Raw genomic sequence first — 68,391 nt, forward strand, 5'->3', positions numbered from 1 at the left:
TTAGAGGGGAGTTTTTCAAATTGACTGAAAGTTCAGCGAGATTTTCTGAAGTTTCCCCTAAAAGTTATAAAGAGAATAAAATCAATGAAGAGTAGAATGTTAAAAGCAGGAGCGTAGAAGAAACGCATGGAAAAGAAAATCAAGAAAAAGCTACACAATATCATCAACACAATGGCGTTAATATGATTCAATGGATCACATCTCATTTTATAATGGGCCATGGTATACCCAAGAGTGAACCCCCCTAGAAATAGGCCCATTTGGCTGGCCCAAGTCAGCTCACTTTCTATAAGCCCCGTAAATCAACTGAACCCAACCATGCCAAGAGAGACGGGCACACGAATGATAAAGAGAGGCCCCATTTACAATATCTAAGCCATTTTTACCTGGTAATGCCCTTTTATTCTTGGGAGCTAATGAACATATGCATAATATAGAGGGATTCACATAATCAAATCAGTTATCTCATGAACTCCTTTATAACCGACAAAATGCGGGTAAACATAACATAAGAAAAGGGAGAGGTATCACATAATTCTTATCCAATACTCTTATTTTTCAATTTTTTTTTAGCTCATTTTATTTTTAAATAAATACCGACTTCATCATAATAGTAATCCTATTAAACCTGACAAGACAATTGATGCTTGACCTTTCTTTTTCTACAAATTCTCTCAATTTAGGATTTAGCATCCAATCAATTGATTGTTCAGATCCGTACCCATTTCATCCCATCCTGGAAACTATCACACGGATTGATAGATAACTTGTGAATCCCTTCATTTTCCTAATGAATCGTTTGCTTAAAGAAAAGGGGACAAGTTTCCACACAGGCCATTGAGTCATATTATGGGCACACATAAAAAGTCGTAAATATTACATAATTGCCAATAAAAGAAAATAAAAAATAAAAAAAAGTAGAGGAACTAAATTGTCTTTTAGAATCTTCTCTCCCTCCTTTTTTGTTTTTTTTTGTTTTTCTTAATTGGCAAGTATACTCTCTGACTGACTTAGTAATTGACTAGAATTTATCCATATAATTCTATAATTAATTATGAATACAAATTTTTTCTTAAAAAAAAAAAAAAAAAAAAAAAAAACCCAAATTAAATATCATGGGCACTGTGGTAATCTTGCAAATGTGAATGAATGAAATTCTTTCCTGATATGCAGGGGAGGCCAGTGCATGTTTTGGATGTTGGGGTCTCCTTAAAAGAAGCCAAAAAAAAAAAAAAATAGAGACGCTCCTGTGAGCAGTAGAGGGAGGAAAATAAAAGGCCTCACTCTCCCACCTTTATTTTGATCAACTTTGTCGAGGGGGAAGAGAGAAGGTGGTGTAGAAAGGAGCAGAGTTTTGAGTCAGTGACCATGTCTCTGGGGTACGCAGAGAAGCTTTCGTTCATAGAAGATGTGGGCAACGTTGGAATGACGGAGCATTTCGACCCACCTCACGTTTTGCAAGAAAAAGTGGGGGGGTTTTTTCTTTTCTCTTTGCCATTCACATTCTTGCTCTTTTGGGTCATCTTTTGTGCTTTTACTTTGCATGTTCTTTGTCGTTGTGGCTTGGTAACTTTAATGATCTTGTGGCACTGTGATACCCCTGAATGTAACTTAGTCTTCTGTGCTTAAACTTGGCGAAAGTATGGTTCTTTTTTGTGCTTCTGCAATAGCTTGCTGTGGGGCTTTGTTATGTGTGCTATTCTGGCTGGTTTTATGAGATCTCATATCTGGGTTTTTACATTCATATCTACTAGAATTGGATTTCACTTGATTTGGTGGTGATTAAGCTGAAATTTGTGCACCCATTTCTGGTTTAGCGACAATAGATATGATGGTTAGGTAGCAATTGTAGTTTACTTGTGTGACATTCTTGATCACCAACATGCTTCTCATGGGAAATTGCAAGGGTCGCGTTATTTTTTCTGGGATGCCAGTTTTTTGAGAAGTAAAAAAAAAAAAAATCCTCTGCGATAGTTGAAGGATTCTGATGGAATGAACCGTTCTGTAGGACTTTGGATGTTTAAGAAATACATGCCTAGGATTGTGGCATTTATAATTGAATTTTGTAGATAGTTGAACAATTATGCGCTCCTTTGGTGTATGTACTCTAGGTATATCAATCATGAAGATAACAGGAGGGTAGTAGTGATTAATCATCGAGTATGTAATAGAAAGATGACTTTCTTGTTAATAAAGTGAAAAATGATGCAATAGAATTATGGATTTAGACAGGTGGGATGAGTAAAAAGGTTTAATGATCCTCCCCAACAGAATGCAGTTGGATTTAAGAGAAGAAAACATCTGGTGTGAACTGTTTTTTTGGGCAATGTATTGAGAGAAGTATGCTTTTTTGTTTTTTGACGACTCCAGATATAGTTGTAAACCTAGGATTCTAATACCTGTTCTCCCCATTTTACATCATCTTCTTGGCTACCAAAAACCCCGAGGACTCTTGGAAGGTGGGAGTATCTTTTGTTCTTTCTCCTTCAGTTTTAATAGTGATGCAGCTGTTGGTGGATCTATTATGATTTATATTCATCCCAGTAGGAAATCCTTCCCAAAATATTACTATTCATGCCAAGAAGAAGATATTATGCTTTCTAGATGCTAATTCAATTAACCTTATTGCAAATTTCTTCACTTTTGTGTTTTTGGCCCTCTCAAGGTTTTCTTCCTGTGTTTATTGAAATAAAACTTCTGAATTCTTCATGTGTTTTCTAGTTATGCTAATCTTGACTGGGTTTTTTCCCCCTCTTGGCAGATTGAACGACTTGCCATGATGATAAAAAAGGTTTGAACTTGCAACACCTCACTTATCTCATTGATGATAGATAAATCCTTGTTTTGAGATTTTATATTGATCAGCGTCTTAAAATCATTTGTTTCTACTTGCAGAGTAAGCATCTAGTGGTGTTTACAGGTGCGGGAATATCAACTTCTTGTGGTATACCTGATTTTCGAGGTCCCAAGGGAATATGGACACTTCAGGTGAAAATTGTGAATTCATATAGCCCAGGAGTTTAATGAGCCCCTTCTTCTTTTTGCAAAGCACATTAGTTTAACAATCCTTCCTCCCCTGCCAAAACCACTTCAATTGAACTTAGAAAGGGCTATTTCAATTTAACAAACAGCTCAGTGAAGTGTTTAACAATTAATTTCTGATCTGTTACAAAATTTTGTGTTCTTAATGATCCACATGTGGGGATTTATTTGTTCTTATTGTTAGAATGTTAATTATTAGCTGATGAGCTGTCCAAATGAATTATATATGTGTTTGGAAAAAAAGATGAACACGTTCCTTTAATTTGTCTCAGTCGCTGCCATTCTTTGTTGTAGTCGCTTCTTATGTCATGCAATGTGCACCTTACCATCGTCGGTTTTAGCAGTCACCAAAATAATTATCTCATGGTAAATCCCTGTGTGGTTCTTCTGATCCTGAATTATTTGTTACAGCGTGAAGGCAAAGCCTTGCCTGAAGCATCACTGCCATTTCACCGTGCAATGCCGAGCTTGACCCATATGGCTTTGGTTGAACTAGAGAAGGCTGGTCTTTTGAAGTTTCTTATAAGTCAGGTATGGTTACATGAGTTCATTTTTTAGCTATATACTGATATTATCCCATTGGGAGATTCTTTAACTCGAACTTTGATTAATGAGTGCTTAATCTAGTTTCATTCTGCTTAAAATTTGTTTCCTTCTTTTGATGCTCGCCCGAGCCATTACTTCATGCTATTAATTGTTCTTTCTGAGAATATTTTTTTTGTCCCATGACCGAAATGGGCTGCGAGGAGTGTTCATATGTTTTTGCTATTTTTAACAACTCAGACATACTACTGAGACTATGTTTACATTATGGATTTTTTTGCTTACCTTGGGTGCATACATAATTCTTTCTTCAATCATGCTAAGTGCAAAATAATGTCAAATGGCATAAATACTTTATCCATTTCTTGTGTCTTTTAGCATTGCATTCCATCATATGAGTCATTACGTAGCATTATATTAAAACATATGGGTTTACTTTTCTGATATCATTTCCTATAATTATTACATTTAAATGCTAGAATGTTGATGGACTCCATCTTCGGTCTGGAATTCCAAGGGAGAAACTTGCTGAGTTGCATGGGAACTCCTTTATGGAAGCTTGCCCTTCATGTGGAGCCGAGTAAGGCTAGATATTTTGGTTGAAACTGATTTCGTAATTACATTGTGTCACCATTCTTTGAATGTTTCTCCTTTACTTATTTGGGGCTCATTGTATTCTACTTAGTTGATATTTGGTTTGAAAAAGTAGTCACTTCTTGATGCTCTTATTATGATTTGCACCTGTCTAGGTACATGCGGGATTTTGAGGTGGAAACTATTGGTTTGAAGGAGACATCAAGACATTGTTCTGATGAAAAATGTGGAGCAAAACTTAAGGATACAGTTCTGGACTGGGAGGTACTATATTCTTTATTTTCTTTGTTTCATTTTAGTTGAGGTTCAAAGTTAAAAATTATAATTGGTGTATAGTGGGTTGCTTGGTTGTGGCTTTTCAAACTAATTGATTTGTTTGTAATGCAAATATTTTGAATGCTAGGAAAGGCAAGTTAGACATAGATCTTTTTAGGGTTCATAGGAATGTAAAATTTAATTCAAATACGAAGCAGTGACCTCAAATTTTGATATTAGTAGACAATGGAATGACCTTTTTAAACTAGTTTGAGACAAAATATATTGTTTCTGAAGCTGGATTATGGACCAATTTAATTCAACTTGAATCTCCTAATATCAAATAACAAACATTTGATTGTAATTGTCATGATTTTATGCAGGGAAGCCTTATCTTCTTGTACTTACTCTATGGAGTAGTTTCCCTAACTAGGTATCTATGAAATTCACGAGTAACAGCTTATTGTTGGACAGTCACGAGGAATTGTGAAAATAAAATTTTTCCTGAGCTTTGACATTGTGCCATTTCTTTGAAACATTATAAAAGCTTGAGTTCAGACCGTGCGTAAAAGTTCATATTTGAATTCTCCATTTTTTACCTAAGCTATGAAATCTAGTTTGAGATACATGAAAGTAAAAAGGTTGCCAAAGTCCCATTGACATCTTTCATTCCTGAAGATCTTTTTATCCACCCTGAAGCCAATAAAGCATAATTAGTAGTCTATGTTAAATGCTCTTTTCCCATCATTTTAAATTTATGTAAAGGTTTGTATAATATTGAAGGTAGGAGAAAGATGAACGTGTTAGTCCTATTTTAGTTATTGAATGGAGTTGTTGTCATGCCACATTGGTTGTTAAGTTATTATCATGTAAAGAGAGATCGAACTCATTATTTTTATATGAAGCGACAATAGTATATATCATGTATAGCAATGGATAGATGTTTTGGTTAAACAATTAGATCATTCAGAGAACATTCTATAGTTAAGTTTGAAGAAAAAATTGGACACCAGATACTCGCAATGCTTGCAACAAGTCTGTATAGCATTTGTTTTGTGGTTCTTATGCAGGGGGAGGTTTTGTGTGTTGACCTATATAAAACAATCTACTGGCTAAAAAATAGGGAAGAAAATTGGATGGTACCAATGGCTAATTTTTTAAATTTCTTCAAAGCACATTTCACTGAGAAATCTCTCGCTCTGTCTCTCTCTCCATACAGGATGCCTTACCCCCAAAGGAGATGGATCCTGCTGAGAACCACTGCAGGATGGCTGATGTTGTATTATGTTTGGGGACGAGGTAAGAGCACGGTTCTTTACTTGACAGTACTACATCCTCTTTTTCATTCTCAACTTGTCTTGTATGAGAAATTCTTAAAACTGGACCCCATGATCAATTATTTTGTTGACATCCTCAGTAAACTTGATTGAAGAGCCATTGAGCTCCTGTTCTGAATCTTCTTCAATTCATGTTTTTTTTTGTTTGTTACGATTGTGTGCATGATTTCTCCATGCAGTTTGCAAATAACTCCAGCATGTAACCTTCCTCTTAAATCACTCCGTGGTGGGGGAAAGATTGTAATTGTGAATCTTCAGGTACTTCTTCTTTGTTCCAAATGTGTTCACTACTTACTCAGACAAAGAAAAAATTGCATTAAAAGCTCAATTACTTCCAACAAAAGCTCGAATGTTCATGAGTGGTTGAGGCTTGCACATATAAGAAACTGGTGCAATATTGAATTGTTACTCTCTCTACTTTTTCCTTCATGCCCGTTCAATATCTTTGAGATGGCAGTTTACATATATGCTTAGGAATCTATACTCTAGTTGCCTAAAGTGTGCTTTCCTGAAATTTACAGAAAACTCCCAAGGACAAGAAAGCAAGTATAGTGATCCATGGGCGTGTAGATAAGGTATTGCAATTTATGTCTTTTGAGTGACATTTTTCTTGTTCGCTTCTCCCCTGTCGCTCTGAAATAGTGAAAATAGCATCAAGTGGCATTGTTTGAAATTTCTTTTACCTAGCTGAGGTTCTTTTGCCCGCTTAAGTCTGTATATAGGATGTATGTCTTAGCCTTCAGTCTTGGTAATAAAAGTATATTTTATTTAAAGTTGGTCAGGATGCGAACAATTTAAATGTATTTAGATATTAATTTCTCATTATCAGGCATATATTCTGGCTTGACTTGGCCTTCTGCTATGTATAATTTATTTATTTGAAATAGAACAGGTTGTTGCAGGTGTCATGGACTTACTTAACCTGCAGATTCCACCATTTGTCAGGATTGATCTTTTCCAGGCCATTCTAACTCAAGCCTTGAGTATAGGTAACTTTATTTGGATTTGTAATCGATATTCTTAAGGATACACTCAGTGACATGAACACGCGTATTACATATGTGAAGCAGATCTGTTATCCTTCTAATGGGCCCATTTTTAGGCTAGTGTCTGACTATGACAAATTTAAGTGGCAGCGATGGGCTTAACTTAACAATCTGCATATTTTACTGGATGAGTAGTTTGACCTTGGCTTCGCTATTAGATTTGGTGGTGAAGCCAATCCTTGGCATTGGGGTGTCTGGCTTTTATGAGCGTGTGTTTTGTGGCTTATTTTCTAATGCATATCCCATCATGATGAAATCTGTCTCTCTCTCATTGGGTTTTCTTTCAACAGACATAAGAACTTCATTTAAAGACTTTGAACCAGGATTTTTAGTATGTTAACTTCACTCAATCTGACTGGGCTAAAGGATAGTGGCAGCATTTTTCTTGTGCAATATATATATATTGAATTCCTGTTCTCTGTCAATTAACCCCGTGTGTGAGAAATGGTTGTGTTTCCTTATATTATCTCTAATTCTAGTTCTTAGACATTATTTTTGAAGCACAAAAAGCAAGGAGTTACAGGACTGACTTCTAATTATTTGAGGATTTAGTCTTCTAGTTTTCTTATATAGTTTGCCTTCTTGGACTACAGATAAAAAATATGTGAACTGGACCCTCCAAATAGCAAGTATACATGGACACAGAGCTCCATTGCCATTCGTCAAATCTGTTGAGGTGATTTTATGTTTAGAAATTCATGCTGCTTCTCATTTCCCTTGAACAAGAATATCCGTAGTCTTTTTGTAAGTTTCTGTGGGAGTCCATATTTTAACTCCAAAAGGGAGGCTGCAATGACCTCCACAAGCCCATACTTATAGTTTGTTTGAATACCTTACTGCAAAGTCGATTGCTTGTCATTATTAACAAGAAATCTGTTTTAGTAATAAACTGTAAAATCAAAAGGCGATGACCCTTGCTTCAAAAAATTGACTAAATATCAAGAATGGCTCACTTTTATAAGTAGTATCCCTAGGGTAGCTATAGGGTGGTTATGATATCCTGTGTCACATGAGATATTTTAATTACCATGTCATTTTGTTCTTATGTAGCCATTTCTTCCTACTGGGGTTAACCTTTCTACTGCATCGCATCCAGGTTTCCTTCTTGGACAAGCAGGATTATAAAGCAGCTATGTTACATGTGCAACCGTTTCGGCTAAAAAGGTGTCTCCAATGCTATCCCATGTTGTGTAGCACTTAATTGTGCTGGGTTTTGCCAATATAAAAAAGAAAAAGAAAAAATGCAGATGAGTGCTATTATATCTATACCCGGTAATTTTGAGTGTCATAATGTTTTCTACTGTATATAGTTCCCACCAGGGATTCAAAAATTTGAGGTAGATGGGGGACCGTATATGCTTTTAAGCTGCCATAAGCTTTCAGTATCTAATATGGAATTTCTTCAAAATGAGAAAATTTGGCGTCATGGAACTTATTGTATGTGATCAGTAACTGATGCATGATCCTCGCCAGTGACTTGGATTTTAGTCAAGTTGCTTGGCCTTTTATGAACAAAGTGTGAATGGTTCCAATTGTTGATTCTTATTTCTGTGAATTCAGCCCGAGGAGATAGGAGTAATAGAATGGGATATCACATAGGTTAGCAAATGTGCTATCACTGATGGGTTGGCTCGCATTATTTAATTTCTTGCTGCTTCCTTTTCTTCTTACGTTGTTGTTATTGATATGTGTCAGGAGAACCATGCAGACGAAATCATTTGAATTGGGTTTAAAACTCAATTTCAGTGATGGTTGTGGCTGTCAGTCTACTGAAATTAATATCCCCATTGATTTTAAGGTGAGAAGATAGATCTGTTCTATTTATTTCGTCATCTTTTATATTAATTTTTTGTTGGTAATTTTGTACACATGCACTCGGTGGTACATGATTTAACTTGCATGATAAATCAATGCTACATGATGCTGATGGTAGTTTACAAGGCACTTCCTTCAGTTTGGATAATTGTTTATATTTCAGCAAACTGTAAGCCATTTTATGGCTTTTCAACTATAATATTTTTTATACTTATCAAAAAAAAATATATATATATATATTTTCGACCACAAAAAGCATTTCCTTTAGCAGGAAAATATAGATAACATTTTCAAGACAGATATCTCTTTTGTATTCATCTAGTTGACGATTCTCAAGCATGCTACAAATAAAGTAAATTATTTTGAATAACTTCTGAACTATGCCATGCTGTTCGCCAGATGCGCATCAGCCTTGCTTTTTTCGGCAACTGTTAGTTTGTGCTTGTTTCTCAAAACTGAGTAATCATATAGGAGAAAGCAAATATGTATGTGTGTGTATGTCCGCACACACATACATAAGGCATGTTCCTACATATTTCTGTATGTACATGCATTAAGATCGCAGATGATTTTCCATATGGTGATTGACATTTGACCAAGATATTCTAGGTGGACTGAATAAAATACTCATTTTGTTCTCAAATTTGTACCTTATGACTTTGCAGGTTTCAACTGACTGTTTTAATCTTGAAGAAGAAGCCGTACTTCAAAAGCTTCGAGACACGGCAATTCAAGATTTGTGCTGCGGGCAGAGTGCAGTTATTGAGAGAAAGGCCATCTTGACCCCGAAAAGTGAGGTTACTGTCTATGCAATCGTAACAAACATTGTTCAGCACAGTAAAACCTCCAAAGCCTTAGCTGATTCTCTCAGTAATGGCAATGTTAAAAGGCGAAGAGAAAGTTTAAATGGGACCGGAACATCTAGGAAGCGGTCAAAAGGGCATACGCGGAAAGTTAGATCTTAGAGAATGTAAGGTTGTGATTTGGGTTTGTAGATATGTTATTCATTAAAACTAACAAAAACTATAGTTTGACTCTAAAATGCAGGGACTGGGTGAATTTTGTTAGATACTGCACTCAGTCTCCCCAGCTATGGATAGGGGAAGTGTTATTATTGGTTGCTGGGTTAGCATAATTTACTTTTGTAAGTTTGATTTTTGAGATCATTTAGTGTTCCATAGTGAGCATCTCATATTATCTTCCCTCTCTCTCTCTCTCTCTCCATCCTGATTTCAATTAAAACATGTTACTGTTGATTACTGATGTTATAATGGGAATGATTTGTCATATAACCAAATATTAGCACACAAGAATCTGGAAGTTGCTTCGTCAACATCTTTTCTGTAATGAAGAGCACACCTTGACCCTCCTTAAGCCATGGTTTTATTTTGATTATTATATTTTTACCAATAATAGTTCAATCGGCTGGGAACCATGTCTCATGAAGTGGAAGTCGTTAGTTCAAATCTTCTATCCTCTTCTTGTGTAGACTTGTAAAAAAAAAAAAAATTAAGACAATATGTGATAAGCAAAACATCACAATGGGCTTAATTTCAAGGGCCATTGGCTTAGTTTCTGAATAGGATACCCCACTGTATCTACCATTCCTACTGGTTTCCCTTGTAGTAATCAAATAAATGGTAACTGGCATAACTGCGTTTTTAACAAGTGTATCCTTCTATTACCCTTATGACCATGCAAAAACTTCAAATTATGGTAACAAAAATACAATATGTTGGCAATGCAAATTGTAAAATGCATGTAAGAATCATATGCTTTAACTATACATGTAAGTTTAATAGACCATGGGAGTAATTTCTTTTACATCAACTGGGGTGTGATAAAAGTGAGATGAAAGTATAGTTTATAACATTACTCTTTAGTTTATCGTGCTGCCTGTCCTTAAACAAAAAAATAAATAAATAAAAAGTGGGCCAAAAAAAAAAAAAAAAAAAAAGAAGAAAAGGAAAACAAATGAAACGCACAAGGGGGAGAAGGGATTTTTCAAATCTTATGGTGCAAATTTGAAATTTTAGAACTTGAAGTTAAAAATGGTAAAGTTGTTGTCCCAACTCAATTCATAAATGCATTACTATTACTTATTAATAGGTGTTAAAGACATAATATGTACAATCATGGCAAGTAAATCAATCAATGATTCTCCATTGAACATATATATTTTACTAAGGAAAAATTGGCATTAATCCTTGTGAAAAACAATAAATTATTTATATTTTGAGCAATATTCTTTCTCTCACACGAATTATAGATCTCATTATAAATTAGATCCATACGAATTACTATCATGCATGCGGATGAAAAAAAAAAAAAAAATTCTGTTAGAGAACTAAAATAAGTACTTAAAAAAAAACACGACACATATGAAAATGTTACAATAATTTTTTTTCAAAGTGAACTAATTAAAAATTTATCAAGTTTCAAAAATACATGAGATATCAATAGCTTCCCATTTTAGTTAATGATTTTATGACAAGTTTATATAGATATGGAAATAATAACCGTTCACTTCAAGATAAAATGATAAATAAATAAATAAATATATATATTAATTCTCGAGTACTTGGGAACCAAGGAGAAGTCATGAAATATTATAAAGTATCATTCCTTCCCAATAGTAGTAATTATATTACCATTTTTGTCTCATCAGGCTATAGAAGAAAAGAAGAAATAAGAAGAAAAGAAAAGAAGCTAGCTCTTTCATTCTCGGAAACACCCTTGCTAGATCATTTTTGCTTGGCATTCTAAAAAGAAAAGAAGAAATAAGGATAATCAAAGAAATCACACTTCACCACATTTAAGAATAACCATGGTTCAACCGGATCAGAATTTCCAGCAACAATTCGAATAATAAATGTGAGAGAATTTTTATAGGCTCACATGCCCAAACAGGTAGGTGGACTGTTCGAAACTTGTTCAGAAAAGTGAGCCCCATAAAGACTCTCTCACATTTACTGTCTAAATTGTTAGCGATCCGAACAACAAAATTAAGCCAAATAGTCTCTCTACTAATGTGTCAAAAATTAATTGGTTTGTGTTAATGAAAGATTGGTGATGATAGACAGGTGCCATTAACCAAGATGAATTATTGCAATATCAGTCACCAATACCCTATTATTCAAACCAACAACTCATGGTATTGACAAGCCACCTGTTGGTCCCAGTAAAGGCAACCCTCTTGGCCAATCACAGAGGCTGTTACAACCGGCAATACTGGGTTCCTCGTTGAAAACGCCGGTACGCCACTTGGACTCCACCACCACAACTCTATAAAACCCCCCATTGGAGTGCCCATTCAAGAGACAGGCTTTGCCAACAAGCAACAAAAAAGGAAGAAGAAGAAGCAGAAGTTGTTTCACAGAAGAAGAAACATTAATGGAACGTGGGGTTGGGTTCCATCGCTATCGCAGGCATGCAAAATCAAGCTCTGGTAAAGTATACAAATAATATGCTTTCTCTTCTTCTTCTTTTTTTTTTTTTTTTTTTTTTTTCATTATGTATATGTTGCATGCATGGATAGGATATATATTTTATCTGAAAAATTTTGTTTAACGGGCTTCTCTGATTTTTTTTTTTTTTTTTGCAGTATATGAATGTTCTTGCATTTTTAGTTAGATTCAACCTTGGTTTTTGCATGCAAATGTATATTATTCCACCTTAAGGCTCCATTTTTTTTTTCCTTTTATTCTTTTGCCGTTTGTAAAGGATCTATATATGCAGCTTCTCAGGGCTAGCTAGCTTAATCTTTGGTCAAGATTTTAACATTGTTTCTTGCTTATTGCATGAAATAAAAGCTATATATATATATATATATATATATAGAAAAAGAGGAAAAGGAAAGGAAAGAGGAAGGGTAATCCATATTGGCCACCTTTTGACCACATGATGATCTTGTTTTTCCATTGACTATAAGTCTATAACGCTTGCTCGAATGGTTGCTGAACAATGGTGTGAGAAGAATCATTTTCTGTTTGTTCTATTTTTCCTTTTGAATATTTTCATTGACGTGGCATGCATGCAGGACTACCCTGCAGGTGGGTCCATCCCATGAATTACATTAATAGAAATTAATATTAATGAAAAACCATTTGGTTCTTAATTTCTTTCAACCCATAACAATATGATGAAAAAATAATTTGAGTTTTCTCTCAAGCTTTGCTGATCTCATTTTTGCATAAAAAAATCTCGATTCTTAATTGATTTTTTCACCATTGCTTACATTTACTGATGATCAGTTTGATAACACTTTTTTCTTCTCTATCTCTTTTATTTTCTTAAAAACAAAAACATCTAAAACACAAAACGTAGTATTGACTTTTATGGGAGACAAAGACATGGTGCACACAAGGTTTCAAAGTTCAAACTTTGGTCTCATTAAAGATGTGAAAAAAAGAGAAACATTGAGGAGAGGAAACGGTTTTGAATGAGAGAGAGAGAGAGAGAGAGAGCCATTTAAGAGTGGCCTAGATTACCAAGCAGATTATATATATATATATATATATATATATTACAAATTACAAGCAAAGAACATCTGAAGAAAAGCAGTAAAAACACTTTTTCTGAGTCATGGTGGCACGTGGGTCATGCAAAAGGGTTGTTCCACTAGCTAGGAATTTGTCTGGTTTCTGGGTTGGCTTGAGAAACAGACAAAGTTTTAGCAGAGGAAGATGCTTCTCTTACATAAATGCCCTCCACCCTTTTTGTTTAACTCTCTCATTCTTAACTCAGCTGTCGCCTAGCTAGCTAGCCCCACTGTACTTGATACTACAACCCAATTCCCTTCCCTTCTTTGATTTTTTCCTTTCTTTTTAGTAATTTATTTATTACATCTATACTGTGTTTTAAGTAACTTTTTCCGTTAACCACTACTGATAAATATATATATAAAAAGAATCATTTATACGCTATTTTAAATGAAATAAAGGGTATTTATGTTATGGTTAAGACTTAAAATTGATGCTTCTAACGGTATAGATGATCTTTTATTATTTAAATTTTTTAAAAGACATACGAACATTGATTTCATATAAATCATTAGGTGTAGATGATTTCATATATAATTTATAAAATAGATATATATTATCCATTCCAAAGATCCTATTAAAATATGAAGACATTCTTGATTTGCTAATGTTATAGCGGCAGTAATATTAAATTCATCCCGAGCTTATAATTTATATATTTACTAGAAATAATAATTTAGCATGACACGATGGCAACTAATCTTAAATATAACTCTAACTTTATTTATCTCTTTTTTAAAGTTAAGATTCCATGCATTAAGTATCGTTTACTAGGAGGAAGTATTAAAATATTGATTATTTCCTAGCAATTTAGGGATTTGGATTCTCTATATCTCGAGTCATTTCATTTCATAATTCATATGTATTAGATTTTACATTTTAGACTTTTGGAATAAGAGTTAAAAGATTCATAGTTCATGTGTAGGTATCAATAATTTTGTTTTCATATTTTTACGAGCTCTTTCTGGATAGAAATTCACAGCAATTTAGACAAAAAAATGTGAAAGAGCCTCTGTGAGGCTCATTTGCCCAAACATGTCTCAGGCAGCTCGTTTACTTGTTGGAATAGTCATATCACGTAAAAGCTCACTCACATTTACTGTCTAGATTGCTAATGATCTGGACATAAATTTTTTGGAGATTTGAATGCGATTCTTCCCTTTAATTATAATATTATTTATTTCAGCCTCGACCATGGTGTTGCCTAATGACTCAAACAACAACACTACTTGTAATGGCGATCAACAAGCTCCGCCACCGCCACCGCCGCCGCCATGCATGGTACGTGAGCAAGACCAATACATGCCCATAGCCAACGTGATACGCATCATGCGCCGCATTCTACCGTCCCATGCAAAGATCTCCGACGACGCGAAGGAGACAATCCAAGAGTGCGTGTCGGAATACATTAGCTTCATCACCGGGGAGGCGAACGAGCGGTGCCAGAGGGAGCAGCGGAAGACTGTCACCGCCGAGGACGTGCTTTGGGCGATGGGAAAGCTGGGTTTCGACGACTACATTGAGCCGCTCACTGTATACCTCAACCGGTACCGTGAGGCGGAGAATGAGCGGAACACTTCGCATGGGGATCAACTGCTTTTTCTTAAGCGTGGGATGGAGATTAATCATCATGGCCCTATTGGGATGCCGCCACCTTATGGGTCTGGGTACCCAATGGGCCATTTTTCCGGGATGCTTGATGCTGCTGCTGCGATGGGTGGAGGGGGGTACTATAGGGATTTGGCTGGTAGCGGAGCCTCCTCCACTGCCCAGAATGCTTTGGCCAGCTTTGATCCTTTTGTTCAGTTCAAATGACCAGGAATAAGATGTGGCATGGGTAGCAATCCTTTTGTTATATGCTATTATAGTTTAAGATTTTTCGATGGATTTGATCCCATCACATATTGGGCTCATCTCTTTGCTTAATTAAGTTATCTTTTGGTCATTTTTGGTTGCTCTCTGCTTTCATCTCAGTAAAGAGTTAAAATGGAACTCTAAATTTTGATGGAGTACTTAAAAATGGTTGTGAAATTCAGCTTGGTCCCAAATTAATTAAGGCTTTCACTTTTTGAATCAACCTGCTAATCCAATACAAAATTAACAGGTTGGAGTTTGACCCGTTTAATTGAAAGTTAAATAAGTCAGATTATGATTGACTTATATAATTTTATACTCACACCTTAACATGATTTGAACCCGACATGCGAATACGAATTATCATCCCTTAAGTTAGCCCTTTGATAAGAGGACAAAGATCATCTTTATTTCATTGTCAAGATTTAAAGTTTGTGTATCAGTGTATATAATTTTAAATTATTTGTTTTTTTCTTAAAAAAACGTGTCAATATTAATTCTTCAATATTGACTACAAAGGTTCTTTCTATATATATATATATATATATATATGCTTTTTGTGTTAATCATATAAATTATAGAATGCCGTGTAGAAGGCACCGGATACCCTCATGAAGACTTGGAAAGTTGGAATACAAGAGTCAAACACTCCTTGAGAAAAAGCTCAAAAGGATGACTTTTCAAGAGTTTTCTGAGTATTTACTTGCATGCAATCAAATGAGATTTCTACCAGAAAGATATGATATATTATGGTTTTTACAGGATGAAGATCAATGGTATACAACAGTCCCAATAATATATGATGATGATGAGCTCATCATTTTTCAACTGCGATTCAAGTACAAATGCTGTTCTCTTATATAATCTATCACTTCATCTGCTGTCAGATATTTTATCGACAACCCTCTCGAAATGCAGTCCCTGATGATGCACATTCAAATTATTAAAAAAAAAAATAAAAACTTTCTTCATTAATAAAAGTTATCAGTTTTGAATCCCCTTTAGTATTGTCAATAAACAATTACTGTTTACCTTACTCTTGTTGAGCTGATTTGATTTGGAATAAGCTCATCCGCGACTTTAATGTTACCCTGCAAAACAAAACAAATATTAGAGTCAATGCGTTTAGGATGGACAAACAAGCCTTGGAGTGTGTAAAGCAGCCATGAATTAAAACAGTTGAGTCAATAAAAGCCCCAAGGGAAGGACCTCTACACCTAAGTATTCAAATTCTGAAGACAATTGGAAATTTGGACCAGTTTAACCATTTTTGAATAGTTTCCAGAATTTGGTCAAAATGCAAAAATGTGGACATTTGATATGTGCATACAACAAGGGACATCCATAGTAGTTCAAAGTTCAAACAACACAAAAAAACATGGGAATGAATGAAATGGTTACCCTGTATTCATTCAGAATTTCATCATCAGAAATAATTTTCTCAACATCTTGTCCTTCTCTGCGAATGCAAACCACGCCATAGTCACTGCATATGGCCCTGACCTGGAGAACAATCAAAAGATTTGTCGATAATTATAATCTACTGCAATGAATGACGGATCAATTCGAAGAGGTTTGACCCATATCCCCTGAAGACATCATATCTACATACCAAAGAAATCCAACTTCTCGATAACTTTACAATGCATTTCTGTTCAAATATATGCTCCTAATAATGAAGAACATTTAAATAAATCCTTCTACTCAAACTTATACACTACCTTCCTATGTATTATGTAATTTTCATTTTGAGATTCTCATAAACTAAAGAACTAAAAACATCCAAATCTCAAGACAGGTCATTGTCTTTCATAGTAATGCAGAGTAAAATGACAGTAGTCTTCCAATATCAAATGGCTCAAATGAGATGGCTATCCCATGATAAGCACCTACTACATATGAATCATTATATGATGAGAGTACATACCTGGTCAGGAATCCAGACTCCAGGAATGCCAAAAGAATGGAGAAGATCAGAACCACAGACAAGCATAACCTTAAGGGATCCTACAAGGAGCAGGAGAAAAGCAAGTTAATGCCATTCCATTTAAACCAAAAATGAAATGCATGTGACCCAGGTCAGAACCGATCTACGTTAAAATGATCAATCAAAGATATTGAATACAAAAATAAAGTCAGTAATAACTAATATATTTTCAATCTAAGGCCGATAGGAAGCTACCCCTAATTTCCCTTCTCCTCCCCCAAATCGCTTTCCTCCCATCCGTTGAACCCAACGTCCAAGACCTCCCCCTTTTAAAGGGCTTTTTCGGCGACAGATCCCTCCATGTAAATCCAAACTTAAATTGACAAAGCATTCCTGATAAATCTCCCTAATATAACAGCCATCCAATTTTGTTATATGTAAATGTGCATGTGCTCATGTGTATATGTGACAGAAGGGCAATATTCAGGAGCATGTAATCACAATTGTGCAGCCGAATCACTCAAAAGCAAAGAAAAGATACCACTTTTGCTTAACATACCTCTGGATACCACTCCACCCTCGCATAAAATACTCTTCACTCTAGATAAAACAGTTAAAGTGCGTTGAAAGGTAATTTGCCTTGCCTGTAACAAGGGTTTAGAACTTCCAAAATTAGATTTCAAACTTTGCAAACATGATGAACAAAGACCACAGTAGACTTCTACGCTTGTGAATGAGAACACAATATATCAGAATGAATCACAATTCTATTGAATCAAGCATCAGCGCTAAATTCCAAGAAATTTGTAACAATGAGCGTGAGAGGGATTAGGAGAGAGTAATTTACCTCCCATGGATCAACCATTACAAATTCGGAATTTTTGCAGGCTAGATGACACAGCTGTATACGATGCTCAGCAGATAAAAGGCCCTATACAAAAACTCAAGTGACAGCTTTGTCAGACCATGTTGATGTTTGGTCACAGAAAAGTAGGGGTATATCACTTAGCAAAGGCAGAATGATGGTTACTAAAACATAGGATAAATTAGTAGAAACAAATTCAACCAAGTAACCGATGCAATGATGATATGAGATAATTGTCAATCACGATTCTAACAATGATTGTTGAGTATCAGCATCCTCTTCCATGGAATTTTTTTTTTTTTTTGATTGGTAAGTTACACACACCCAGTGGGACTTGAACCCACGACCTCACCCTCCACCTTCCTACAAAGGGAGGAAGTACCATTTGAGCTAAAGCTCATTGGTCCAGGGGAAAAGTATTTTAAGGGGGAAAAAAATAAGGCAAAAGGAAGAAGAGGTTCTTCAATATGAGTAATTTCTGTTGAAGAAGTCCACTGAAAGCAGCACATCAATTAGACAAGGATCCAGAGAATTACTCCAATTAATTTGAAAAGTACCTCTCCATGTTTGCATTTGCGAGTGTGTGTACGAGTGTTTGAGTGTCTATAGGTCTTTCAGTTTTAATTTTTCTATACAGGAAAATGGCATGCATTGGGAGGGGGAAGCTAGGGTTGTTAGATTGTTAAAAAAACCCGGAATAGAAATTGATGAGGTCCTGGAGAAATTGAGATTTGTGACAAACTTCCTAATATGGCCTTTTGCTTTAATGGTTTAGAATATGTTATGTAAAATGTGCATCACTATCCAATTGCTCATGAAAGCTTGTTTTACAAATTACGTGTCTATCAATATGCTAAAAACAACATACCTCTTTCTTGTACGCATCATTAACAGGTGACATATAACCTCCAATAACACAATAGCCTTCTGCATTCAATGCATCTCTTGCCAGCTCTAAGAATAACATTGAAACTAATCAAATTGACAAAATGCCTTAAAAAATAATAAATTCCTGCAAAGTCAAATTTATATATATGCATGTATGTATATCACTGCTAATACTTCCCACAAATTTCATCATTTGTTAACATGAATTTTAGACATAAGCTCATGCTGTCCCAACTAGCAAGAGCTCAGGTCAGTAATGGTATGCATGAAAGAGCCAGTTTATAAGAAATGAAAAAAGATACCATCTTGCTAAGGCACCATATTCAATATAAAAGGGGAAATACTTTTATTATTTCGAGAACATGTTTTTAGCAACAAACACCTTCGCTAGCCAACCCAAGACAGCAAAGATAGATAGGAAAGTATGTGAGTTTTTGAAAGGAAAAGCAACTATAAGTCAATTAGTTCATTATGCTAAGCAGATTTCATTGAAGACTATTGAACCTGTACATCTCTGTTTATTATTTTGTTTCTTGTTTCATATGTATGAAATAATATCTAGCACTTATTATCTTTGAAACTACACTCTTGCAACGCTTAATAGATGGATGACTTCGTAGGTAATGCCACGAGTAATTATTATGAGTTATGTTCAAAACTCGGGACATACTTCAGATTAAAATATGTTTTTACTTATATTCCTGCCATGAAGCCATCAAAGTCAATGAGGGTTCAAATATTCATAAATAACATAATTCCAAACATGATTTGATCCATAAGTTGAGTAATATTGGTAAAAAGCACTGCAACTTACATAATCAAGTCTTTGTCATCAGCAAAGTGTTACAAGTACATGTTTTGTACGGACAAACCAATATGTATGCATTTACGTATGCATGTATATATGTTTTGTTATAACAATAAATAACAAAGTTGTACATTTAAGTTTACATTTGTAACATTCAGCAACTCCTGCACTCTGTTCTTTTTGAGAGAGCATCAATTATGTGACATCCGAAATGGTTGTCATTCGACAGTTGGCTCAATCTTGTATCAGCTAAATTATAGTTCTCAAAACAAAAACAAAAAATCTAACTTGTACCTCCTCCTCTCATAGAACAATGGAGGGTGAGGCCGTGGGTTCGAGACCCAAATTACTGATCCGAAACCAAAGCCTAACTTCTCTTTGTTTCATATGAAAGGAACAAAAAAAATTCATGAATCGTAGCCTAGCCTGTGTTTCTTTTTTACTTGCCCAACCTTGATTTACCATTTCAAAACACTAAAAAAAAAAATGCCATGATCTAGCATAAGCAACAAGAGTCTCAAAAGCTTCAAAAAATCGAGTTGATTTAATTCCTCTCTTGACAAATAACACTACCACCAAAACCCATGATCCATCTCCCAAAGAAGGGTCCAATTTGCATAAACATAAAACAGGAAACTATGACCACCAAAATTAAGAGACAAAATTCAGTTACACGAGAACTTACCAAACATGCGTAAATGCATGTATGTAGGAGGATTGAAGCTTCCCGTCGCTACTAGAACTACATATATCTTCTCCCTAAGTTTAAAATAGAGAAGTTACCTCATTTTTACAGAAGAAAAAAAAAACCATATCATACAAACAAAATTACCATCCATTACATTAAAACAAGGTGTATATGTATTACTATTTGTAACAACAAACAACAAACAAAAAAATCTTCTTTTTTTTTTTCTTAAATCAAATACGTTATTGAGACTAGTAAATGAAATTTATTTCTTGTTTCAAAAAGTATTTGACCATGTAATACTTACTTGGCTGTAGTTCCTGAAGAAGCGTCCTGATCAATCAATCCTAAAGCTAATTTGGAGAACGGCAATGGAATATCCATGAAACCTATGAATACGATAGTCAGGGCGAGAGAGAGAGAGAGAGAGAGAGAGAGAGAGAGAGATTTGAGATGTGGGAATTGGAACGTGTATGTGGGTATATGAAAGAATGAGCGAGAATTGGAATTCCGCGGTGAAAGAGCGCGGGTCTGTGACTGTGACGGAGATAGTCAGACAGAGTGAGAGAGACGGAGGTGGACCGAGTAACGATCACCTGCGGGAATATTAAAATGAGTTAAATGTTAGGCCAATCCTAACAGGCCACGTCATAAAAAGCAAACTAAAATAAGAACCATTTTCCTATCCCAACATAATCAGATTCTAGCTTTTCGGTAATATTATATATTTAAAAAATTATTTTTTTCTAAATATATAAATGGTACTTTTGTTATTTGGGTAGAAAGATGGGGCATTGCAACCTTAATGGTAAATTGAAAAGTCCATTGCAAAAATTGAAGCATTAGGGGGACCTTGCAAAAAAAAAAAAAATTTAAGAAAAAAAAAAAAAAAAAAGCAGAGAAGGAAACAAAGACAATTCATGCAATTTTGCTTTTGTTTTGTTCTTACGATTGCAAAGACTAAACATATATTTTTAATTCAATCCGATTTACCATTAAAAATTCAATAATCAATAAGTATTTCATTGATCGATATAAATATTACCTCCCTCTGCCCATGGTCATCGAGGTATTTTTTAGCCACGCGTGGCTCGTTGGTGGTGGCGGATGGGACACGTGAAGGTGTGTTGAGTTTTTGTTATTGTATGTTAGTTATTTTTAAATAATAATGTATTATCTCTAGATTTACCTTTAGTAGCGATTTTATGGGGATAACGTTTTATTCGTTTTCTTAAGTCTTGTTTTCACAAATTTTTAAGAATAACGGAATTGGTTTTCGGTCGGTCCTTTATTTTTTTATAGTTCATTTCCTGTTAGCAAATCATAGGTCGATGATAGATGGGTTATCATGCATAAAGAATAATTGTCACTATGGTAAATGCAGCAAAGGGGAGTGCAATTGATAAAGCACTAGTAGCGGAGATAAAAAAAGCTATGAAATCAATGACCTGACAGCGTATAGAGACGTGATTCGTTGAAATTTGCTGTATATCTGAAATTGATTGGGTTAGTGACTTTTCGTAAATATAGTCTTATAATAGCTCAATAGGTTATTGAGTATGTCATAAATAATATTTGAGTTGTGAAGACTCCGAATTGTATCTTTGGCATTGTACATATCACTTTGCCCTATTTAATTGTTATATCAATGAAGAGATAATTCCTTAAAAATAAATAACTAATACCCTATTGCTTTGGTTGTTTAATTAGTATAATATATCACACATATATCACATTATAATTAAGTTCACGAGGACAATCAAGCTACACCAATTTATGTCAATTTGGAATAAACTAAGTTTGAGGAAATTATTTCAATCCATCATCTCTATTTTACTAGACTCATATGCTTCATTAGTCTTTAGATTTTTAATTCTTTTTTTTTTTTAAACAATGGATAATTTAAGAATTGATAGGTATTGTCATATCAGTTGAATGAGACAGGGTTGAGATAGAGGTAGAGTATATACATTGCTTTAAACTGACAAATTTACACGCTCTAAGAATAAATCTTAGTTTAATTGAAAAAAATTAAGAAATGCTATATAGTATTCTCAAGTGTTTATTTCTTAGCATTATCTTTGTTATTTTGTTTTTTAAAAACAAGTGGATGTGAGTGACGGTGAATGTGTCACATAGATAAGAATACTAAGAGATAAACACTTAAAAATGCTGAGTAGCATTTCTAAAAAAATTATCCGATACAGTTGGATGGGAAATTTTGCCTTAACAAAAATAACAAAAATAAAAAATAAAAAAGGTTTGGGCAAATTGAAAGATTAGGATGCAAAAAATTGAAAACCAAAGGCCCTAAGTGAAAATATGTTTGCAGAAAAGGATCACATAGCAATTAAAAAAAAAAGAAAAGAAAAAAAGGAAAAAGAAAATCCAGATTGGCAACATAAAACTTTTCGTACCGTTCCAAAATTTGAAATCCAAGCCGCGCGAGACGCTCGCCCATCCCCACCGTTCATTGCAGACCCCGAACCCCTCTCTCTCTCTCTGAGAGTGATTTTCATGGCTGTTCTCTGAAGAAGAAGAGGAAGAAGAGATGTCGACGATAGAGAAGCTGTTCGTGCAGATCTTCGAGCGGAAGCGGTGGATCATCGACCAGGCCAAGCACCAGACCCATCTCTTCGACCAGCACCTCGCCTCCAAACTCCTCATTGACGAAATTGCCCCTCCTCCATGGCTCTGGACCCCTCCGCTCCACTCCCACACCTCGGATCCCAATGGTAATTTCACACCTCTCCCGCAAAGCTATCATGTCCAATCCATTCAGTTTCTTTTGAATTTTCTTGTAGTTTTTTCAATTTTTTGGATAGCGTGTTTTCTCGTAGTAATTTTTGGATTCAGTCTGGATTTCGTTAATATATATATATATATATATATATATATATATATATATATATAAAACGAAATTCATTGGAGAGAGAACAAAATAGCTTTGAATAGGAAGCATAAAGAGATAGAAACCAGGCACAAGAAACGATTTAGTGGAGGCTTCTGTGATTTGGACTTGGAAATGTACAGTTTCTTGTTAACCAAACAGAGGTTAAAATGTTCCGGCATTGCTGTCATATAACATTTATTTGCTATGTTTCACAATTTTTTTAAATTTGTAGTTAGATAACTGTTAAACCTTTCGTCTTAGCGTACTATGAAGCCCTAAAAGATTGCTTATCTGGCTTCATTACGCTGGAACTTGACTGCTAGTTGAGAAGTAGACACACAAGTTATAGCTCAAGCTGGGATTACATGAAATAGTGTTCACTTGGAATTTGGACTGTGTTGCATGTAACGTGGTTTTGTGTTCATTTTGATTTAGGCATTAGCCGCCTCCCTTAAGTTGAACTAACGAACCAAAAATTCTTCGAAGATTGGTAATTCAACTAATGTAAAGATTAGGTAACAGCGTTAGAGAACTAGATGTGCATGACTTCAGTACCATGACATGTACACTATCTTCAATCACTTAGAAATTTAATGTTGGATAATGGTTTTGAAAAGTGTTTTTTGGTTTTGATTTGAAAAAGTATTTTGATGTGATATAAATGTGAGAAATGTTTTTTGCCGGGGTCTATATGTGAAAAGTATTTTGTGTTTTTAACTTTTTGTTAATGATTTTGAGAAAAAGTGTGTTTTTGGTTGTGTTTTCAAAACCATTACCAAAGGAGACCTTAAAGTCCATGGATTCATGATGATCATTTTTGTCATTACAGAGTTCAATAAAGAAGAGCTCATTTCGGGAGTCTTGCTCCCACGTCCACAACCTGTCATCCCTTATTCCAGTAGTCACTGCTCTCTGTACAACAAACCGGTTTTTGCACCTGATAATGAAGAGTTACGAAATGGTATGTGTATGCAAGTTAATGCTTCGGACAAAGGCCCTGATGCTGGAGATAGGCCATCATCTTTGCCGCAGTGTTCTGTCAGTGATGCTGGATGTGCCTTTGACTGTGTCCATGAGCTGGATCATACCGCTGTCTCTCCTCTAGATCGATGGGAGAAGGGAATACAAGACATTTACCATGATCCAGCTCCGTCACTGGCAAGGGTTCAAAGGTCCAAGTCAAGACAAAGGGCTATAGAGCTTCGCAATAGCGGAAAAGCAGCCAAAAGCTGTTCAAGGGATGAGAATATTGTTGATACTTATGCTGGTGGAATTTCAGGGTCAGCAATTTCTTCCCTCCAGAATGACCATGTTGGTGAGTCGGTGTTTGTCAATCCTGTTGATACCACTACTGGTAGTTGTGCAATGGGAGAAGTAAAAGTAGGTGACTGTCGGAGCAAGGTAAATGGCAACGATATTTTCTCAGTTAGAATGACAAGATCTAGAAGCTCTAGCCAACAACTCAGCTCTTTGAATGTGGGTAACTCTTCTTATATTTCAGGCAAAGATGGTGGTATAATTGCAGATTCTATTGCCAGATCAAATGAGCAGTCTAATCATGATAAAGAACTATTGGAATTAGTTGGAATTTCTCGTACCATGAATGAAAGTAGTGAAGGGAAAAAAGCAAAAAGTGGAGATGATCAGAGCAAGGACATGGGAAGCAATGTTTACCTTGGAAGAATAACAAGATCTAGAAATTCCAGTCAACTGCCTAACTGCATGAATAAATCCACAAATCCGGATAGCTCTTGTGACAATGACAAGGTAGAGGGTCTTAGCAATCCCAAGGACCGTTGCAACAGTGTAGATAAGTCAGTGGAATTGATCAAACCCTCTCCTATCACTGATGACAGTTGTGGACTAAAAGAAGAAGTGATGGACTGCCATAGCAAGGAACAGGAAAGCAATGCTGATTTTGGTAGAATAAAAAGATCTAGAAGTTCTTGCCAGTCATTCAACAATGTTAATGGTAGTACACAGGCAGAGTCTGTTGGCAAATCCACACAACCACCTCAGTCTCCAAGTTGGTTTGGAGGAGTTGCCGCTTTTCAGAATGTACAGGGACCTCAAATGAATGAAGCAAGGTCCTTGCCAAGTCAAGGAGATCAATATTTATGTGGGGAAAATGCAAGAGAACACTCAAGTAAGGGGAATTCTGAAGTGGGACATGTTGCCAGAAATTTAGAGTCAGAGGATATCAATAGCATTAGAATAATTTCAAAAGCTGTCTACTCCAGTATCTCTGATCAAAGAGTTATCCGTTCCAGATTTTCTGCTTCCAGCAAGTCTAACAAAGTTCAGGGTTCTCAAATGTCTGTTGGAAGGTCTTTGCCAAGTCAGAAGGATCAAGAGCCATGCACAATTAATTCAGCATATTATTCAGACAAGGAGAATGTTGCTGATGAGTATCCTGGTACTAATATAAGGGGAGAAACTACTAGTATCATTGGAGAAATATCAAAACCTCTCAACTCCTCCCAGGCGTTGGGTTGTAGAGTCACACGCTCGAGATCAAATGCCTCTAACAAGCCTCCACTTGCACAATCTTTAAAAAGGTCTGAAGGAATTGACGTTAAGGAAGTGTCAGGCTCTAAAATAGAAGTCCTGCCTTGTATTAGCAACAGTGACACTGTTGATGTGGGGAGATGTGCTGCAAATGTTGCAGAATCTGAGGTCGACTCTGATGAGCTTGTTGATGCTCGTTCTGGTTGTCCTGGGCCTAACTTGGATGTCGCTAGCCTTAGAGTTGGATCAGAAGCTTTCGTCTTGAGACCACCCTCTGATTGTAATATATTTGTGAAGCCCAAGCAACTTAATTTTGATGCTGTGGAAGAGTCCATTTTGAATGGAATTTCATGTCCTACATCCGAAAAGGAAATACAGGGAAGATCATCTGAGACCTTTGCTGATCTTGTAGATGTAACAGATAAAACGGCGTCTGTTAGTTACCAAGCTAAGTGCAGCTCATCCCCGGAGAAGCCTTTGCTGAATGAGCAGGAAGATTTGTGCAAAGAAAAGGAACCTCGAAGATTTTCATCTGAAGCCCATGTGGAGACATATGAAGCCAGCAGAAGTTCAAATGGGAATGCTGCATCACCAATAAAACAAACATCTGAGGTTCCTAACGAAGAAGTTACTCATATGTTGCTAGAAAGTAACAATTACAAAGAGCAATGTTCTTCTGTAGATCATTTATCTATCTCGCAAGTTGCCTTTGAAGATTTGATTGGAAGGCTGCCAAAAATAATGGGGTCTAATCTGTCAAATGCTAGTGCGGATACAGGGACGGATCTTTCCTTGAAGAAGGTTGTTGTCAAGCATGATGATGGACAATCTACCAAATTGGTTTCCGAAGACAGTAAACTTGATGGTGATTTCTCTGGTGATCCTGGACAATCAACAGATGCTGACTATGCTATTATTAGTAAATCTGGTGTTTTTAAAAATCCAGATTCTACAGTCGAGCTTCCTTTTGCTCTTTTGGCGGATGAAAAAAAGGGTAATTTCGTGCAGCAGATCATAGATTCAGGCATTTCTCAGTGTCAAAATGCGGACTCCTTATGGAGACATATGCATGAAGAGAAACCTGTAGTCTGTTCAAAATCAACTGAAGACGAGATTGCAAAGAATGCCATGCCAAGAGGAAGTTTTAGCTTTGGCTTGGAGGATTCCTGGCCTCAGCATAAGCGAAGAAAGATTGAGGGTCAACTTACTGACGTCCTATCTGCTTCACCAAGCTTGAGAGAGGAGGGGGTCAAATTGATTAACAGGGATTCTATAACTGAAAGCCTGAATGGTGCGGAAGATAATCCAAATGCTGTCCTAGAAGCTCAACACTTCTCCTTATCCGATGAGGAGGATGTTGCACAATTAGACATCAGTGAGGGGCTACTTGAAGATATGCATCAAAATGAGGAAGGCCACATGATTGAGGGTTCTGAATCTTCACCTAGGATGCAAGTTGAAGAGGTACTTGTTTTTCTGTTGTACTTTCTGAAACTTTTTAGGTTGCTTTATGCCAGGTCAGAAATTGCAGAGAAACATACTGAACCAGGCCAGTGTTTGATTTGATGTTTCAATGTCATACAAATACCAGGTTAGGTAGGTCACTTAGAAAATATTGACCTGATCAGATGATCTTAATCTTTAAGTTGAAACACTCAAACTTTGCAGCTAGCTCTTTCATTGTTTCTGGGCTGAGGAAATTTCAGCTCATATTTCTGATAGAGATGTTCGATATTTACATTCATCCCCACCCCCACCCATAACCCAGCCGCACGGCAATTTAGATAATTAAACAAAGGTAGTGAATGAACCCAAAAACCTTTGAGACGACCAAAAAGAGCATGGGTAGATGCGGTGAGGAAACATATGGCTTTAGCCTAGAGCTGAATGGCTAAGAGGATTCATGTCTCAACCCCGAGTAGTTGGGATTATGACTTTGTTTATCTTAGATATATTTATAGAGATCGTTCACTCTAGATGGTATACTTTTATTTTAGTCTGTCATTTAAGTAGATCTTAAATCACCAATCCTCTGTTCATTCCTACCATGGTCCAATTATGAATGGATGGAGTTTGTTTGCCCAAATTATGCATGTCTCACACTTTGTTTTATGGCAAATGCTCCTAGGTTCCAAACATATTTTTTCTTGTACCCCACAGGTTGCTTATTGCTTTTGTTAGGGCTATTGTGATGTGTGATATGCGTCGAAAATTTGTCTGACAGGTTGAGCTTAGCTTGGAAGGTAGGGGAGGAAGTGCAAACATGCCTTTCACTTTTATGGATGATGGGTTAAGGGTGTCCTTTATCTCAAGTTTAATTAACCAGGCTGCTGGTGATTCTCAAGGTTGTTTCACAGAGGAAGTGGGAGTGACTGATCCAAATAGCGAAATCGTTGATGCAGGGATACAATGTTTTGTAGAAGAGAACCAAGTTCCTACACAACTTGAAGATAAATTAGGACTGGCAATTACAGAACATTTTTGTGGTGAAAGAACCCTGCAAAAGAAGAGATCTAATTTGGAAGGGAATGACAAGTTTTTATGTTGCTCAGTTGGTTCTCCACATAGCCACTCCTTGGATTTGACTCAGGCTGATGGCGCCATGCCTGTGTTTGAGGGGTTCATCATGCAAACAGATGACAAACAGCCATGCATTGCTGGGGAGGGAATTAGCTTTGACAAATTCGACTTATCAGATACTGCAATAGAACGTGCTAGTATTCTGGAGCAGCTTTGCAGGTCTGCTTGCATGAATTCCCCATTATCCTGTTCTTCAACCACGTATCATTCACACACAATACCAAGCCTGTATCAGTCTGTTCCAAATGGGCTTCTAGAGGGCATGAACCTGAGAAGCACTTTTTCTATGAATGATACTGGCAAGCAGCTTTCTAGTAGTTGCTTGAGTGAGGAAGTTGACTGTTTTCATGAAAGGTCCTATTCTGATTGCATACCGAAATCTAGTTGTCAATCTGCTAGGAATACAAGGAATCCTTATTCATCTCCAGTTGGGAAATTCTGGGATAGAATCACATCAAATTCTGGCAGTTCAGAGAAGCGAGCAAGCTTAAATCCAGAACTTCCCTGCATTAATGAAGAAAATGAGAATGCAGATGAGGTAGCTGAGACTTTCCCAGAAGGCGTTTGTTCAGAAATGGCGACTAGATCAGTAAAAAGAGAACCACTTGCTGACATTACAGAAAATCCAAACCCTCCTGCATCAGTTTCGGAAGTGGAGATATATGCTGACAGATGTAGTCTAGATTCTGTTAAAACAGAATTTAGCTTTACTGGGACTCATACTAGGGTCAAACAGAAGCTTGGAGACCAACACGGTCGTGGGGAAAGATACGCAAATAAGGCAAAAGAAAACCAGAATGTATCAGTTGGAGCAAATGGTGTTAAGAGGGCCACAGAATCATTTCATAACAGGTTCAGTAAGCCAAAATTACCTGGAAAAACCAGTATGAGAAAAGGGGGCCCTAGCTACTCAGAGAAGGAGTCCAAGCCTAACAATATTGTCTCCAATATTACTTCTTTTATTCCACTTGTTCAACAAAAACAAGCAGCTTCTGTTGTCACAGGTAATTTCTTCTTCCTCCTTTTCTTTTTCACAAAGACCGCATTTTCTTTTCTCTGACAAGTAGTTACCCAAAAAAATTAGATCTCCTCATTTTTTTGTATTTGGATACACACATATCCTGATGCTCAAGTTAATGTATAGAAAGAAGATTCCAAATTGATTTTGCCTGGAGTACGTACTGTTCAATTGGTCACGCAACTTCATATTGGCTACCTTAACCGTGACCATAAGAAGGTCTGAGTTTTCAGTTCAAACTGCTTTATTGAACTGAATTTGTGTGGTCAAATTGATGGCATGTGTTTTTACTTCCTAGGCAAGGCTTATGCCATTAAAGTCGGGCTATATAGCTTTCTCGTCTCTGGAACTGAAGAGCTATTGCCAAGATTGATCCCTCTCTCTCATTATCTGTTTATTTCCTATAACGTTTCATAAATTGCATAAATCGGGCTATATAGAATTCTTTGCCATCAAGCAACAGGATCAGCATTGCCATAGGCCTCAAATTTTCCCAGTAAATTATGTCTTAAACAATATTTGTTGTAACAGAGAGTTGGATGCTCATACCACTATTCTTAAAGATCAATAAAGTTAATGTCAGAAATCATTGATGAAATAGACTATCCTGAAATGGTGAAATCTTTAGGAGCCCTGGAACGAATGGTTTGGACATTTTAAATAATGCCTGGCTTGAACACTTGGTTTGACTTGAAGAAATGCAATTTTTGTTTTATTTAATAATGGGAAAGTATGCTGACGCTGGAATCCACCTTTTATTTCTCATATGCTTATTAACGGCTTCCTCTACAAAATTGTCTAAGAAGCTGTAAGTGCAACTGTCTCTGATCATGGTATAGAAGATTATGGTTGTTTAATTATACTCTAACGTGTTTGCTGAAAATCGTTTTTTTTTTTTGGGGGGGAATTTCCGTAATGATGACATGGTATATTGAAACTTCTTGTGCTTCCTCTTAGGGAAGAGAGACATCAAAGTGAAAGCCCTGGAGGCTGCTGATGCAGCCAAACGTCTTGCAGAGAAGAAAGAGGTTGAACGTAAAATGAAGAAGGAAGCTTTGAAACTTGAGCGAGCCAGATTAGAGAAGGAAAATTTGAGGCAGTTGGAGTTGCAGAAGAAAAGGAAAAAAGAGGAGCACAAGAAAAAAGAGGCTGATATGGCAGCAAAGAAAAGGCAGAGGGAAGAAGAAGACAGGAAAGAGAAGGAGAGAAAAAGAAAGCGTGTTGAGGAATCACATAGGCAGCGGCAAGAACATGACGAGAAGTTACGTGGTGAGAAAGAATTGAAATTCCAAACAAAAGTAAGACGCCTTATGCTCCTGCACTATGATTCTATCTGCTTGCCGTTTTAGGAATGACATAAATTACTGGTTTGTCTGCTATAGGATACAAGAGCAAGAGCAAATGAGAGGAAGGAATATAAGGATGAAACAGATAAGCATAAAAAGATGGAAAAATTTAGGGAATCTGACAATCTCGGGAAGGTTTCAGAGACTGAACCCAGGCCTACCAGGATTCCATCAAGTGATGCCAGAAAAGTGAGCTCTCTACTTGGGGTTTCTGAGTCTTTGGATGATGGTGGCAATAATCCAAAGGTATTTTGTGGTACTTTTTCCATAATTTTTCTCTGTAGAGTTCATCTTCATATATAATAGAAACGAAAAATAGTTGCACTTGATTCTGAGGTGCAAATCAGACAGCAAGCAAATCTGTCAGATATAAGATGTTAGAATTTCTCGTTATCATGCTACTTTCCAGATTACTCTTCCTGGTAAAAGAACTTCATTTTAGTAAAAGTTTAAATAGCTTAATATAATTGTTTATCTCAAACACGTTGTCAACCATTCTAATATATTTTGAATATATTAAGTTGCATGTACGGCTTCCTGCTGAGACTTCCCACACTGTTTTTCAGGTAACGAGAAATTTGGACAAAGTAATAGAAAATGATGTCTTGATTGCCAACGCAAATCAAGAACAATCATATGATATTTCTCCGTACAAAGGTTCAGATGATGAAGATGAAGAAGAAGACGATGATGTACCAAACAGTAAAGCAATCCCTTCATGGGCCAGGTGTGTAACTCAATTTTGTTCTCTTAAATGAAATATGGTTTTCAAACTTTAAAGCACGCAAATCCCTTTACATGCATATGCAGCTGAGCAACCCAGTAATGACGTCTCTTTCTGCGTGCCTTAGCAAAATGTTGACAAGTTCGTGTTTTCTCTTTTGCAGTAAACATTGCGTGGCTCAAGTTGTTTCTTCCCAGCAAACAGTAAACCCAGAAGCCATTTTCCCCCTAGAAAGCTTTTGCAATATAGCTGAAGGTAATATATTTTTCAATAATTTAAAGCTACGAATCAGCTATCTCTTGACTGAAAAACAAATATATGCTTCTGTAGTCCTATTGCCTCGAAAGCATCAGTCGAAGTAGCTGACAAGAGAATGAAGATGGATTTTAAATTTGCATGTCTTCAGTCCTTTGGCATGAGAGATTTTGTCAATAAAAGGTGTGGTTCCTTTATATTTTTATTTCATTTTCTTTCCCTCTAGAATGGAGCATCATGTCTTCCTTTAGCTTTCCTTGTCTTCACTTTAAATAAAGAGTAATTTTAGTTAGTAGACTGCTATTCAATTGTTATACCATTAGGATGATGTAGCAGTGAAAATCAACTCTTAATGTTTTTTTTTTTTTTTTACACAAGTATTGATTCAAAGACTTTTCATTGCCAAATCATAAAGTTGTATGACAGTCGTATAATAGTTTACTAAATATCATTACTCTTAAACAAAATACTCAACAAACTGATTTACTTTTCCCCTTAATGTGGCAGATTTTGCAAGAACATGCTGTGGAGAGTTTAAGAACAGGTTATTTCTCCAACACTATTGTAGTTGGAGATTGTTGAATTTAAATGATGTATATACTTCTTTTGTCATTTTTATATTAGCCCTTTAGCAACCTGACCATAATTTCTAAGTTCCATGCCTGTGGGAAGGGCTTTTGCTGAGCTTTGGACAGCTAATTCGTTTTTCAAGCAATTAGTCCTCCTGCTCCTCTTCCCTTCCCCCTTCCTCATCCCCTCCTTGCTCAGAACTTACTCTTCTGATATTAAAGCCCCAGTACTAGCAGTTCTACGGAGTCTAGATATAATAAGTTTCTGACCTTTAGATGTACCTTTCTCAGTTGATTCCAACAGTGGCTCATTCTCTGAGGCCAAAACCAGAAGACATTAGTCCACATGGAACTGTAAAGAGAGTGAGTTTCTATGTATTTTATTATAACATGTTCTTTAATGGAAATTCAAATTGTTTTTTCCAGAAATTCAGGGAGCCTCAAGTTGTTTTAGATACAAGTCTGAACTTATTAGAAAGGTGAATTTGTTGAATGGAGTTGGACAAGTAATCTTTGGTGGATTATTTGCACTCAAGTACAGTGGGCTTGGGTGCATTTTTCAGTGGATTTATTTGAAGTTGGAGATGTTGGAAGCTGGCAAATACAAGATAAAGAATATGTCAGTCTTATCAACAAATGGAAGGATGGGATAAGGCATGCAACAAGCTTTGTAGACTCTTTTGACAAAAATTTCCTACAAGTCAATTTATAGGAAGTTCTTACAATTAGCCTTTAAAAATAATGTCTCCTAGCATGTGAGAATTACCTGCTTCTTATTAATGCTATTAAAAAAGATGAGTAGCACGTGCTATTTAAAATATGTGCTTATCAAATGATAAAGAATACGTGTCATTTTAAAAGTTATTTTGTATGAATTTATTAGAAATACGTTATGTTAATAGATGCTCTTCGGTCCACTTTTACATGCATTTTTAAACTAACATATGCTAGTTCTATTAAAAATATATATGAGAATTATGTATTTAAAAAATATACATCAATTTAACAATCGAAAGAAATTCTTTTAACCCAAGAAGGGTGGGAAAAAGATTTGGACTTAGAAAAGTACTAGATTTAACATATGTAACGGCTATATGACGTGTGAATGCATGATTTCCCTTTTGAAATGATGGATTTGGATTCTGGACCCGAGATCACATGGCCTCCTCTTGTCATCACCGAATTCAACAAAGAAGCTCTGACCCAGTCTCGAAAGCACATTGTCGTACCGAGAATCTTTCCATGTTGCCGTTTAAATTCCAGCTCCATCATTATTATCTAGGATTCTAGGCCAAAAACTCACTGTCCATAATTTCTAACCTTTTTGAAAAGGTCAAAAAATTGTGGAATTCAGTGCCAGTGTACCACAACGAGATCGCCACGTGGCAAAGGAATAGTGCTGACTAGCCGCCCAATTGAATAAAGTTTTAAGCTCCTTTTTTTTTTTTTAGCAGTAGTAGTGGGCTGGTGGGGAATGTGGATTAGCACAAAAATTTAGGCAAAACAACAAAAGGGAAGGGAGAATATTAGAAAGATGAAGATTGTTTGTTTGCTGGGTACACTCTGTAATATTATTGGTTGAGATTCAAATTAGTACTTAAGTATGGAGAATAATTTCTCCATTTCAAATCTAATTAATGTAAATATGAGGGGCAAAATTAACTCAACGAAATGGAAATGAGATAATTCAAGTGTTTGGAGTTTAATTATTGAGAAATGCTATACTTTTTAGTGTTTTTATGATCCTACGTAATATTATTTTTTAAAAAAAAAACCTTATTCCACCAATTAATTTCTCAAAATTTTTAATAGAAAAACAATATTTATGTAGGATAGAAAAGTATCTGAAAATTATTTATGGTTTATTATAGTATAGTGGTGGGGCTAATTGTGGGTTTACAAAATATCCTACAAATTCAGTAACTTCTTACTCTTAATAATTTTACCCGACAAAATCTTCACTCATGGTGAGACCCACACCATAATCCGTATTTAATCATTCAATCTGAATCTTTGACTCAGCCCTCCAACACCTAACCATCATGACCGCCACCCCTTCAAACGGTGCCGTCCCCACACATGTCTTGATAGCCGTTACAAAACCCTAATATTCAACACCCCCTTCAAACCGACCAACGCGCCCATTTTCTTCCCGTTTAAACCCCATTTTCCCACCCACTTTTCTCTCTCTGTATTCTTTCTCTAATAGTAGAATCTCTCTTTCTCTCTCTCTCTCTCTTCAAAAATCCATTTCCTTTTGGTTGTTCAATCTTGGTTCAATGCTCTTCAACTATTGCTCCACAGCCATGCCTCCAAGAAAGCTTCTTGTTTTCTTGACGACGTTCCTCGTTGCTCTCTTCACCTTTTCAGACCCTTCTTTCGCTGCAGCCAACAATGTCAGTATCGATTTCCCATATTTTACACTCCGGAACCTCACTCTCCTCGGAGACTCCTACCTCCGGAACGGCGTCGTCGGGCTCACCCGGGAGCTCGGCGTGCCGTCCTCAAGCGCCGGCACCATGATCTACAACAAACCCATCACGTTCTTCGACTCGGACTCGAATGTAACGGCTTCTTTCTCCACAAGATTCTCCTTCTCCATTACCAACATCAATCCGAGCACGTTTGGCGACGGATTAGCATTCTTTCTCTCCCCAGATAACCAGACTCTCGGCAGCCCAGGAGGGTACTTGGGCCTTGTTAATTCTTCCCAATTGACCAAGAACAAGTTTCTGGCCATCGAATTTGATACCCGGCTTGACCCGCATTTTGACGACCCGAATGAGAACCATGTCGGGTTGGACATCGAAAGCCTTATTTCGATCAAGACCGGCGATGCAATGTTGCAGGGGATTGATCTGAAGAGCGGGAATTGGATCACAGCTTGGATCGATTACGTCAACGGTAAAAGAAAGCTTCATGTTTCCTTGAGTTATTCAAGCTTTAAGCCGGAAAACCCAGTCCTGAGTGTGGATATTGATCTCTCCGATTATCTCAAGCCGGTTATGTACGTGGGTTTTTCAGCTTCGACGGAGGGGAGCACCGAGCTTCATTTGATTCAGAATTGGAGCTTTAGTACTTTCGGGTTCGTTCCGGCGAGGCCGAGATTAAGTCCTCACAATGTGTCGGACAGCTCAGTGACGGTGAAGCCAGCAATTCCTGTACCAAGCTCTGGCAGTAAACATCACAAGAGGATTGGTTTCGGTTTAGGGATAGCCGGTCTGGCCTTCTTTTTTGTGGTTCTTTTGGTTTTCGGTTACGTCTCGGTCAGGAAATGGAGGGGCATCAGAACCCAGATGAGCTTCAAAGCAGAGCTGCTTGCAGGGCCAAGAGAATTCAGTTACAAAGAGCTAAAGTCAGCCACAAAAGGATTTCATTCCAGCAGGATTATAGGTAATGGGGCGTTTGGGACAGTCTACAAAGCCCTTTTTGCCTCATCAAGATCAGGAACGATTGCTGCAGTGAAAAGATCCAAACATTCCCACGAAGGTATTTCCCAAAAGTTTAAGTAAGTAAATTGTGGAGTTAGAGCCCTCTTTGGCGGCTTTTTGGACTCTTAAAAGCACTTTTAATTTTTTTATTAAACGAATATTTTTTTCTTCAAACGGACGTTTTGAGTGTTAAACGCACTTTTAGGTGCTTCAAATGCAATCTCAAACAGGCCCTTAGGGTTCAAACTCATGATTTTCGGCTCCGATACCATGTTAAATCACCGCTTAATTCAAAAGTTTATGTTGATAGAAAATGATGAGTTTAATCATTTAATTTATATTTTAACAGGTAAGACCGAATTCCTTGCCGAATTGTCTATTATAGCTAGTTTGAGGCACAAGAATTTGATTCAGCTCCTAGGTTGGTGCGTTGCTAAGGGTGAGTTGTTGCTTGTTTATGACTTCATGCCTAATGGGAGTCTTGATAAGATGCTGTACCAAGAATCTGATCAAGCTACTTCGTTGAATTGGTCCCATAGGCTTAACATTGCGATTGGATTGGCTTCTGTTCTGACATATTTGCATCAAGAATGTGAGCAGCAAGTGATTCATAGAGACATAAAGACAGGAAATGTGTTGCTGGATGGGAGCTTTAATGCGAGGCTGGGTGATTTTGGATTGGCAAAACTCATGGATCATGACAAGAGCCCTGTCTCCACGCTTACTGCTGGAACAATGGGATACCTTGCACCTGAGTATCTTCAGTATGGGAAAGCAACTGAGAAGACTGATGTTTTCAGCTATGGGGTGGTTATTCTTGAGGTGGCTTGTGGAAGAAGGCCAATTGAGAGGGAACCGGGTAGTCTCAAAATGGTGAATTTGGTTGACTGGGTTTGGGGATTGCATTCTCAAGGAAAGATCATTGAAGCAGCTGATAAAAGATTGAATGGGGAGTTTGAGGAGGAAGAGATGAGGAAGCTGTTGCTGGTGGGATTGAGCTGCGCAAACCCGGATAATGTAGAGAGGCCTACTATGAGGAGAGTCCTACAAATCCTTAATAATGAGGTGGAGCCACTCGTGGTGCCAAGGATTAAGCCAACTCTCTCTTTCTCTTATGGCTTGCCTTGTCTTGATGACATTGTTTCAGAAAGTGAAGAAGAAGAGGAAGAAGATTCTGAGAGCTCCATCTCTCTGTCTGAGATTAGAGTCTGTTGAAGGAAGAATTCCTGTTGTCTTGTGCGAGAGCTAGCCCCATCTCTCTATATGATAGTTCGATTCTTTCATTCTTTAGCTTTATTGTAGTATTGTCATTCTGTAGTTTTTCAGCAAATACCAAATAGAGTCTGTAGGAGTTCACTGGCCTGAGTTCAAAACTATTCCATTGAACTTTGTTGTTTCTTCTGTATCTGAGATACAAGAAACTTTCTTAAATGTTTCAATTGTGAAATGGTACTCTGCTGTAACTCATCTTTGTTAGCGACCACATAAATAGAAGTTATAAAACAGTTTCCTCCAAACTGGGTTGGAGAAAATTCCTTCAAAGTTCACGATTTGATGGAATGATAACTAAACTCATAATTGTAATCTAAATTGCTCATAACTCCAACTTTGCCACCAGCGATTAGGGATAATTTGAATGAGTTATACAACTTATAACAATTTACATCAGTATAAGAACAAATTACAAAGCGTGCTTATCAGCTATATAACCCAATTAAACTCCAAATCAATCTTCTCCAATATCCATATGGAGAAACCCTTTGAACAAAGCAAAGACACCAGAAATATATGCAATCAGGACTCGCAGATCCAGCATTCAGTGTCATGCTATACAAAGCATCCTGCTGCCTCAGTATTTGGCTTGTGCAGCCACCCACCCACCTTGGATCCTTGGTCACTAGCCCCCTTGTGTGATCTAATGGAAACTTCTTATGCTCTGCTTTCGATTACAGCTAATCATATGATGATCACAACACGCTCTTGAATTCAAATAATAAGTCCCTCAGAAGATGGTGCAGGAGCCTGATACTTCAAGAGAAGTTGATTTCTCTCCAAATTGACCATTATGTTCCAAATACAAAAGAAGTAACAGTTCATTTTACAAACATTTGAAGCATGTGGGTCAGTTTAGAAGAATCTAGTAAACCAAAGTTCAAGTAGGTAAAATTTTGGTAAAGAAAATGCAGTGAAGGAAAATGGACCTGCAAATTAACCTGAATTGAACCCTCCTAATCATCCTCTTAAAAATTAAAACTTTAGCTGTATAATAAAGTATATATAATGGATATAAAGCAGATGGTATCATCATTCTTGAGGAAATATATCTTACAAACTGTACTACTTGTCACCACATAAACCAAAATGATAATACAGTACTGTCATTCTTGTGACTCGGTAGTACTTGTCACCGGTTCTAATCTACCAGGGTCTTTTCTCGTACACTTTCGTGGTGTCAGACAATATTCTTCCTAGTACCAGCCAAAAGATTTGGAGCCTAGCTTATGGACTGTACCTCACTTTGTAAAATTCTAAATTGGCCTTCCTCGAGAAAAGAAGAAACTTCATCAGTTTCTTGGTGGATCCAGAAAATCACATTTTGTAGTAAGCTGTACTGTACATGTCCTTTTTAAGGATATCTTAGTAAATGATCACCTATATATGAATGACTTCTATCTTGTCATTAAGAGATCTAAGAAGAGATAATTAGATTGAGTTAAAATAATTTATTTTAACCCAATTCCGAGAATAAAATAATGATAGTTTTGTGACATCAAATATAAGGTTCAAAATCTACCCACCATTTCAAATTTTGCAATACCAAGTGTGGAGAAAATCTTACATTGCCGTTTGATGAGGATGATCAGAAGGTGGTGGCCCGATCACTAATTAAGGATATAATTAGTGCTGCATGTGAAATGGAAGTGATGGTGACAGAAGAAGAGAAAGCACACTCCCAACAAAGACAAAGACTCTCTTTAGCCAATGGCGGGTTGTGCTCTCTCTCTTCTGTCAACATACATGATGCCTCTCATGCCTCCATCAATGCCATTGCAGGCATATATGCATGACATGCATTCTTCAATTCATCACTGAAATGGAAAACCATGAAAAATGCATGCTTTAGTATGACATCACATGCATGCATATATATGTGCAGCATTATCTATATATCTGTCTAGCTATAAACCGAGCATATATAATGCATGTATATATGTTTCCATATATATATAAAGGAATTGATTGGAACAGAGACATAAAAATTAAAGCAATTGCGTGTGGATAGAAAACTACATCATGAACAAAGTTTTCAGGACACTAATTATGGCAAGACAGACTGAAAAAAGAGAGAGAAAAAAAAAAGAAAAAAAAAAGGAGAGCTAGAGTACCTAATGGGTCTTATGATCCATCAACACCATTGAATTGAAAGTCACATCCATAAAACCATGTTTTTTCTTGAAACTGAGATCTTTTCGTTGTGCAATACATCAGGAATTTACATGATTTTCATAGGCTTATATGGATGAAACGATCATAAAGAAATTCACTAACCAAATAAAATAGTAAAGAAAAAGTAGTTAAAACCCGGAAATCTAAAGCTTCAATATACTCAAATCTTTAGCCCTAAGATAAATAACTTTCAATTTTCCTTATTAAGTTGGTTATGGGTCTAGGTCTTGTAGAAAATGGGCTGCCTTTTTTCCCCCACTTGTAGACCAAGTTGAAAAGTAATAATTAACACACTCTTAACAAACTGCATTGTCTCTAGCATCGCTTTTTCAAAAGACAGCTCTTTACGCGGAGGGATTATAACCACATCCTCACTCTTTTTCTTTTCATACTAAGATCTACACACACACACACACACATATATATATAATATGTTAAGTAATTGCTCTAACAAGAAATTGAAAAAATAAAAGTGGAAATAAGCATCAACTTGCCTTTGTATACAGCTGTTCGAAGCTTCTCCCATGAAATGATTATTCTTAGATCTCAGAATATATATATAGGCTGTGTGTGTGTGTGTGACACAGAGAGAGAGAGAGAGAGAGAGAGAGAGATGGGTTGATCAAAACAGAAAGTTTCTCTTCCATGAAAGTATAATTTGTGAAAGAAACACATCCTAGCTAATATTATCACCAAAATGTATATGATTTTAGTTGAAGAAGATGAAGCTGAGAGAGAGAGAGAGAGAGAGAGAGAGAGAGAGAAACACAGCTTGACATTATGATCAGCAAAACAGATGGCTTGTTTGAATATATATGAAATGTTTTAACAGATGATGATAACCAAAGCACACACAAATCAACAAAGACGAAGCTTGAGAGAGAGAGAGAGAGGCTGAAAACTCTTTAGCTACCACAATAAAACAGTAGGAGGTAGGGCTCCTCTTATAGAGACCCCTGGCCACCGGCTACAACCCACGATGCATGGACTTTACCGGCTACTGCGAGTAAAAGTGGTCCTCTATTTAATTTCTATATTTGTTCATAATAATTTTTCTGTTTCCCCACATTTAATTTGAGACTCTCCCCGTCGGTCTCACATTTATTTACCAATTAACCTTGTATTCTTATTTTTAAAAAATAAAATAAAATAAAATAAAAGCCTTTGATTGAAGGATATCCTTAATTATAAATTAATAATTATCAAATCATAGTTTTGTGATTATGTCTTACTTCTCAATATTTAGGTTGAACCCTAATTAACATGGTTTTGAGGTCAGATTATCACCCTTAATATATAAGAAAATGATAAAGGTACAACTTAAACTCAACTTTGGTTTAACTTTTTTTTTTTTAAGTTAAAATAAAAAAATTAAAAAAAAAAAAAAAAACTGCATGTGAAAGAGAGAGAGCCTTAAACTAGAGAGAGAAATTTGGTCTAGAAGTTGGACCAAAGTTGAGATTAAGTTGTAACTGTATCAGACATCTAATATATATATATATATATATATATATATATGTATATATATATATGTATATATATGAGGTTTGATACAGACACAACACAAACTCAACTCATGGCCAACTTCTTTCCTACGTGTAAAAAAAAATTGAATTTTAAATCAAACAAATTGTCTTTTTTCTCAAATTTTCAGAATTCCAAAATTCTCTCTCATATATATATATTTTTTAGATGACACGTAGGAGAGAAGTTGGCCATAAGTTGAATTTGTGTTGTGACGTTAACATTTTCCTATATATATATATATATATTTGGGAGGGTCACCGTCTATAGCAGGTAAATCCAACCAGGAAAAAAAAAAACAAAGAGTGTTGATTTGCAGTGCGACCAGAGCTGTTTCACGCGTGCCATGGGGGGCATGGATGTGGACGTGTGATTTAGGGTCTTATGAGGCTACCCTGCGATTGTGACATCTGGAGGACATGCAGGCCCGCTATAATCGTTTGCTCACAAAATAATATATATATATATTGTTGAAAAATTTAATTCTCATTAATTACATTTATTACGTTTACACCCAATAATTTTATATATTCCTCTCATATATATTTCACTCTCATATTATTTGGGTAGTTGAATTATTTTTTTAATTTATTTTTTTAATAAAGGCTGATTCAGGAGTCGATAAGATTGCCACATCAGTCAAGTGATATAAGATGAATATGTAATATAATAACATTACTCAAAAATATGAAGTATTACGTCACCGTCTACGCAACACTCAAATTCTGTAAGAATAAGAATTTTTAAGCATTTTCCTAAAACTTTTGGATGTTTGGTTGGAGAAGAACAATTAATGTGGTTGTGGCACAGAGCTAGCCAAATTTTTAAAAATTATATTTTTATTACATCATTATTTTATCTTGTTGATGTAGCAGTGTAAATACTATCACGTGCGTTAACAAAATAAAAAATAAAAAGTATGGTTTATAGCATTACTTTTTACGCTATTTACGAAGTTTTATATGAATTGTACGTGAGAGTGCAAACATCTAGATCTATTCTATCAACTCATCTTTAGCGTGGCATTTAGTTTTTCAAAAGCGCCGGTGGATATTCATAATTAATCAAAGATATAATAGAATTCCAATGCTCTCTTTATGGGGAGCCAAGAATTTGGTTGCCCAAGCCCTTTTTCTAAAGGGCGGCAAGTGCATTTAGTGTGAGTGGGATTTTTGGTTCATTTTTAGGCCAATTTCAAATAAGAACTCATTGAATGCAAGAAAAAAGATAAAAAGTGAGGCACGCTGGAATTTTGGAAGATCACATAAATCATTTTGATCAACAGATTCGATTCGAAAATGTATGGAGTATTACAATTTTTATTATAATTTCGTTTTATGTATGAACTTTATAAGTAGTTCCCGTGGTTATCACATTGTGACACATGATTGAAATAATTTAGCAATAAAATTTGATAGGTAAATTTAGTTTTTTAGTAGTTGACGTGAAAAGTACCATATGAATTGGAGAGCCCATTTTATCCAGATGTGGTGTAAGCCCTCATATTTACAGCATCCAATAATAGCTTGACACATCAACTTGAAATACAAGTTAGAATATACACTAAAACAACGAGTAATGCTATAAGTCTTCTTAGAGTCCTTCAACAGTCATCCCAAATGTGATGTGGCTTTTAAAATCACCAATAGATCAAAAATCAATAAATCACATCTAAAATTTAACGGTAATTTTAAAAACTACATCACATTTGGGATGACTTTAGGAAGACTTTAAAAAGACTTATAACATTACTTCTAAAACAACTTATCAACAATCCATCATTTGTAATCAACAAAAGTTGTGTTGCTCTTCTTCTTCTTTAGAAACCACCGGATCCACCCACACCAGCCTCCCCAGTCAAATGCCGCTGTTGAAATCAGTCAAAGCTACTGCACTACCTCCTCCCCTGCATAAAGCCCTCGATTGTGAATTTGTGATCTGTCTCTCACTCTCTCTCGGCTTCTCTTAAGACCCGTTTGTCAACAAAATCAGTTTCAAATGTCGATGTTGTCTTGAGAGGAAATCTGTGATCGGGTGTTTTCGACGTAAACTACGTTGGTGTAAAGGACCTAGTTTATACCAAGTTCTGATTGAAGTTATTTTCTACGAAGTGCCATGCTAGTTTATAAAGAAGTTATAAATAAAAATCATAGTACATGTAACGACACAATTTCTGTAAGTGTCCTCGACTTTCAACATGAGAAACATCACACTTGATTTATAGTGCTATTATGCTATATAAAGTAGCCTAGCAAAAGAAAAAGAACAGTAAAAACTACAATAACCAAGTTGAGATATGCCTCCATCATCTCGCTGGTCCGGCTCAATTGGTAGGCCAAGGCTTCCAAATGGAAGAAGAAGGAAAAACAAACACAAAAAAGACATCAAAATACTTGCTTTATAAAATGGTTGTCTTCTTTATATCAAGCCAATGTGGGATAACTTTTCCTCCATGCACTTCATTAAAGGAATAGGATCCTCTTCGGTTCATAATGGACTAGAGAACATTCAGTTCATGACTAGGATTTCTTTTTAGAAATCCTCCAGCCACAAATAGGACATTTGTCACACTACAAAAATAAAATAAAATAAAATAAAATTTTAGATTAAAAAAATAATTAATAAATTAATAAAAAAAATAAGGGGTGACTGGCCACCCCATCTTGGCCATAGGGGGTGGCCGGACTACCCCATTTTAGTTGGGGGTGGCTTGAGAGCCACCCCGATGGCCGGCCAGGGGTGGCCAGACCACCCCATGGCACTTGGGGGTGGTTCGGCCACCCCCAAGGGCCAAAAGATTTTTTTTTTTAGATCTGCCACCCCAAGGCCATGGGGTGGGAACCTAACTTGGATGATCCACCCCCTTAATTTTTTATAATTTTGTTTTATGATTTATATATATATATATATATATATATATGGGACAGATGTCCTATTTATGGCATCAGGATCTCTTTAAAGAGATCCTGACCATTAACTGGATATTCTCCAGTCCAAAATGAACTGAAGAGGATTTTGTTCTTGGGTTTTCCTCCATAACTTTATATTAACTTTAATACAGGAAAATCTTATCTACCAATCAATGAACTTAATTTTTTGAAGATAGAAAAAATAAGTTTCATAATTATTTAAAATATCATAAATAAATTGTTTATTTAATAAATCATAACAAGCAATGTGTAACTTGGCAGGCTGCTCAATAGGCAGCAAGAGGAATATAAATTGATTTTGAATTCTTTGTTTAATTGGAAACCCAACCATGTATGCCATAATATAAATGTAGTAGCCCATCTGCTAGCTTTTAAAAATGTCATAAATCAAATATGGATGGATGAAATACCTAATTGTATTTGTGATATTGTTCAAACAGAGCAAATTGCTTTGGCTGATTTTGATATAAGAGAAGTGAACTATTATCCTAAAAACAAAAAAAAATTAAAGGGCAGCAAGAGAGTATGCCATATGCAATGACAGTTACCAAATATAGAACACTTTCAGGCTCCTCTGTGATTCACGTGGTTACCTTAATATTTCCTCACTCAAATTGATGTCACTCTGGAAAGTATCACAACTGTACATACTTGCAATCAACTTACCAATCTCAATTCCCAAACATGCACGCGCAATCCACCTTTTTTTTTTATATATATATATATAATTGATGTATGATATTGTTACGTTAATCGTAGTTAAATTTAATATTTTGTGATCGACTTAATAAGTAACATGTGAATTATTATGTCAGTTTGTAATAAATTTATAATAAAAGTTATAATACTCGTAACAGTACTCAACTTTATTTTACTTGTCATCGAAATGAATAATGCTATACTTACTCTCATTTCTTTACATAATTTGTTCACACCTATAGGTACACGTGGCTTTTAAAATCACGATTGGATATGAGATAAATCTTTATTGAATTTTGATCCAATGATAGTTTTAATACAGGTGTAAAAAAATAGTGTAAAGAAATGAGAATAAGTGTAGCATTCCTCTACTCTCTTTATTACTAGTAATATATCTACATTGTGAGTGTGAAGAAATGCTATAGTCTAATCTTGAGATTTGTTAAAAAAATCTAACTTATCAATTTCTCTTAATTATTTTACCAATTATATATTGTCACTTAATCTGTAAATTAATGACTTTATAGGAAAGTTGCATTAATTTTCCCTACATTTTTTTAGTGAATTAAGACAATTAATCAATTCCTTTCCAAAACTAATGTTTCTTGAACCATCACGCCAGTTGTAGTGGTAGTGGTCTCCACCTTCTTGGTCTTGGATGTGGAAAGAGTCAAACACCATTAATTTCACACCGGCCCCATTGATTTATCATATTTCCATTTAACCCATGTAACGTCTCTGCTACAAATTCATGCATGCACAGCCACAGGACCACAAGAGGCAAGCGAAAGAAACCCGGTAGATATATATTAATATAATTCTTCTTTCAACTTTCCTCAGTCAAACTGACTGATCACGTCACAAGATCGGAAAGATCATGGCCGTCCATTTAGTTGATCATAAAATGTTGGGACTGGGGACCACCACGTACATGCACGTGGCCCCCTCCCCCGTACGAGGTGGTGGTCGATCTACCACTACTAGTACCAGGTTTAACTTCCCCACCACCCCCACTTCTCGCCCACGCGAGCAATAAGTAACTAACTTAACTGCCACGCCACTTCCCTCCCTTTTTATTACTTCCACTTCGCCGAGACGGCTGTGTCATTAGCATTATTGGAGCTGTGCTACGATCAATTAATAATGGCTTCTCCTTCCGTTACAAAGCTCTTCAACTATGGAATATTGCTTTCGACAGTTTTAATTATCACTTTGGTTGCTGTGTCTGTGTCTTCGTTTCAGTTCCAGGTCGGCGGCGACAGAGGTTGGATCAATCCCGCCGTAAATGAGACGGCGGAGGATTACAACAAGTGGGCTGAAAAAAATAGGTTCCATGTTGGAGATGTTCTTTGTAAGTTCATAGAATTTCTCATATTTCAGCTAAAGTTCATCTAATCCAATTCATTAATTAAATTGACATATATATATACACAAAATGTTGTATTGTTAATGTGATTCTCACGTGCATTATAAAAAATATACATGAAAATTACATGCATTTTGAAGACACGTCAGTTTAATAGACTAATTTAAAAGAGAACTTTGTTTATTTCTCTTAGAATATTCTTTACCTAGAGCAATCTACACAAACTTGTTTTTTATTATTTTTTTCTTTTCTGTCTTCTAGATTTCGAGTACCAGAATGACTCGGTGCTGGTAGTGAACTACACAGATTACAGAGATTGTATTGTGTCCAATCCAATCTCAAAATTTGAAGATGGAAATACAGTTTTACGTATAGACCGATACGGGTTTTTCTACTTCATCAGTGGGCAGCCCGGTCACTGCGACGCCGGTCAGAAACTGGTTATCCGTGTGATGGTGCAGTCAGCTGAAGTTCAGACCCCAGCATCTTCACCTAAAGAAAATGGTGATTCAGGCGATGATGGTTGGGATTCTTTCAACTGGGGGCCGCCTTCAATGAATTCTACCATCAAGCTGTCTGTTGCTTCATACTTTTTAACCATTCTGGGGGGCGTGCTGGTTATTTTCTATGTTTTCATGTAGGATAGGATAGATGATCCTATATTATGGTATTTCTAGGAGATTAATCGTTGTCATTTTCATGGTTGTTTTCATCCGGTTTAGTGGTGTTGTAGTTGACTGATGATTGCCTTATAGAGCATGATATATTATATATGCCTTGTTTGGAAGTAGATTTGTTCTTGCATGTCTTTATTTTCAGTACAAATTCATATGCAAATTTAGGATTAAGTTATATGAAAAAATTCAAAGTTTCACATGATGCTGTGGCTACAATTTGGACAGTCGGTGCTGCAATGGAACTATCAATCTAAATGGCACTTAAAAATGTGGCAAAATCGGCGCCTCTAGATGTAAACAGTAGTGAAACTGTCCACACCTACCTCCTCCTAGAAGGCTGGGAAAGTATTCAGAGGTGCGAGCTTCTCCAGATTCTTCTTTGGATGCATTCCCTTGACAGAAGAAAGGTCCCCTCCCCTTGGTCCTCTCCTCCCATCTTACTTACAAAAAAAAAAATGCAGTTAAAAATAACAAAAAATATAAGCTAGTTTCTGATTCACAGTATCACTTACCACTACTCAAGATACCTTTCCATCTAAATGGTGGTTTCATTGTTTCAATCAAACTGTGAACCATTTAGTCGATGTAGCTGAGTCTCTGCTTGCAAACCCTTAATGCTGCTCAGTTGCTTGTATATAGGGCTTTAAAGCCAAGTCCTGGCTTAGAAGCATTGCCTATTAGTAATCGATGAGATGTTGTATTTTGATGATAAAATGAAATAACCAACGAGCTATTAAATTGTGAACTTACATCACAAAGTTGCATGACTCAAAATATTCTCCCAGTTATGATAGCAAGCCCCTCCCCGGCCGGAGAGCCTCCAGGACAAGGAGGCTGCGGTCAACCATCCACTCTCGAGATTCAGATTGATCAATCGAACTCCACATCCTACCAGTTCGCTAAGCAGACTCACTTTACCAAAGGGCAACAAAGGCTGGAACAATTCCCGCTGAAAACAAGGACCTACTTCTCATCCTAGGAGTTAGCAGGTATCTCGCTAGATATGCTCTTTAGGCACTTGAACACACATGGATCACATCTAGACAAATAGAAGCAGGGCAGCGAGCAATGACACGAAATGTGCACCACGGTGGGAAAAAAATGAAAAGGCAGTGTCGATGCAAATTCATAAATTCATTTCCTTTGCTTTTGCTGTTTGTTACATTTCTAATGCTAACATTTGTATCACTAAGATACATTGCTTACAGGGAAAAAAGGTATAGATAAATTGAACTAAAAGATTCAGCCTCTTATGCCAAGAATTACAAGTTATTAGTACTAACCTGATTGGCTTCAGCTGTAGATAAAGAATCTATGATCTCACAATGGCCGGATAATATATCTTTTTCCACATTGTGCTCAGAATTTTCAGCAGATTTAGGAACATTACGTATTGCATTGTCTTCTCTAAAACTTCCATTTTCTTGGCTCTCCACTGCTAGCTTGGGTTCTATCACTTGAGTCTTCCATTTAATACCAACCGCCTCTGCCTGATCGGCAAACAAGACTTCAGAAATGGGTGAGCTGCAAATATCTTTATAAATTTCATAACTAGCAGCACGAGTGTTTCCACCTTCCAAAAGTTTTGCAAGAGGATGCAAAACTGAGATAGGACCATCACTTCTCTCTAAAGTTTCCTTTAGAACCAGAAAGTCAGAGACAAACCCTGCCTTGCTGAATTGAACAAACACTGCAGATTCATCTAAGTGGTAGACAGAAGTTACAGAGGTTGGGCTGAAGACTTTAGAGATGCATTGTCTTATCTCCTGTGCCTTGAGTTTGGATGGGAATCCCCAGATTAAAATAATGTTCTCAAAAAGAATCTTTGAGTATTGCTTTTTGGGATACTTAGTTCCCAAAGGCTCTTCAATCTTTCCAGTACTTAAATCAATAATGTCTCCATTAGTCCAACTGAGATATAAATGGTTAATTTGCTTATAGAGCTTTTCATTATGGGCTAAATTTTCAGACGGCAAATGCAGTTTAAAATCAATGCCTAGATGACTGCAAGCCTGGGCAAAGATACATCCCGTCATAAAAGCATCATACCCAGCTTCATGCTTGGCTCCAGAGTTCCAGTTGGAGGTCCTGCAAATATGTTCACTACAGGTATCAACTCCTCAGCTTGGACAAGAAAGACAAGTAGCAGGCACAGGACTTCATTATTTGACAAATTATGCCAAGATGAAACGGAAAACATTTTTCACTCTACCGTTTTTAAGTCTTGAAGAAAAAACTGGTGATTGACACACATGGAAGCTGCATGTGCCAACTATATACGTCTCAATAAGCAGATAGTAGCATATACCATGTTTATGTAATATTATTGTAACTTGTGGCAATCAAATAGAATAAAGCACGACCAAGATATACTTTTAAGGGCAAAATGGAAAGTGAACCTTATATCATCCACTTGAACCTCCACTTGCACAGGTTGGAGAAAAGCCAGCCCCTTGCTTTCAGAACCAAAAGCAATTTGTGAACACAAGCGAGCAAATGCTGACGATAGAGATGTGCTGGACTTATTCATCCGTTGTTGGAGTACATAATTGGCATTCAAGAGTAATTTGGTGTCAACGATGTGAGGAAAGTACTTGTTAATGGAGGAGACAAATTCTTCTCCAGTCAAAGGAAGAGGACCTAAGAATTTGCTGTATACATGTGCAATATCTGTGTAATGGAAAGAAACCATCTTAGTAATACTAAATAATAGTAATAACCTCTTCATGAAACTTTGAATGAGAGTTGTACCCAGAAAGCAATTGTGACCAACAATCAACTTCTGCTCTGAGGAAAGGAGGTCAATAACTTGGCGAAACCCAATTGCAGATTGGATTTTCATCTCCGCTCCTCGGCGATGCTCATCTTTCACCTCTTTCTGCAAAAGATTAGGATACAGAAAATTATAATTTCCTGCGAGGTGTATAAGATTACATGAAAATAGATTTAATATTTCTTTTTCTCTCCATACCCACTTTCAGCACCATCAGGACCATACAAGAGATGCCAAAAATCTATGCCCTGATACTTCATATTTCAAATATATTTTTAAGAAAATTCTCAGTTCAAAATTTGAAAATCTTAGTTCAAATTTCGAAAATCTTAGCCAGCCCAAACTTGAAAAGGCTAAGACCTCCTTGAAGGGAAAAATGAATTAAGATTACAGTTTTAGTAATTGAAAACAATTTAACCAAGTCAACATATTAATTAGTCTTTCATATCAGAAGAACATTTGGAAATTTTACTTTCACATGTATGTGTACATCACTAGATTTTTCCCAAGGACATATTATCTTACCATAAGCAAGTCTATGTCATCCTTGGATTCTGTATACACTACTAGTTGTTGTGAGCAGAAATTCTCACCAGTCACATGAACATAAGTAAGATCTTCGAAATGCTTGTTAATGACCTGCAAATTTTCAATTTCACATTCAGCAAGATAAGGCCTTGTGCAAAAGCATTCTATTCTTTTACAATTTTTCTTCTTCTAATAAGTTAAGTCATTGACTTAAAAAGAAATAAAGGTTGCAACCCCAGTATATAGGAAGTATACAATAGAAACATGCAAAAAGAAAAGCTAGCATCTAAAATACAAAGGATTCAAAAATTCCCATGACAAAGAAAATAGATGAGTGTTAGTTGTAAATTGCAAACCAAACTTACATTTAGAGAATAAAAAAGGGGTTACAGTTTTCGAAAGTCAGGCTCTTGATAAGTTAAAACGCAGTAGCAGATCTTATCAGGCTATAACTATATAGAATCAATATGCATGCAAATCCTAGTAGATTACCAGTTAACACTGCATAAGACAAGAAGTATACAATAGAAACATGCAAAAAGAAAAGCTAGCATCTAAAATACAAAGGATTCAAAAATTCCCATGACAAAGAAAATAGATGAGTGTTAGTTGTAAATTGCAAACCAAACTTACATTTAGAGAATAAAAAAGGGGTTACAGTTTTCGAAAGTCAGGCTCTTGATAAGTTAAAACGCAGTAGCAGATCTTATCAGGCTATAACTATATAGAATCAATATGCATGCAAATCCTAGTAGATTACCAGTTAACACTGCATAAGACAAAAAGATGTATTACCCAGACTCATAGCAAAGTATTCTGTGCATAATGCACTAAGCATAATCTATCATGAAATGGCAAAACATAAGTACCAACTTTCAGTCCCGCTGAGCCATCAATCATCCAAAATGCTCACTATCTTGCATACTAAATAAAGTTTGAATTGAAATTGAGTTAAGAATTTTAATGTCTTATACATTGGTTATTAGTATTTTAAACTGGCTTAGACAGAGCAGACTGCGATATGTAGAAACAAGTTTGTGTTTCTTGAACTGTTTTCTGGAGACTGGAGTAGACAAAACATTTTAGACTTATAAATCACATCTACATTTTTTTTTCTGCGTACTTTACTTATCAAAAAAAAAAAAATCTTCAGCTAAGGATATAAAAAAGGAAAAACAAGAAACATTTGAGATAGTATACCATGTCAGACACATGTAATTTTCTATTTATGTCATGCCTCATAGTAAGCCCTTGACCAACTAAATACAGTTCAGACTTCCTAATGCACAAGACACACGTGCGAGCGCGCACAACCCTTGGGCTATGCTTGGGAGAAGCCTAGAACTAGGTTAACCTGACTGATTTAAGTGTTACTTTGTTTTTCAGGGAATATACAGCTCTACCGAAGTCCACCTCTTCATCAAAACATGATGCTAGAAACCAAAAATTCAAAATCAGGCAACTCCAAGCTAATTGAGATTATAATACCTTACCCATTGAATTAACTTAAACTGATGAGAAGTAAACCCAGTCAGACTAATAGCTGGCCGCATCTTAAAGAAAATGGTTTGAAATTGTTGCTTTGAGTCATTTGAGTTCCACTGAAGTTGGAACCCTCCAATTCTATCCCGTAATAACCCATCGCGCCATTCGCTGAATCTGTTCTTGATTCGTTCAGTGAACAAAATGTCAGCCATGCGGTCCAATCGTACATCTCTAACTTCTTTCAGGTTGCACCGTGTATCTGATAATGTATCCTCGTATGCCCCATTCAAACGTCTTAGAGCTTCATGTTCTTGTTGTCTGGATAAATAAGATATTCCTGAGAATATCCAAGATTAAGTTCTCAAACCGAAAGCATATAAAAAGCATGATGAAATAACAAGGTAGAACTACATGTCTCGTCGGTATGACATAATTAAAAAGAACAGAGCTTATCAACCTGCCCCAACCCCCCCCCTATCTCCGCAGTTTTCCCATCTTATATCTTGATCAACAATATTATAACTGGAATTGCTTTTTTGGTTTTTACATTCAAACCTAAAATTCTTTACATGACAAAATTAATGAGTTAAGCAACAAAGCACGTGCACCAATTACAAAGAGTAATTACAGTTATAGCTTAAGGTCCAAAAGCAAATACAAAAAGGCAAGACAAAACTACCTTCATATATGCATGCGTTGAAATCAAACTGGTATCTAGCTAAGAAGTCAATTGACGTGGTCTGGCAGAGAAACTCGTAAGAGGGGCCATCGACCGGCAGCTCTTGACGCGGAAACACATAGAAATTGTGCCTGTCAAAGCACATTAGCAATGTCTGTCAATTTCATCAACTATTATTTCTGGACTAGCACGATTGATGCTAAAAACAAACTAAAATGAGCTTGCCATTTCCCAAACCAATGGCCTAAATTCTGTGCAACCTAATAGAAATCATTATATCTTGCTCGGTTCCTACACTCCCTTAATCCATCGAACCTAAAATTTTCTTTTATTTTCCGAGCAACCAAACAGAGCACATTTGAGCTGGGCGCGGAACTTACGGGTGAGCTACGAAGGAGTGGGTGGAAGGGTCCCAGCGGAAGGGGCAGACGCCGAACTGCAGGACGGCGAACTTCTCGGCGGAGTCCTTGACCTTGAGGTAGCGAACGTCGGAGCGGTCGAACTCCAGGGACTCGCGCCAGGGCGCGCTGGTGACGCCGCTCATTTCCAGGTCGATGGCCACGAAGTCCGCCGCCCGCAAGTGCTGCCGCAGCTCGGCCAGCGCCGGCTCGAAGTTCGACTTCGTCACGTGCTTCAGAGGAAACGCGGCGCCGGAGGGTTTAGGTGACGAGGTTGAGAATGGACGGGCTAGGGCACGTGAGAGCGCACGTGAGAGTGCCCTCCTGGTGGCACGGTGGTGCGCGTTCATTGCGGGCTAAAGAGCGAGCATAGTTTTCTACTGGTGCTGAACGGGGTTTTAGAGAGCAGGAAGATGGGACTCTGGGGACTAATATCTACCACAAACGTCGTCGTTTCATGACATGTAACGTCGTCATTGTTATTTTTTTTCTTTTTTTGGACATAATTAAAATTTCAAATTATTTCAATTATTTATTTAATGGAGAAATGAGCATTTACTTGGTCTCAAAATCAAATAATTAACAACTAAGATCTCAAACCAAACTGGGCAAATTTAGTGAGTTTTCTTCCAAATTATGTTAGCCTATTAAATTGACATTTATCTTTAAAATATGAATTCTCACGTTCATTTTTAATAAATTAGGTTAGAGAAATTTTCTCCAACCCAACTTGAATATAAACTTTGTTCGAAGCACGTAGAGTTTAGAAATAATTTGTCTATACAAAACTTTGTCAAGCTAATGATTACAAATTATGCATTCCATAATGAGACTTCAAATGCTCCTCTGATTTGCTCATCCATATTCACACTTTCCTTGCGGTGCCTCTTCTATATGAAATACAAAAAATAATGCTAGAAACTATATTTTCATCCCACAACTATTCCACAATGCCAACGTAACAGTCACAACCAATCCAAGGATTTGTTGAGACTGCCAAATCAGCACTATGAGATAAAAATATAGTTTCTAGTATTACTGAGCGGAACCGTGATAAAAATATAATTTCTAGTATTACTCAGCGGAACCGTGTTGAATCAAACAAGCCTTTTGGCTAGTCTGGACACTGTTCTTGCTTTATCATGGGTTTGGTTAAGCAGCTGTGTCTCAAAAACTGAATGATTATGACGAAGGTTGTACTCCACATGAATGCTTCGACTCCATAGTCCATGGTCTTGGGGAATCCAGGAATATAAGTTTGGCTTGCTTAAAACACCACTTTGATGGTGACATTTCTTGGTCTGTTGACCAAGATCCAGAGGACCGGGCCATTTTTTGGCCCATTTCCTATTTGTTTGTATTTTCTGCATTGTTTTGCTGTTTTGGGTTTGTTGTTGGGGAGCCCAACCCCTTTTCGGTTTTTTGAGTTATGTACCCTTTCCTTATTTGCTTAAAAAAAAAAAAAAAAAAAAAAAAAGCAGAAGAAAGGGCCATCATAAAAGCAGGCATTAAGTACATATTTTTGGTTGTGTGCAGAAAGAGGACTTCTTCTGAATGTGAAATTTATCCTGCAAACGGTAGAATTGGTCTCTACATTTCCATCGTTTGTCAGTATTTGCAATAACTAATCTGAAATACATGTGCTGAATTGCCAGGGTTACTATACTTACATCTGATTTATAAATCTCGAACTAGACGAGCTGCAAAGGCCCCATCAAGCGAATGTTTTACCGGGTCAGAGAGATAGAAACCACGTTCCGTTACAAAGTCGGGTGGTACATATCTGTCAACTGGATCCATGGAAAATTCCTGAGACCCAAGAAAAATAGTGGAATTCTTTAACCAGACTTTTCTGTCAACTTCATTGTTCATTTTCTTTTGGGCTTCAGAAGTATATTTTGAGTTTGATCAATTATATGAGATTCTTCTTCAAAGCATTTCGTTTTCAAATCAAAAATAGATTTGCTGGTAAGTTCAATATCATCCTTAAAAGAGTATTCTTCTATGGGTTTAGGGTTTTAACATGGCACAGTAATTAAAAAGATCATGTGAAAGACCTACTGGATGCCTGAGAAGAAATGCAGCCACCCTCTCTTCATTCTCTTCAGGATCTATGGAACAGGTACTGTATATCAAAACTCCACCAGGCTTTACCAATCTATAAATGCACAAGTAAACCAAATAAACAAGAACACATTAGTTGATCAAGGGAAATGAAATCTGCTCCTATACACACTACATGTAATAATTGTCAAAGGTCCAGGGTGGGGGGAGTGGAGTCTGCTAGATCCATTCACAATTTGAACTTCATAAATCTCAACAAGTTTATTCAACAGCCAGTGCAAAAGAAGCTTGAGGGTTTCAACCTTGCATTTAGTCAAATTGATCTTCAGCTTTAATGAATTCATTTCAACTCTAAATAAGCAAAGCACAACAAAGAATGAAGTTCAAAGTTTGGAAGTGTTTAACAGTGGTAAACATAAGAATTTTTCGCTTTTAGAATATTGCAGATATCTGAAGGGGCTTTACATAGTTTTCTCCCAATAAGCAAGGTTCATGTTGGCCTGAACAAAAACATGTGTTTTCATGTTGGTGCTGTGAGTCATTTAGAGAGAGAGAGAGAGAGAGAGAGAGAGAGAGAGGGGAAGACTATCTGGTCATACACAGATGCTGCATTGAAGAGCTCATCCTGTAAATTCTTCAGTTGTTCAATGTCCTCTAATTTCCTGTTCCAGCGTAGGTCTGCTCTCTTCAAGAAAGCCAAAGAGGTAGAAACATTTAGGTAGTCACAAGCAGTCAACAATTAGATATATATTAGAAACTCGACACAGAAACAACACATGGACATACGCATGGTTCATATACTACCTTTGAGAGAACTCCCAATCCGGAACATGGAGCGTCCAGCAAAACCTTATCTCCCTTCACTGGATTTTTCTCCTGTAAAATGAAAAGAAATAGAAGAAGAAAAGGAGCATGTGAGAAATTGCAGGTTCCAAAAGAAATTCCAGCTTTACATAAGGTCTTATGATAATTTACAGCAAAGGTACGAAGATCAGCATGGATGGTGGTGATGACACTATCTACTTGGTGCAACTTGGCTGTCTCTTTAACGATTCTCAACCGGCCTTCATTTAAGTCAATTGCAGATACCATACCTGAGACACCATGAGGCATCTTCATTATCATTCATAATTGCTCAGAAGTGGAAGCCGAGAAAAGAAATTTTAAAAATCATTGTCTTTTAGGGCAAGTTATCCCACCATTCTGATATCAAAAAAGTCCAATTATCATCAAAATAAGATTTTAACTATTTTCTTACTACTGCAAATTATAAAATTATCAACAATCAAAATAGCCAAAAAAATCAGATTATCTGAAAACTTGAACTTGAGCTTTAAGGAGGCTATCTTCCAAAGAATACCCTGGCCACTTAATTGGGATGCCATGTAAAGAGTCTTTCCTCCTGGAGCAGCACAACAATCAATTATTCTCTCACCCGGTTGAGGATCCACAACAGAAACGACCATTCCTGCAATGAGATTGTAATATGGTATTTTGAGACAGCAATATACAAACTCCAACATACTTGTATTTTAAGACTAAAGCCCAATCCTTTTATCTTTTGCCTACACAGTACCTGAGAATTGAAACAAAGTAGTGCATGGTTTAATAAAAATACAGTAAGTGTATCCATGAATGTATCTAAATATGTAAACACAGGCACTGTTGGTCTTGATGAGATTATCAGGCAGCCATTAATCTATCGAGATCATCATATTGGCCAAGGCCACATGTGCACAGAAGAAAATATTTATGATTGTGGTGGAAACCATAATTTGACTCAGGCCTAAATGAAAGTTAGGATAAGATGACCTGCACTCTCATCCTGAACGGAACATAAACCATCTTTGAGTAAGCCAGCTGTTATGACAACCTGAAATGAAGAAATGCGCATGATTAAGAAATAAACACATTGTTGTTGTGGCAAAGAAATTTCAGCAACTAGCAACTGCATGGTAACAATCCTAGTCGCCATCAACTTGACAATGTAGCAGGGAGAGGACTCTTGGCCCATTTAAATAAATATATGGTTGTTTGAAAGAAACCATATATTGAACTTATACCTGTAGCCCAGTTTTAATACGGACAAAATCATCCAAATGCAAAGAAAGCTCATGTGGAACCTGAAGTTCAAGAGAAGAAAATCAATGGTAAGTATGTCTAGCACCAGGCACTCCAAGACAAGTAATAAAAGATAAAATACCATGCTCTCTCAGAGTGTGTGTTGCATGTGCATGTGCAAGTGCATCGGGGAGAGAGAGAGAGAGAGAGAGAGAGAGAAAAAACAGGTCCTAAAATGAAGATTAAGTAGTTGTAAATCCAAACTTTAAGGAAAACGGCCAATCAAATCATTAGTCAGGGGGTAATGCTACACAAAGTGTTTTGCGTAAAAGCATCAAGGGCTTTCAACATTTTAAAGGAAATGTTAAAAAGATAACCAAGCACCTTCAACAGATTTAGCTGCATTACAAGGTCAGCTCTTGAAACGCCTTTCCCACTGTTTGCCCTGACATTACCATCAAAAGAAACAGCTATTATATCTGGTTTCACATCAAATACTAAGCAGGAACAAAATATTGCAGCAAAAAACCTCAGGCTGAAACTGGGATCACTGTTGTTCCAGGTCATCAATCTAATGGCTTCTTCTTGCCCAACATACTTCGTCCATCGCCTTACCATCCACTAGAAAGGAGAATACAATGAACACTAAGAGAATGCAAATCTATTTTATTAACCTTTCACTTTAGGAGAGTAAAATACCATTTTATCTTCACATTGTTTAGAAAAAGAATGAGTTTGTATGTTGTAGAATAAAGCATGCTTCTTACCAACACAGAAAATCAAATAGGAGGGCACAAAATGACTGGGCAATGAATTATTGACAATTTGTTCATAGAACATATGAAGCATTGAATCATTCATCTAGGCAACCCTTTCAACACTTTCTTGTGAATAACAAGGAATGTTGATCATAGAGTTAATCCAGAACTTGGGCCTTTTGTCCAATGAATTGGTCTCCATGAATGTGGTTTAAAAGTATGGTACCTTGAAAGTTCAGGTTAAACTTCAGTCACATGCAATATTTTTCTGACTTAAGGAAGCTAATAGAAGTTTACAACCAATCTTTCAGGTACACCTATAAAGTTAGCCAACGATAATTCTTGTTTCCTGGAGGTATTAAATCCTTGAATTCTAAAGAAAACTGCAAACATTCAGCTGTATTGATACTCAAGAGAATATTATAAAGGTAAAATGTAACTCCTCAACAGCAGTCCCTTAGATAAATCAGGCTGTGTATTTACTAGGTGGTGATCCCAGGTTATATAACATTTAATAGAAATGGTAAAAAGTTGCAACTGTGTACTTACAACAGGATGAGAGTACAGAATAGCAAGAGTACGTGCTTGTGCACGTTCATCACCCTCCACTTTGGGTAGAGGAAGAGAGTTGTTTTCCTGCAATGCAAAGTTCAGGGGATTCAATAAATTCCTCACAGTTACCACATAATTATAGCATATATGAACTGATAATGGCAAACCTTAAGCAAAACAAGCTTCCGCAGAATCCCATTGACCAAGTTACCAGCACCAGGTCTTAGGGCAACCTTTGCAAGCCTCACATTCTGCAATTATATTTAAAAGAATGTGACAAAATAAAATGAACAATATCAGGGAACATTTAAACCAATAGTTACATAAAAAAAGGGTGAAGATTAGGAAGTCATAGCGACAGGAGTGAAACTAGGCCACACTCAACTTGACATAAATTTGTTACATTCAAAGGTTTGAAATTTATGATAGGTGCCACATAGGAGATCTTCATGTCAAAATCAGAATGGAAACTCATGAAACAATCACATCTTTCACAAAATACGCTAATCACCAAAAAGCGTGGGCAAAGAACAATTGGGTTTCACGTATTATTATTGAATCTAAGTCCTAAAAACCGACACCCAGCACACACCATCACAGCAAATGCTCAGTCTACCTATACCAACCTTTCATTTTTTAAGAACGAAAATGATAACCAATCTGTAGCTAAAATAAATTAGATCAACCAACTGCAAGATTACTACATATTATCTTATCTGAAGTAAATAATTAAATGTAAGCAGAAATTACCTCATCTACAACAGCATATTGTGGCATATCGAGCTTGACAATCTCATAGAAACCTATTCGGAGAATCTGGAAACAGAGATAAAAATTGTAATTTATTGAGATACTTATGAGTAAAAGATCACGCTGTCCAAATATATTTCCAAAGAATCTTGGGAATGGTTTGGATTCACAGATGAAACCCCCAATTTGATTCAAAAGCATTCGAGTGGGAAGTATTTTGAAAAATACAGATGAAAAATAAGTCTATATAATATAAATGATTAGTACGTGTCTAAGTTTAGAAATGTACAAATTTAGGATATATTTATAAAATCGGCCCTTTCCATGCAAGCCCACTCAATTGTACTGTAATATTGCCTGTTGTTACACCATAGTTGACAATGCATGCAAACAAGCCAACAAGAATAAGCAAAAATACCTGTAAGAGAAGAGGCTCCATTCTTCTAAATGTGCTCTCATCATGGCATATAGAACAGATCAAATAATCAAGAAATCTCCTCCAACGGATGGTGCCCCCAACAATATCTGTAACCTATATTATTGTTGAAGACAAATTTTTAAGCAAAGGTAGAAATGGAAGAGTTTAGTTGCATGATAGATTTTGCTGACTAAAAGAGAGTATTATGATCTCACTTTCACTCAAAAACATCTATGCAAAATGAACCCATTAAGTGGAAATATAATGTCAAGATTTTCCTCCATTATTCCTTGAAAAAGTGAAATGAGATTAAGGGAAAAGATCTTGATGTGGCAGGCTCAACCTACCATTGCATAAGTCATTGTTTAGAAGAAAAAAAATCCAACGGTTGATTAGGACTGCTACACTAGTATTGTGGGATAGTTATGGGATAAAAATGTGGTATATAACAAGTCTCAATTTAGAATATTAATAGAATTTTTTATTTTTTTTAATATACAGAGAACAGACGAGGGATAGGAAATAACCAATCTAAGATCACGGTCATCTAACTCCCGGGTACGAAATCCGAGAGTTCTTTCAACATATCCCATCTCGTTATCACCAGAACCCTTCCCTTTCTCATTCAAAAGGTCAGCAAAAGCACCACCCAGCTCTATTCTCATCAACCTCACTGCAGACACTATATAAAGCCAAAAACAAATTGACATGAGAAATCCAAACAAGCACAAAGATCTGACAACTATTCTTACAGCCTATTACAGACGCACCGCTTATGTGATATTCCCAAAGCTAAGCGCAGTTTAACAATTATTGATTAACCACAGGAAGGCACATAACAAAAACACCAAAATCCAATTCTATCATCCACTAATAGTACAACATACACAGAGACACATAGAAGAGCTGTATTACCTGCCCTGTGAGGTGAGACCTCCGAATTCAGCTTCTGCGTCTTGCTAGAGGGCTTGTGAGAACCTGAAAAAATCGAATTTTTCAAGTCAATCACAGCAAACTAGAAATGAGTTAAACAGAAGTTACACTCATACTATTAAACTCACGCTCCCCTGATTTCCGAGTTAAAAAAAAAAAAAAAAAAGATTGAACCACAAATAAGCGCAATGGCTGCATTGCACTCGTTTACAAGGACGCCTATTGCTTTCCTTACACTTTCTCAGAAACCAAACGAAAAAAAAGTTCACTTTTTCTCAATTAGCATAAAAAAAACGAAACCCAAACTCATACTACTAAAACACACCCTCCCTTAGTTGCTGAGAAAGTAACAAGAATATTGAACCTCTACTTAGAGCAATGGTAACCATTACGCTCATTTAAGTGGAGGCTTTTTCGTTTTTGGTTGTCAAAGGGAACCTCGAATTTTCTCAGGAACCAAACGGGGAGGTCTTAGCGTTTTACCTTTCCTAGGATTGTAAATAGGTGTCTTCGGCTCCCGGGTTCTCTTGGCGAACTTCAGTGGCTTTGTAGAAGCCTTGTGGCGGGTCTCAGCTGCAGAGAAACTTACACGGAGGGACAGCACGAGCGCCATTGTTGCTCCAACTTCGACGTCTCCTAGAGAAAGCGGTCGTGTTGGATAAAATTACGAAACTACACCCACTTAACTTAAGGGGATAAGATGATAGTGGGGTTCTGTTTGGGAATTGGGTTTACTCTACTCGCCCTATGAGACAGGTTTGCCCTCCGCACCCACACTGTGTAAAGGTCCCCTTTTTAAGGTCCTTCTGGCTTCTTTTGCCATACGACCGATTGAATGGCTGCGTCGACTGTGGAAGTACCAGTCTTCACAGAAACTAACTTGGGCACTCGCATAGCAATGGCCGTCCCTCCAGATATTACAGCAAGAGATTTCAAGAGTGAGCAGAAAATCTCACACCCATTATCCTCTTTTTGTCAACTTTTCGTTTCTCCTCATTTACAGTTAAAAATCAGTTTTTTTATGTCAATCTGTCATGTACCCTTTGTTTATTCTCTCCATTCTTTCTTGTATTTTCAAATACAATAACTGAAAAACCATCAGGAGAATTGTTCTGGGTGGTTGCAATTTCTTGAAAAACTTTAGAGCTCTTTAAACACTCCTCCCCAATGTTTATACATTGTATTTAATTGGCTGATTTGTCATATAATACTAACAGTTGGCTTATTTGAATTGGGTAAGAGATTTATTAGTTTCTAACATTCCATTAAAATGCAAACAGTGGTGGCACTGGCTCAGGTTAATTGTGGGTAGTGGTATTCGAGTAAATCTTTTTGAATAATTACTCATATGAGGCTATTTACTACCAATCATTTTCAGCTATTTGAGGTTTCATGGTGGAGATCCTAGTAATACGTTTTTCTTTTCTGTTTGCTTATCATATCCTGACCCTGTATAGTATTTGACAAATTTCTTCTTACAATTCATGTGTTGGGAGATGTCATTTAACTTATTTTATCTGCCATTCTCTAGTTTATGGAATAACAAATAGTCCCAAATCTGTCTGTAGGAGAAGCTGAAAGATTGCACTTCAATTGTTTCCCAAAATCAGGAGAGATCATGATCAATGGGTTAATGGTGATCACTTGTTATTTTGTATTTTTTCTCAATAGCCATTTCTTGTTTTCAATTATGTTACCGAATTCTTTTCTTTATGATATTCTTTATTATCAGGGATGCTTCTAATTCTGTTATCCATCTTCTAGTAGGTGAAGCGAAAATCCCACCTTTACCATCTGCCTGAGTCACTGCCTATAAAGTATGCTTTCCAGGGTAAGAAAGGTGCATGGTTTCTGCATGTTCAAGCTAGGCCTTTGAGTGATTTAAGTGGGTCGGATCTACCCAAGGGCGTGGCTAGAAAAGTTGTGCAGCATATGTACAATGGTAGCAAAGATACTGTTTATTTGGAACCACCAAACTTGCTTGCAAGCATTGGTGAGACTGAGACAGGAGGAGGAGGTAAGAGAAGGAGTTTGGCAGGATCAAACTGCCTTAAACCTTTCCAACAAGAGCTTCTCAACGCTGTCTCTCTTCCAAAGGAAAAGACAAGTAAGAGAAGGAAGAAACTTCATCATTTGGAGTGCACAGCAAGGGAAATAAAGAGAAGATGCAATGGTGGAAATGAAACTCCTGGTGTTACTGCCAAAGAGAATTCTGGCTTTTGTGCATCTGCAGATGAAGTTGAGCCTAGAGAAGGATTGAGTTCCAACCCAATGGTGGAGGCCCCCAGTGACATTTCATCAGAAGTAATATCAGTTTCAGGTATCATCAAGAGATACTTCCCAAGTTCCAATGAGGTGAGCAGTTTTGGCAGCCCTTTAAGCTTTGATGTCAATGTCACACAAGGATCATTTCAAGGTGAGATGAAAGAACAATTAAATACCAGAACAGATGATAAATGCTTGAGCGTACAAGTTGATGTTGTCCCAGAGTTTACAGTCAAAACACCCCCAAGGATCTTGCCACCGCCATCGCTGGCTGCTCGAACTCCAGACTCTTTGAGGGCTAAGCGCGAAAGATCTCGAGTTGGGAAACGGCTCGTTCTGGCCTCATCCAGTCTTAGGATTTCTGGGAGTAAGCAAAAACCTGCAATTTCTTTATACAGATACAGAGATGGAAAAATGTTAGAACCCAATTTATCTTCTATGGTTAGGAATTTAGTCTTCGACATGAGTGACAGTGATGATTGACACTACTTGGAGGCCTCCTGGCAGACCATCAAAGTTGTACATTTAAATGTCATGCTCACTGTGGGGAGGAGGAGCTACTTTGCAGCAGCCTCATGGTTGGCATAAGCTGTCTGCTGAGCAAGCGACAACAAGGGTGAACCATCAGTAATTCTTTCTATAAACCTGGACAAACAACTGCTCAACAGCAATGGCATAAACTACTGACGACATTTGAAGCTACAAGTCAGTTGTTGTGGGCACTACCATACTCTATCCCAACACCAGGCATTGAATAAGAAAAGGCAGGTGAAGGAAGAAGTAAATTGCTCACAGTACATGGCTGCTTGATACATTACAGAGCTATTGCTTATTGTGCAGTCAGTTGCAGTTAGTCTTTCAATTGGGCTGTTTCCTGTTCTTTTAGTTGGGCTTTCAATTGGCCTATTTCCCCCAATCCCAAGTGCAGCTTCTTAATTGTTAAATTTTTTGAGAAAACTCACAAAAAATAGCCATGTAACAAGCTCTTTACTATATTTCAAATTTAATTATTGTTAGACAAGCTCTCCAATAAATAATTAAAAAAATAATATTTAACCATAGTATAGAAAAATGTCAAGATTTTGATGTTTGGTTCATTTTCAAAGTGACTCTCCAATTTTATTTTATCTTAAAAATAATAATAATAATTTCTTCTCAAATTTAACTTTTGTACGAAGAATGGATGGTTAAAGAAGTAAGTGGAGATTATTTTCCCACCCCAAGAGGAAATGAATGTAGTAAGCATGAATTGGGCCCAAAGAAATGAATCATATGCTTAATTCTTTGCCTTTTCCACTATGATGGAGAGAAAAGGATTCTTTTAAGGAATCTGATTTCCCCAAAGGAACAAGAAACTTGTGGCTTGGTTGAGAAAGTTCTCAATGCTTTATTAAATCATGTCTCTTGGTCTGCAGTATCTTATGGACAGCCAGTGGTAATTAATTATAACTTGTGGCTTAGTTGGTTTTCTCCTATGAGCTTGTTTGGAATTGTGTTGAAAAAATAATTTTTTTTCTTTTTATACAAGAGTCTGAAAATAGCTTTTTAGAAGTTTTTTTTTTTTTTTTTAATGAACCCAATTTTTTATTTAGCAAAACTTTTATGTACTAAAAACATTTTTTTTTATACTCTAAGCAAAGTATATTAAAACAATTACTTGTTTTTTCCTTTTCCGTTGGTTGATGCCATATTTTCTTCTAGAGTAATGCTATACACCCTATTTGTATCCCAATTTATTTATGTGACATTGTCAATATATATATATTTATATTAGTGAGGGTTAATCCACCATTGACAAACCCTTTTTAAAAAAACAAAATCAAAAGATGGATTGGCATTGCCAAGTCAGCATAATAAGCGATTAGTGTGATACATAATATGACTGTATATAATATTTGAGTAATTCTAAAATACTCAATTCACATCTCACATCCATTTTACTGGATTGATGTGGTAGTATTGATCGGCCTTTATTGGATGAGAGTTTTATCTTTTGTATTCCTTTTCTCACATGGGGAGCTTTGCATTGCATTTGTTAAAAAGGGATGTCAAGGGGTAAAAGAAGTCGCTGCCTTCTTTTTCTTTGCTTTTTTTATGAAAAGATTACATACCATAACAATCGGCATTGATGATGTGCAGGGGTACCATTGCATAATAAATAAATTCCTGATTCAATTTGCAACTTTCAAGGATTTCACCTTATAAGATAACAATTATTATATAAAAAGTTAAATACTAAGAATTATGAAAGATATTTTAGTAATTTGGTTCAATCTTTAATAAGGCTAATCCAAAAGATTCAAACTTCAAAATTCTCATTATTAATGTTTGCCTTTACAATTATATTCCACACGTCCCAATGGGTAGCTCAATTGGTTGGAGACCACGCTTCATAAAGCGGATGTTACTAGTTCGAATTCTCCTTCTCCACTTTTATATATATATATATATATTACACACTGTTTAGGCTTCCCTTTTTGCGATTTTCTGATCTAACACAATTTGCTTATGATGAGTCTTTAGCTTTCGCCCTCGATCAATGTCGTTGAGTTTTCGATCCCAAGTATAATGCACACAAATATTATTACTCGGACAAAATTTCTCCAAACTAGGTTATAAAAATTATCTTCAAGCCAAGGTGTCCAAAATGCATTTTAAATATGTGCAAATTTAATAGACTAAAATAACAATTTTTTTTTTTAATTAATTAATTTATTTTTTTTATCTTTAAACATTTATTATTTATGATAACTCTTCCTATAATCCTTGCACATTTGTGCAATATCTACACGACCACAAACGTTAGGGGATTTGCCGTCTTGAGCTTAACAATAGATGTCCTTTGAAGACTCTCTTTACATTGATATTAGCTCCAAGCATTTGAAAATGGCCGTTGGTTTTCTTTTTTGACTTAATATTCATTGTCTATTTTTTCTTTTTCTATTATCTTTTTCTGTCCAAAAAGCAGATAATTGTTCTCTGTGTTATTAGTCATGGAATAAAGTTGTAGTGGGGCATCCTTTAAAACTTCATGGCTAAGAAAAGCCCATGTTGATGCACATACCATTTTTTTTTTTTACCATGTCTATAAAACTTTACACTTTACCCGACTTTTTTGACATCCTCTCTTTACAAGTTAATTTTGATTCGAATGTAGTTCGTTGATTATGATATCGAATGAGTTGTAGTTTTGTGGTTGAATTATTAGGTAAATATCGATAGAGTGGGTCGTTGTGGATGTCGGCTACGGAACGTAGTGATTAAGTACAATATTAATCACGTGTATATAAGTTATTGGTCACTCTCCTCTTATGAGCCAAGTTTCAAAAGTTTATGCAAGTTAACATTTGTAACTCAGACTTACAAATTATCAAAATTTTCTTATGTCATATTTGATCGTTAATTTTGGGTGGAAAACAGTGTGTGACGGAGATGTAACACTGAGCCATTCTCTCGTAAAAATTTGACCCCTATGTTGAATTGAAATTTACCGTCTTAAAATTACTTAAAAAATAAAAATAAAATAATTATGGCAACAAAAGGATATGCACAACAAGTGTTGTAGGTAATCTATCATTCATTTTACAATAATTTATGGAGTTAATATTGGTACTATGATTTTTTTTTTTTAATAAAATAAATGGCAGGAAAATAATGGTGAAGAAACTTGAGTTTTTCTATATCAACAGAACATAATGCACCTTCTCAGGAAGGCTATTAAGAAGTCAACTGTTAACAGTTCTTGATAAGTTAAACAATAAATCCAAAAAGGCTGTAAGAAATTGCAATTAATTAGTAAGAAAACTTAATTAATGTCAGTTAAATCTATTTTTAGTTCATTGGGAACTTTATCAAATATCAATCTTCACCAAAAATAATATTTTATTTTGTATTATCCAACCCAACTCAAAACCTATATGGAATTCACAAAAAACTAGCTTTTTTAAAAGTTAATTTTATAATATAGATTTTATTTTATTGTATTTAACCATGTATTAAAATTTTAAATGAGGTAACATTACATACATTTTTAATTTCTAAAAAAGAAAACACAGCTAATTAACTCCAACTGTAATTATAGAAAAGAATAATTTACCACAATTTTTTTTTTTTTTTTTTCAAGAAATTTTATTTCCTCCTTCTCTCTTTCTTTCTTTCTTTCTCTCTCTCTCTCTCTCCAAATATCTGTAGTTTTGGGTGTGAAATTCTCTATTCTCTTCTCTTCTTCATCTTCACCCACATATATGTATATATAAATAGAGCACTTGGTTTCTCAGTTGCAATTCTTCTTCAACTCTCTCTCTCTCTCTCTCTCTCTCAATCAAAACCCTAATTCCCGATCGCAAAAACCTTGAAATCCTCTTTGTTTTCGTTCCAAGTCCGTCTGATTGTGGATTGGAATCATATTTCTAGGATCCGATCGTTGCGAATAGTGACCGAAAGCCATACTTTTTTTACTTTTATCTACTCTTCTTCGATTTCGGGGTCTCTGCTTTTTCGATCGATTCTCGGTTTTTGAGGATTTGATCGGTTTCAAGAAGCGGTTTTGGTTCGTGAAATGCTTTTGATTCCAAGATGAAGTTGAAGAGGAGGAGGGCATTGGAAGTGGTCAGCATATCTACCAATGAGAAAATATTCGATTGCATTAATAATTGCTTCTATTACAATTTGTGTTTTACAATCATTTTCTCTTTTTTATATGCTTTTCCTGAAATGTTGGAGTACAATTAGTGTGTTGGTATTGGGGTTTATGCAAAATAATTTCTTTGCCCTAGTGTTCTTTTATGTTTGCGATGATCTGATTGTGATTTTGATTGCTTAAAGATTGTTGTTTTACTGCTTTTATGGTTCTTTCTGTGCTTTTGGTTGTCATGCTCTGTTTGGTTGCTTGAGAAATTCTGGGAAACGGGTCAACAAAATAGTGTCTTTTCTTTTTGTTTATTATTGATGTATGTGAATTTGAAAATATTTTGTTTATTGAACTGAAAACTAATGCGTCATTGGGTTTTTTGTTCATATTGGAAAAAAAATGCTAAGTGCTTAGAAATTTTAGTTACATATAATTCCATACTAGCCCATAAGAGTATTGATGTTTAGAAACTTGATTTTTGGATCATTAGTTGTTCAAGTTGAAAGCGTCTTTTCTTCTCCTCATTAGAACACTTGCTCATTATTTATTGCTTGTTGCCAAGGTTGGATTGTTGTTCAATGAAAGAACTAAATGGCCCCACGATTTATGAAATTCAGCTGTTCTTTTTTCTGGATGCTTAGAAACTGCTGAAAAATTGGAAAAGCAAAAAAGCAAAAAAGTGAATATTGTGATTGTTACTGCTAGCGGACATGCCAAAAGGGGAAAAAAAAAAGGAAAAAAGAGGAGAAATTGTTGTTAGTGCTAGGTGAAATCAAGAAAACCTAATTTTTGTAGGACATGTAATATGTTCTTATGTCAGAATAAAAAAGGTGCATGATTTCATTTTTGTTTCAATTTTAAATATAAAAATAATCCTTTTAGAAACAGAAAAATTTATATTCAATAAAAGGGGAGTCATTCATGCTTATCTAGGAGTGTTTTTTTAAGGTTGTGGCAATCATTACTTCTCAGTTGATAGTCAAAAATCATTTTAAAGGATCTGGCAATGAAAGTTTTGTGCCTTCAGGTTTTGATATTCAGAAAGCCTTTAAGAATCTCTGGCAGTGAAAGCTTCCTGACTTTAGACTTTGACATTGTGGAACCATTTTTAGTGGTAGGCAAGTGTTAGCACAGGGGTATATAATTCCAAAAGTGCCTTTTTATTTAGTTAATCTGTTTTTGATCTTTAATTTGTTGTGTCTATCTTGGTACAATGTAAATATGTTATCTAGTACCGTGGTGATGCCTACATGTTTACGAACTAATTTTTTTCCCTATAATTTGTCTCAGCCCCCAAAAATTAGATCCTTCATCGATAGCGTCACTGCTGTTCCACTCGAGAATATAGAAGGACCTCTCAAAGGTTTTGTTTGGGAGTTTGATAAGGTGACCTTTTTCACCTTTCATGTTATAAAGTTCTGGTTGCTGTGTTGCAGTTTGATTTATGTGTATCTTGGTGGTGCAGGGAGATTTCCATCATTGGGTGGATCTTTTTAATCATTTTGATTCATTTTTTGAGAAGCACATCAAAGCGAGGAAGGATTTGCAGGTTGAGGATAATTTTCTGGACTCTGATCCTCCCTTCCCAAGAGAAGCCATTATTCAAATTCTCCGTGTTATAAGAATAATTTTGGAGAATTGCACGAATAAGCACTTCTATAGTTCTTACGAGGTATGTTTATGTTCCCCTTTCTTTAATATACTTGTAGTTTTTGTTTTTTGGATTAATACTAGGTGTTAGAATTGTCAATTCATCTGTATTAATGTATTTTGCTTATATCCTTTGTTTGGTAATAACTGCTTCCATAATGTGGTTTAGGATTTTTCAGAGTTTTCACTTGAAGCTTTGTTCTTCTTTTACCTTCCCATAAATTTTACACTTTTTGTTTGCATGAAATTGCAGCAGCATCTTTCTTTACTGCTTGCT

General features: G+C 36.2%; 10 protein-coding genes across 17 annotated transcripts in view; 7 read left to right on the forward strand and 3 right to left on the reverse strand.

Moving 5' to 3' along the window:
- Positions 1-1,227: 1,227 nt before the first annotated feature.
- On the forward strand, positions 1,228-9,834 carry LOC132173290 (NAD-dependent protein deacetylase SRT1). The gene is made up of 14 exons (XM_059584742.1): positions 1,228-1,467; positions 2,762-2,791; positions 2,896-2,988; positions 3,454-3,573; positions 4,065-4,165; positions 4,335-4,443; positions 5,654-5,733; positions 5,951-6,029; positions 6,293-6,346; positions 6,664-6,760; positions 7,411-7,493; positions 7,914-7,981; positions 8,513-8,615; positions 9,298-9,834. Exons 1-14 carry the CDS (start codon positions 1,369-1,371, stop codon positions 9,595-9,597), a joined length of 1,416 nt encoding a protein of 471 aa, XP_059440725.1. The 5' UTR covers positions 1,228-1,368; the 3' UTR covers positions 9,598-9,834.
- Positions 9,835-11,961: 2,127 nt separating this feature from the next.
- On the forward strand, positions 11,962-15,118 carry LOC132173704 (nuclear transcription factor Y subunit B-9-like). The gene is made up of 2 exons (XM_059585279.1): positions 11,962-12,080; positions 14,360-15,118. Exons 1-2 carry the CDS (start codon positions 12,026-12,028, stop codon positions 14,986-14,988), a joined length of 684 nt encoding a protein of 227 aa, XP_059441262.1. The 5' UTR covers positions 11,962-12,025; the 3' UTR covers positions 14,989-15,118.
- Positions 15,119-15,737: 619 nt separating this feature from the next.
- Positions 15,738-20,766, reverse strand: LOC132173703 (nicotinamide/nicotinic acid mononucleotide adenylyltransferase). Its single transcript, XM_059585278.1, has 9 exons — positions 20,511-20,766; positions 20,201-20,274; positions 18,688-18,773; positions 17,802-17,885; positions 17,514-17,598; positions 16,955-17,034; positions 16,429-16,530; positions 16,060-16,118; positions 15,738-15,948 (listed from the first exon to the last, which is right to left on the reverse strand). The coding sequence occupies exons 1-9, from the start codon at positions 20,585-20,587 to the stop codon at positions 15,852-15,854; spliced, it is 744 nt and encodes a 247-aa protein (XP_059441261.1). The 5' UTR covers positions 20,588-20,766; the 3' UTR covers positions 15,738-15,851.
- A 1,886-nt stretch (positions 20,767-22,652) lies between these two features.
- On the forward strand, positions 22,653-32,845 carry LOC132173702 (uncharacterized). The gene is made up of 9 exons (XM_059585277.1): positions 22,653-22,938; positions 23,926-27,068; positions 27,829-29,188; positions 30,160-30,500; positions 30,585-30,794; positions 31,115-31,275; positions 31,436-31,527; positions 31,603-31,710; positions 32,035-32,845. Exons 1-8 carry the CDS (start codon positions 22,755-22,757, stop codon positions 31,632-31,634), a joined length of 5,523 nt encoding a protein of 1,840 aa, XP_059441260.1. The 5' UTR covers positions 22,653-22,754; the 3' UTR covers positions 31,635-31,710; positions 32,035-32,845.
- A 1,435-nt stretch (positions 32,846-34,280) lies between these two features.
- Positions 34,281-36,989, forward strand: LOC132175488 (probable L-type lectin-domain containing receptor kinase S.7). The gene is made up of 2 exons (XM_059587451.1): positions 34,281-35,585; positions 35,877-36,989. Exons 1-2 carry the CDS (start codon positions 34,376-34,378, stop codon positions 36,740-36,742), a joined length of 2,076 nt encoding a protein of 691 aa, XP_059443434.1. The 5' UTR covers positions 34,281-34,375; the 3' UTR covers positions 36,743-36,989.
- Positions 36,990-45,270: 8,281 nt separating this feature from the next.
- Positions 45,271-46,134, forward strand: LOC132173429 (early nodulin-like protein 6). The gene is made up of 2 exons (XM_059584933.1): positions 45,271-45,478; positions 45,755-46,134. Exons 1-2 carry the CDS (start codon positions 45,271-45,273, stop codon positions 46,132-46,134), a joined length of 588 nt encoding a protein of 195 aa, XP_059440916.1.
- Positions 46,135-46,322: 188 nt separating this feature from the next.
- On the reverse strand, positions 46,323-52,419 carry LOC132175770 (poly(A)-specific ribonuclease PARN). 5 transcript variants are annotated; one of them, XM_059587820.1, is made up of 10 exons: positions 52,016-52,419; positions 51,636-51,766; positions 50,965-51,293; positions 49,469-49,582; positions 48,922-49,048; positions 48,570-48,840; positions 47,454-48,258; positions 46,921-47,209; positions 46,683-46,826; positions 46,323-46,610 (listed from the first exon to the last, which is right to left on the reverse strand). In XM_059587820.1, the coding sequence occupies exons 1-8, from the start codon at positions 52,381-52,383 to the stop codon at positions 47,204-47,206; spliced, it is 2,151 nt and encodes a 716-aa protein (XP_059443803.1). In that variant the 5' UTR covers positions 52,384-52,419; the 3' UTR covers positions 46,323-46,610; positions 46,683-46,826; positions 46,921-47,203. The 5 variants fall into 5 exon arrangements, with proteins under 5 accessions (XP_059443803.1, XP_059443801.1, XP_059443800.1 ...); XM_059587818.1 differs by having other exon boundaries at positions 46,323-46,606; positions 46,921-48,258; XM_059587817.1 differs by having other exon boundaries at positions 46,921-48,258.
- A 1,094-nt stretch (positions 52,420-53,513) lies between these two features.
- On the reverse strand, positions 53,514-60,277 carry LOC132173372 (uncharacterized). 3 transcript variants are annotated; one of them, XM_059584858.1, is made up of 18 exons: positions 60,053-60,256; positions 59,552-59,614; positions 59,164-59,318; positions 58,637-58,750; positions 58,219-58,284; positions 57,636-57,719; positions 57,466-57,552; positions 56,688-56,779; positions 56,543-56,603; positions 56,161-56,220; positions 55,910-55,970; positions 55,458-55,565; positions 55,073-55,191; positions 54,902-54,973; positions 54,697-54,782; positions 54,095-54,191; positions 53,704-53,842; positions 53,514-53,623 (listed from the first exon to the last, which is right to left on the reverse strand). In XM_059584858.1, exons 1-17 carry the CDS (start codon positions 60,180-60,182, stop codon positions 53,711-53,713), a joined length of 1,587 nt encoding a protein of 528 aa, XP_059440841.1. In that variant the 5' UTR covers positions 60,183-60,256; the 3' UTR covers positions 53,514-53,623; positions 53,704-53,710. The 3 variants fall into 3 exon arrangements, 2 of the variants coding, with proteins under 2 accessions (XP_059440841.1, XP_059440840.1); XM_059584857.1 differs by having other exon boundaries at positions 53,514-53,842; positions 60,053-60,239; XR_009439318.1 differs by lacking the exons at positions 53,514-53,623; positions 53,704-53,842 and having other exon boundaries at positions 54,100-54,191; positions 54,697-54,775; positions 60,053-60,277.
- Positions 60,278-60,291: 14 nt separating this feature from the next.
- Positions 60,292-62,829, forward strand: LOC132173374 (uncharacterized). The gene is made up of 3 exons (XM_059584859.1): positions 60,292-60,507; positions 61,138-61,205; positions 61,337-62,829. The coding sequence occupies exons 1-3, from the start codon at positions 60,405-60,407 to the stop codon at positions 62,315-62,317; spliced, it is 1,152 nt and encodes a 383-aa protein (XP_059440842.1). The 5' UTR covers positions 60,292-60,404; the 3' UTR covers positions 62,318-62,829.
- Positions 62,830-66,042: 3,213 nt separating this feature from the next.
- LOC132173371 (E3 ubiquitin-protein ligase UPL1) overlaps positions 66,043-68,391 on the forward strand; it is a 17,132-nt gene continuing 14,783 nt past the window's right edge. The window contains exons 1-4 of one of the 2 annotated variants that reach the window (XM_059584855.1): positions 66,043-66,442; positions 67,755-67,850; positions 67,930-68,136; positions 68,368-68,391. The exon at positions 68,368-68,391 is cut by the window's right edge and continues 7,980 nt beyond it. In XM_059584855.1, coding sequence (XP_059440838.1) covers positions 66,410-66,442; positions 67,755-67,850; positions 67,930-68,136; positions 68,368-68,391 — 360 coding nt within the window. In that variant the 5' untranslated portion in view covers positions 66,043-66,409. The remainder of the gene's footprint in view (positions 66,443-67,754; positions 67,851-67,929; positions 68,137-68,367) is intronic. The other variant, XM_059584856.1, reaches the window with a different exon arrangement.

The sequence above is a fragment of the Corylus avellana genome, chromosome ca3 (genome assembly GCF_901000735.1).
Source record: "Corylus avellana chromosome ca3, CavTom2PMs-1.0".
NCBI classification, from domain to species: Eukaryota; Viridiplantae; Streptophyta; class Magnoliopsida; order Fagales; family Betulaceae; genus Corylus; species Corylus avellana.

Bases quoted from the DNA above. Each gene is read 5' to 3' on its own strand.
- LOC132173704 (XM_059585279.1), top strand. From the start codon at position 12,026: ATGGAACGTGGGGTTGGGTTCCATCGCTATCGCAGGCATGCAAAATCA. The intron at 12,081-14,359 runs GTAAAGTATACA...TATTTATTTCAG, and splicing joins GCATGCAAAATCAAGCTCTG to CCTCGACCATGGTGTTGCCT.
- LOC132173429 (XM_059584933.1), top strand. From the start codon at position 45,271: ATGGCTTCTCCTTCCGTTACAAAGCTCTTCAACTATGGAATATTGCTT. The intron at 45,479-45,754 runs GTAAGTTCATAG...TCTGTCTTCTAG, and splicing joins CCATGTTGGAGATGTTCTTT to ATTTCGAGTACCAGAATGAC.
- LOC132173290 (XM_059584742.1), top strand. From the start codon at position 1,369: ATGTCTCTGGGGTACGCAGAGAAGCTTTCGTTCATAGAAGATGTGGGC. The intron at 2,792-2,895 runs GTTTGAACTTGC...TTCTACTTGCAG, and splicing joins TTGCCATGATGATAAAAAAG to AGTAAGCATCTAGTGGTGTT. The intron at 4,444-5,653 runs GTACTATATTCT...CTCTCCATACAG, and splicing joins ATACAGTTCTGGACTGGGAG to GATGCCTTACCCCCAAAGGA.
- LOC132173374 (XM_059584859.1), top strand. From the start codon at position 60,405: ATGGCTGCGTCGACTGTGGAAGTACCAGTCTTCACAGAAACTAACTTG. The intron at 60,508-61,137 runs GTGAGCAGAAAA...ATCTGTCTGTAG, and splicing joins TACAGCAAGAGATTTCAAGA to GAGAAGCTGAAAGATTGCAC. The intron at 61,206-61,336 runs GTGATCACTTGT...ATCTTCTAGTAG, and splicing joins TCATGATCAATGGGTTAATG to GTGAAGCGAAAATCCCACCT.
- LOC132173372 (XM_059584858.1), bottom strand. From the start codon at position 60,182: ATGGCGCTCGTGCTGTCCCTCCGTGTAAGTTTCTCTGCAGCTGAGACC. The intron at 59,319-59,551 runs GTAATACAGCTC...GGCTTTATATAG, and splicing joins GGTCTCACCTCACAGGGCAG to TGTCTGCAGTGAGGTTGATG. The intron at 55,192-55,457 runs GTATTCTTTGGA...ATGGTGTCTCAG, and splicing joins ATCCCAATTAAGTGGCCAGG to GTATGGTATCTGCAATTGAC.
- LOC132173702 (XM_059585277.1), top strand. From the start codon at position 22,755: ATGTCGACGATAGAGAAGCTGTTCGTGCAGATCTTCGAGCGGAAGCGG. The intron at 30,795-31,114 runs GTATTTTGTGGT...ACTGTTTTTCAG, and splicing joins ATGGTGGCAATAATCCAAAG to GTAACGAGAAATTTGGACAA. The intron at 31,528-31,602 runs GTAATATATTTT...ATGCTTCTGTAG, and splicing joins CTTTTGCAATATAGCTGAAG to TCCTATTGCCTCGAAAGCAT.
- LOC132175488 (XM_059587451.1), top strand. From the start codon at position 34,376: ATGCTCTTCAACTATTGCTCCACAGCCATGCCTCCAAGAAAGCTTCTT. The intron at 35,586-35,876 runs GTATTTCCCAAA...ATATTTTAACAG, and splicing joins ATCCAAACATTCCCACGAAG to GTAAGACCGAATTCCTTGCC.
- LOC132173703 (XM_059585278.1), bottom strand. From the start codon at position 20,587: ATGGATATTCCATTGCCGTTCTCCAAATTAGCTTTAGGATTGATTGAT. The intron at 17,035-17,513 runs GTATGTTAAGCA...TGCTCCTTGTAG, and splicing joins GGGTGGAGTGGTATCCAGAG to GATCCCTTAAGGTTATGCTT. The intron at 16,531-16,954 runs GTATGTACTCTC...ATTGTTCTCCAG, and splicing joins GAGTCTGGATTCCTGACCAG to GTCAGGGCCATATGCAGTGA.
- LOC132175770 (XM_059587818.1), bottom strand. From the start codon at position 52,383: ATGAACGCGCACCACCGTGCCACCAGGAGGGCACTCTCACGTGCGCTC. The intron at 51,294-51,635 runs GTAGTTTTGTCT...GGATATTCTCAG, and splicing joins CAACGCATGCATATATGAAG to GAATATCTTATTTATCCAGA. The intron at 49,049-49,468 runs GTAAGATAATAT...AATCTTTTGCAG, and splicing joins ATGACATAGACTTGCTTATG to AAAGAGGTGAAAGATGAGCA.